Below are 72,089 nucleotides of genomic sequence, written 5' to 3'. Positions count from 1 at the left end.
ATAATCAATTCCATATCGTTGAGTGTATCTTTTGGCAACTAATATGGCTTTGTACCTATCAATACTCCCATCAGCTTTAAGTTTTACTGTAAACACCCAATGACACCCAACTGTCTTATTTCCAGCAGGCATAGTCACAATATCCCAAGTCGAGTTTTTCTGCAAGGCCTCCAGTTCTTCATTCATTGCTTGAGTCCACTTAGGATCTGCCAATGCATCTTGTACTCTACTAGGAATAGATACAGTGGATAATTGATTAACAACAAGTGCATGCGACCTAGGCAACCTATGGTTGGATATGTAATTAGCTATAGGATATTTAGCTTTGGCTTTGATGTACGGTTCATATTGTTTCTTAGGAATACCCTTGGTGACCCTCTGTGATTTCCTAGACTCAATATTATCTACCCCAGATAATTCATTAGAAAATAAAGGTACCTGAGGAGGAACATTTACAGCGGATTCTTCAGTTGACGATGTAGAGACGGGGAAAAACTCTAAGAGATGAGAACTCTGAACTTGCTGGCGCGTAACATCTTCTCTGTCCAACTTGTTAAGGCCACTTTGGGAATGTGAACTGATGTCAAGGCGTGCTCCATCTGTCCCTTGGGACCGGTCATGGCTACATAAGGGCCCCACGGATGATGCCTCATGTTGGGACTGATCACGGCTCGATGAGGACCCCACGGGTGCTGCCTCATGTTGGGTATGGTCATGGCTGGATGAGGGACCCATGACATGTTGTTGGCTGGACGCTGCACGTGCTGCCTCATGATGTCCTTCTGTCCCCACGGTCTCATGATGTCCATCTGACCCCACGGGTTCACCACCAATCAGTCCATCTGCATTGGTTCCTTCTGTTTCTGTTTGGCTCCAGAATTTTGTTGCAGCTGGTCAACAGTCTCTTTTCTGCGCGAGCGTGCCAGCACCGTTCGGATGCGGTCGTCGGGGGTGTCCCTTGACCTGACTTCTTTCAAGAAATTGTGGATGAGGAGAGCACCAACCTCGTCGTGGGATTCTTTGTGCCTCGTGGTGAGGACTTTTGCTAATCTTCTTGCATTACCAAATCGATACTCGATGTTGTAGATCGAGCAGAGTGAGAACCACCGGGAAGTAGAGAGAACTTGCTAAAGCTTGACTTTAGCTTGGCTGGGTTGCTAGGGCATTACCCTTGCTTGGCTGGTTCTGTAACCGTTGTGGTCGCGGCACTACCGTCAGCTCCGGAGGAGACTAGGACCGAAGTACATTGACAGAGGGTTTGGTGGCACTGAAAGTCGGCTTCTGAGAAGACTAGGACTAGGAGTGTGATCACCGGTAAGAGAAAGAAAAGGAGAGGAGTTGCTCTTAGAGAGGTTGCTCTACAGAGAACTTAGATCATCTTAGAGATGTTGTTGTGTTGTGAATGTGTGTTGGTGTTGGTGTTTGGTCGTGGTACTACAATCGGCTCCCAAGGAGACTAGGATCGAAGCACTTTGACAGAGGGTTTGGTGGCACTGAAAGTCGGCTTCTGAGAAGACTAGGACTAGGAGTGTGATCACCGATAAGAGAAAGAGAAGGAGAGGAGTTGCTCTTAGAGAGGTTTGCTCTAGAGAGAACTTAGATCATCTTAGAGATGTTGTTGTTGTTGTGAATGTGTGTCTTAGAATGAGAGGAGAAGGTGTTTATATAGGGAAGAAAAAGAAGAGTGAAATGATGAGTGGAAGAAAAATAATGAAAGTGGATCTAAGTTCACTTGTAAAATATGGAAAAGATAGAGAAATGATGAAATGAAAGCAAAGCATGAAGGTGCAGCAACATGGAAGTGATGATGATCTATTAAAGAGATTGTAGAAGAAAAATATATCCAAGGAAAAAGAGAAAAGCATCTAGCTTTCTTCATGTGGGTAGGAAACATGAACATGTGAATATTGAGCTGGTTTTAGGTCAGTTTCTGGCCCTTTATTCCTTCAATTATTTCTCCAACAAGACTTCATTATATGCCTCGACTTCTTCATATGAAATGTTCCACTATGAGTGTAGATCATCCTGAAAAATTTTCAGAGCTTTCGTCCATGTGGTTGGGCCGGAAATGCTGCTGGACCTCTTATAGGTCCAGTTTTCCAGTTTTGCTTCTGTAGAAAATTGGGCTGATTGTTTGAAGGCCTTCCACTCAAAAAAAGCTCTTGCACTCTTCATAAGAAATGATTCTTAGGATGTCTAGAGTGAATCTGAAAAGTTTCATCTCATTTAAATTTCATTTGGTTAGTCTTCGGCCCCTCCTTCCTTGTTTAGCTCGGTTTCTCTTAGCCGAAGTGGGAAAATGTGCTAAAGTTGACTTTTCATGCTTCCATAGTAGGCTTTATTTAGCCTCTAAATATATATTTCGAACTTGTCGAAAATATATAGCTTGAGCCACTAACATTGGCTCAATTTCTCCAAGACGTGCCTTGTCAGGCCAAAATGTTTATTTTGGGTCCAAACATTGCCCCCCAGACCTTGAAGTCAAAAGGTCTTCGTCTTGACTGAAGAGGTCTTGAATCAGCACTGCTCTTATAATGTTGTTGCTCCAAAGCCACTTTTATTGGCTTGACTGAAATTACTTGATTGATTCCATATAAGCCTCTAAATAGGCCATAAAGCTTGAATGCCACAATCTGAATTGCCTTTGTCTTGAACTGACGCTTCCTTTACCAAATTTATTGCCCCCATGTATCTGATGTCTGGTATGCAGTGAATTGGTGAAACTTGGGTAGGTTGTAGGAGATCAGAACTTTAGTGTGCCCCCCATGCGAATGAGACTGCTTTTGATCGCGAATGAGGATCCTTCTTTTCCTTAGTGGTAACTTTGCCCAAGTATCTGCCTTGTTCACTGGCTCTCTGTTGAGAATGCGATTGTTGCAGAAGAAGCCCAACTCGATGAACCTTTGGCTGCTTCTGAAGAAATGGGCCACAACCTGGCCCGTATCAGAGATCAGGCCACTCAGGCCGAAACTGGTGCCATTGCAGCGAAACGCCACGTGGAGGAACTTTGTTTGAAATTGAGCTTTAGAGGCCAATCTTTGTAGGCCCCCTCATAAACCGGTCGGTCTTCTCACATGCCAATAATCCCTTCTTTTAATAGCTAACTCCTCAAAAACCGCTCCTCACATGCTACTAGTCCCTTTTTTTCCCGAGATTTGGAATCACTAATCTCGATTTGCTGACATCGGTTTGACTCTTTAACCATCCGTCCAAGGGTGGAGATTTGCCTGAAGTCCCTATAAATAGTTGTATTTTGGGCAGGGAATACTCACAACAAATCTTCTGAAACATTCAAGAAATGGCCTTTCAGTGCTTACTTCTCTTTCTCCTTCTTCACAAATCTTCCCCTCATGAAATGACCTTTAGCCACTAAATTTTTAGTCTTTATGGCGTAATCTTAAGCCTGGATTAGGCCTTATGGCGTAATCTTAGGCAACCCCTTGTTTCGGCCTTCTGAAATTCTGCAACAACAATGCCAGGCTTCAGATTGGTTTAGAAACGCGAGGGGGCTCCGAGTGTGGGATCCACGATCATGCGAGTCATCTTCATCATAATCCTTACACGCGGAGAAAATCGGGGAAGGGAGGGAAGCCAAATTGAGGTTCGTCTTTCCTCCTCTGTTTCCTTCCTTCTGGACCCGGCCCGTGTTGTGCCCTCCAGATGGAATCTTTGAAGGAATGGGATGAGAAGGGATGGACTCTTTGAAGGAATGGGTTCAAGCTACAGAATGGCTGTTCTTGTACTTCACGTCCAGCTAATGGTGGTTACCAAGGCTAGAGGGGGGTGCAGAGACTCAAGCTGATATTCGGTTCCCTCACTCTCTGCCTCTCCAGGAGATAATGGCGCGGCTCAACCCAGCGTTGGATTCCATAGCTGCTTCCAATTGAGGGGGCTTGGAGGCTCCATTTTCTTTTACAGGTGTCTCCCCTTCTCATGGATACTGGCGTTGGGCAAACCAATGTTGTATTCTTCTGTCGTTTCCATGTAAAGGGGGCTCCGGTACTCCTCTTTTTCCTTCCCTGAAGTCTGCCCTCCTTGAGATAATGGCGCGGCTCAATCCGACGTTGGATTCCATAGCTGCTTCCACTTGAGAAAAGATTCAGAAAATATCCGAAGATTCCTGTTTTGTATTCTAGCCACTTTTGGCTTTGTAATGAATGTACTGCTTTTGGCCGCAAAGCCACTTTATGAATACAATAATATTTTCTTATCCTGATATTCAAATATCCGTGAGAAGCCAATAATTGTGTCTTGCAAGGCCCCAAATATAGGCTCCCCTAGTTGCATATTAAAAATAATATGAACTTTTAAAATATGCTCCGCGTCAAAAAGAGCCTCGCGGCGAGGGTTTTGAGAAAATATTTATCTTTTGGATCCACTTGCTGGCCCCAACTCAAATCTCTTAGCGCCAATAATTCATTCTTTTCCGAGATTTAAGGCACTAATCACTCGTTGAAAAACCAAAGTCGTGAAAAAATAATCTCGTGAATAGAACAGTTATCTCCTCGAAAACCGTTCGGTTCCCTCACGCGCCAATAATTCCTTCTTTTCCGAAATTTAGGGCAACTTTAATCACGCTTTACTGACACTTGACTATTCTCTTTGACCGTCCATCCAAGAGCGGACATTTGGATGCCTATATCTTCCTCCATATTGTAAACCCAAATTTCCAATCCCAAAATCGTTTCATCAACATCAATCTTTCTTAATTACTTATCATCATCACTCTTCGTATTCTCACATTCTCTTTAATCCATCATCAATGGAACCACAAAACCGTCATCCAACCGAGGATGGAGGAAGCAACAAAGCCGCCGAGAGTAGTCCTAACATGCATTGCAAGCAGAGTAACACCAGGTGGCTTCCTACTACAGATCAGATAAGAATCCTCAAGGAATTTTACGATGACAAGGGAGTTAAGTCCCCCACTGTAGAGCAGGTTCAGGGGATCACTCTCCAGCTAAAATGGTACAGACAGATCGAGAACAAGAACGTCTTTTATTGGTTCCAGAATCAAAGGGCTAGGGAGAAGCTGAAAAAGAAGAATCTCACTTCGGATGTTCAAGTGCCCAAGCAAAGATCAGGGCTTGTTGATGGATCCATTAATCTCAATTTTGGGTCAACTAGTTCTGCTGATGTTGGTGGATCCATCATGGAACAACGAGGAGAAGATCACCAGGAGGTTAAAACCCTTCCACTGTTTCCCATGCACAGTGAGGACATCTTTGGCAATATGAAGACTACTTCCGACGGAGGTGGTGGTCACGGTGGTGGCTCTCACATTTCCCTTGAGCTCAACCTTTCCTGTGAGGGCAAAGCTGGAAAAAGTTTCCGGAGCTGCTGACTCGGCTTAGTAGCTTCGCGAGTGTAGGGACACTTAGAATTGCCCCCGAAAAGTTGTATTTATGACTTTTTTTTTTTTTTTTTTGTTAAGGAATGAAAAGAAAATTAGAAACGAAAAAATAACAGAAAATTAAAAGCAAAGAAAGAAAGAAGCTAAATTCAATAAGACAATGTGAATCAAGGTTTAGACATGCGGCCCAAGTATAGTCGCCTAGACACAAATTTTCTTTTCAAATCCTTTGGGCAACCTTACTGAAATGGCCAGGTGGGGGAGGGCAAACAAGAGAGGTAGAATCCATTTTGGCATGAGCTACTCCCACATAGTGGTTTAGGCCCATTTGTACGCACTTCTGGATTCAAGAACCTGTCATGAACGTTGTCCCCTTTCTAGACACCATTTCACATAGGCTATACTTACTAAGATGAGAAAGGTCATAAGTGTGAAGACAGTTCAACAAGTGTTAATAAAAGCCGCCCTTAACCTTAAGGGACCTGAACTAGGCACCAATAAGGAGTTTAGGCCAATAGTAACAAAAGAGACTTCACCTATTCCGTTATGATTCACAAATGACGAAAATAAAAATGAAAACTGAAAATTGACAGGAAATTTAAAAACAAAGAAAGAAGTTAGCAACACTATGTTTGGCTAACCTCCAGAAGGCCACGGGGGAGGCCATCTATGCTTCACTCCAAGCTCTGATGCGTATAAATTTATAGCATGAAAACCCCCCTTGTGAGAGCTTGTAGGAAAGAAACAAAGATACTTCGTGTTGAAGAATTTGAAGGAATTTGGCTCGTGAAAGGGGTAATCTTGCCCACCAAGTATCCTTGTTGGTTGGCGAAACATGATCTTCAATTGCACTTTTGGAGATGAAGATGTTCCAAGATCGGCTTTGTCGCCAACTACCATGTCATAGAACATGGTGTCTTCAGGATTAGCCACAGATTGGCCATTATAGACGACCACTTGTTGGTCTGAATTCTCCACATCAAGAGCTTCACTTGAACGTGGGTTGTAGATGTGCCCTCCACATATATCAAAGCCACCGCCTGGCCTTGAAGCATACTTGAAGAACTTCAAGTTGAATTGATTAATAAAGCCACAAATTGGCTTCTGTAGACCACAACTTAATTGATAATTAAGTTGGCTCTGATTTTGATCACCTTCACCAAGACGTCCAGTAGCAGAGTCACAATTAAAATGATCATGAACTTGCTTCTTTTGATCAAAGGAATGATCATGGGCCATATCTTGCCCCCCATGCATCTGATCAGTAGCCACGTATTTGGCTTGATCAGTGGAGAAATCAGATATTTGTTCAGAGACAATTGTATTGTCAGAAGAACAATCTTGTTGATGACCTTTTCCATGCACAGCCTCTGTGTAAGGCTGTGACTCACCAGTGAGACCCTTAGGTTGATTGCCACCTATAGGCAAGTTAGTCTCAGAAATGACCTCTTCGCGAGCAGCTTCTTGATGTTCCAATTTGTCTTGATGCGAACTGACTTGAGTAGCCAAGCTGGAACCTTCTTTGTGCAAGGTCGCCAATTCCAATGAGGTTTGTTTATGCTGGGTCGCAATGACATTCATCGACTGCTGATGGTTTTCTTGGGCTAGTTCGGTCATGTCGGCCAGCTGCTCCCAGGTCTGCCACGACTCTTGTTGGGCTGATTGGAAAAGTTCATCCATCCTCTTCTGCTGCGCTGCCAGGACCTTTTTCAAATTCGCATAATACGAAGCATTGTTCTGTTGCAAGATAGCAAGTCGCTCCTCTATGCTCGCATTCTCTGGGATAGGTATGCGCATGAAGACAGGCATGATTTCAGGAATTTCTTTTGGTAAAAATTTTCCTCTGGCATCCCAATGATGGTGAATACAAAAAGACTATAGTTTAGTCCCACTGGGCGTGCCAAAATGTTTGTTTTGAAGCCCGGTGGTTGAATGTCTTCAAGAGAAAAAATTCTAACCTTGTCCCACTGGGCGTGCCAAAATGTTTGTTTTGAAGCCCGGTGGTTGAATGTGCTTCAAGAGAAAAAAACTTTTGATGTGGTCCCACTGGGCGTGCCAAAATGTTTGGCTCCAATTTTGTTGCAGCTGGTCAACAGTCTCTTTTCTGCGCGGGCGTGACAGCACCGTTCGGGTGCGGTCGTCGGGGGTGTCCCTTGACCTGACTTCTTTCAAGCAATTGTGGACGAGGAGAGCACCAACCTCGTCGTGGGATTCTTTGTGCCTCGTGGTGAGGACTTTTGCTAATCTTCTTGCGTTACCAAATCGATACTCGATGTTGTAGATCGAGCAGAGCGAGAACCACCGGGAAGTAGAGAGAACTTGCTAAAGCAAGACTTTAGCTTGGCTGGGTTGCTAGGGCGTTACCCTTGCTTGGCTGGTTCTGTAACCGTTGTGGTCGCGGCACTACCGTCGGCTCCCGAGGAGACTAGGACCGAAGTACGTTGACAGAGGGTTTGGTGGCACTGAAAGTCGGCTTCTGAGAAGACTAGGACTAGGAGTGTGATCACCGGTAAGAGAAAGAAAAGGAGAGGAGTTGCTCTTAGAGAGGTTGCTCTAGAGAGAACTTAGATAATCTTAGAGACGTTGTTGTGTTGTGAATGTGTGTTGGTGTTGGTGTTTGGTCATGGTACTACAATCAGCTCCTAAGGAGACTAGGATCGAAGCACTTTGACAGAGGGTTTGGTGGCACTGAAAGTCGGCTTCTGAGAAGACTAGGACTAGGAGTGTGATCACCGATAAGAGAAAGAGAAGGAGAGGAGTTGATCTTAGAGAGGTTTGCTCTAGAGAGAACTTAGATCATCTTAGAGATGTTGTTGTTGTTGTGAATGTGTGTCTTAGAATGAGAGGAGAAGGTGTTTATATAGGGAAGAAAAAGAAGAGTGAAATGATGAGTGGAAGAAAAATAATGAAAGTGGATCTAAGTTCACTTGTAAAATATGGAAAAGATAGAGAAATGATGAAATGAAAGCAAAGAATGAAGGTGCAGCAACATGGAAGTGATGATGATCTATTAAAGAGATTGTAGAAGAAAAATATATCCAAGGAAAAAGAGAAAAGCATCTAGCTTTCTTCATGTGGGTAGGAAACATGAACATGTGAATATTGAGCTGGTTTTAGGTCAGTTTCTGCCCCTTTATTCCTTCAATTATTTCTCCAACAAGACTTCATTATATGCCTTCGACTTCTTCATATGAAATGTTCCACTATGAGTGTAGATCATCCTGAAAAATTTTCAGAGCTTTCTTCCATGTGGTTGGGCCGGAAATGCTGCTGGACCTCTTACAGGTCCAGTTTTCCAGTTTTGCTTCTGTAGAAAATTGGGCTGATTGTTTGAAGGCCTTCCACTCAAAAAAATCTCTTGCACTCTTCATAAGAAATAATTCTTAGGATGTCTAGAGTGAATCTGGAAAGTTTCAGCTCATTTCGATTTCATTTGGTTAGTATTCCGCCCCTCCTTCCTTGTTTAGCTCGGTTTCTCCTAGCCGAAGTGGGAAAATGTGCTAAAGTTGACTTTTCATGCTTCCATAGTAGGCTTTATTTAGCCTCTAAATATATATTTCGAACTTGTCGACAATATATAGCTTGAGCCACTAACATTGGCTCAATTTCTCCAAGACGTGCCTTGTCAGGCCAAAATGTTTATTTTGGGTCCAAACAGTTTCATCGTTGTTTCTTTCTGTTTCGTCTTCTGTGTCGTTTCCAACTGGTATTGGAGAATTTCCAAACCCAGAATTTCCAACCCCAAATCTTGATTCCAATGCTTCTAATTCTTCAAACTCCTCAAATACAAATGAATCCTGAGGGTTTCCTTCACAACCTCTCTCCCCCTGAAGGGAAGACTTCGAAACTCCCCCAGAATAATACGACTCAAATTCACGAAAAACAACATCAAGAGAGATATGTATAGTGCCAGTAAGAGGATCATAACATCGATAACCTTTCTGAAATTCAGCATAACCAACAAATATACACTTACGGGCACGGGGATCAAGCTTGCTGCGTTGAGGCTTAGGAATGTGAACATAAGCGACGCACCCAAACACACGAGGCTCTAGGTTAGGTAATGACGGAAGTGAAAGAAGTTTCTGAAGTTGCTGTTGAGGGTTTTGAAATTCAATTACCCGAGAATAAGGTAGGCAGCGGACTTCACAGCTTCGCCTCAATATTCCCGAGGTACATGCATGCCAAACAAGGAGGCACGGACAACTTCAAGCAACTGTCGATTCTTTCTTTCTGCCAATCCATTTTGCTGAGGAGTACACGAATTTGACGTCTGATGTCTAATTCCATGAGATTGCATAAACTCTTGCATAGGGCCATTAACATATTCGCCGCCATTGTCAGATTGGAAAACTCGAATAATTTGTTGGTACTGTGTAGACACCATCTTGTGAAACTCTTTGAACATGGAACACACATCATTCTTGTGCTTCAATAAGGACACCCAAGTCATACGAGTACAATCATCAATAAAAGTCACATAATATCGAGCTCCATAAAGAGAAGGGATCTTGGCAAGACCCCAAACATCAGAATGAATTTTCATAAACAGAATAGGACTTTTATGAAGACTAGGTGAATATGAAATACGATGACTTTTAGCCAGTTCACATACATCACAACGAAAATCTGAATCACTAACAACTGAAAACAAATGAGGTTGCAGTTTCTTAAGATAACTAAAAGATAGATGACCCAAACGACGATGCCATAGCCACACTGTTTCCTTAGCATTCTCTACTCCATTGACCTGATTCACTTGTCCTGACAACTGTTGCTCTCCACTTTCTGTCAGATCCAAGTAGTAGAGTTTCCCCCTTCTAACACCATAACCAAGAATCCGCCGAGTCAGAATGTCCTGAAATACACAGAAAGAGGGATAAAATGTCACAATACATGCGAGTGTTAGGATAATCTGGCCGACAGATAGGAGATTATATGCTAATGAAGGAACAACCAACACAGAGTCAAGGGTTAATGTGTCAGATAGGACAACAGAGCCTTCTTCGGTAACTGGAGTTGGAGTACCATCAGCAGTAGAAACAATATTTTGAGAGGATGGTTTCAACTTTTTCAAGAGGCGAGGGTCATTAGTCATATGGTCAGATGCACCTGTATCAATTATCCAAGAACTATTCATAGATACCTTACCCTTCATACCTGACTGTGCTACATTAGCAGAGGCATTAGATGGTTGCTCTTCCTCTATAGTAGCCACGGCAGCTTTTCCAAGGTTCTTTCGCGGTTTCTTGGTGAAATCCCACCAATCAGGGTAGCCAATTACTTCATAGCACCGTTGCTTGCTATGACCCAAAGCTCCACAGAGCGGACACTTTGTATTTGCATATGGATTTGTCTTACCCTGAGGGTGGTGTGGTGGAGGAGTTGAGAAGCCTGGGGGAGGACCCTGTTTGCGTTGGACAACCATGACAGAGGACTCAGAGGTGTGCCCCATTGCCTGCATATCAGAATGTACCTTTCGAACATAGGCATAGCTTTGTTCCAAATCGAATTTCGGGTCTTTGCGCAGAATCTCACCACGGACTTGATCATACTCTGAATCGAGTCCACTAAGAAACATGTGAACTCGCATCCGTGCCATGGCAGTAGTCTCTTGAACAACTGCAGCCACTGTGTTATTTTGAGAGGCCATACGCTGATCAATCTCCTGAAACATTCCCACCAATTCATTGTAGTAGGTAGGAAGGGTCCGACCATTCTGTTTCGCTCCAAAGCACTTTTTGTTTAATTCAAATATCCTGGTTTCATCGGAATCATCATAAAAGGTCTTCTCAACAGCTTCCCAAACATCTTTGGCTGTTGGGAGTCGGATATACCGATTCATGAGTGATGGCTCCATGGAATCAATGAGCCAACTCTTCACTTTTTCATTGTCTGTGGCCCAAATTAACTTCAAATTCAGGAGAGTTCTCATCTGGTGTAGCTCTGGTTCCAGTGAGGTAGCCGACCTTTCCTTGTGCTCCAATCCTCATCTTCATAAGGGGTGCCCATATGGTGTAGTTGGATTCACTCAAGGAAACGCTTGTTGGAAACGCTGAATTATCTTGAGCGGTGGTATGATAATGGTTAATGATGGGAGGCATGTTGTGGAGTGCAAGGGTGGCAGCGTCGTCTTCCATTGACCAAATGAACAGGTTTTTGACACGTGACCAAGCAAGAAACTGCAGGAGGTGAGAAGTCTCTGTCGGCTGGATTTAATTAACCTGCAGAAAGGAGGTCTTGTAGAAGGGCTTAATTGAAGGAGGTCTTAGTCAAATAAGGTGGGCTAGGCTTAATTAAAAAAACGGCAGGAGGTCTTGTCAGCTAGGCTGAATCAACCAAAAAAAGGAACAGCAACTTCAATCGGTGATGATGACTTCAACAAGATATTTTTGTCTTCAATGGTGTTGATGTTTTTCGGCATTCAGGCTTCGGATTTCGGGTTTCAGATTTTGGCTCTGATATCAAGTAGAAAATAAGAATTCAATGGTGTTTATTATGCTTCAATATATTATTCATCTCCAAGTAGGAGGTTTATATAGAGATATAAGTGTAATCTTATTAGGAAAAGATCTCCTACAATTATACAGGATACGTAATCTACACATACAAAGAAAGTAAATATTTACAGAATATTCTACAATATTTTATAGGCCCTAAATCCGATTAGTTCATGCACAAATCACAATGATGATTTTATCCATGTTAAAGGTTATTCTCAACTTTAAAGCGTTCTTATATTAGCCAATAACTTGAAATGACAGCCAAGGCTGGACTTCATTATTTAGAAAAGGTGTTTTGGTAATATAGAGCTTCTCTGTCAATCTTTGGGTTCAGTGATCTACCCAGAAAATTGTAACTAGCTTTTTTCTTTCTCGTTAATAACTAATATAGTACGATCACTCATCCTTTCATTTTAGTAATCAACTGATGCTGATAATGGATTTCTGCAAAAAATAAAACATAGACATTTCATATAGACACTCAGGAATGCATCTTGGTGAATTTGTTGTCCATTTATACTAAGAATATAAATTGCAGACAGAAATGGTATACATTATTTAGTTACTTTGTGATATGCTGCATATATATTCAGATATATTATATTATTGGTTCATTTATCCATTTTGATCTATAGGTTTTGTTTTGATTTTCAGCAACTGAAGATTGGCTCGAAGTAACAAAGAGACAATTAAATGGTCGAGAAGAAGATTGCTCAATTGCTCATGCAGCTCTTTGTTCATTTAAAACTCTTTGTTCAACGTTTTAGATTTTCACTCCTAGCTTATTGTTTCCGTTTCTCAAAATGATTAAAAATGTATTGTAAAGTGTAAATAATATTTTAAGACTTTCGAAACTCGTTAAATTTTCAACTTATATACTTATCTAAGAAAGTTGATGACATATACGAAGCATGGAGAGACCTTCAATGGCCAAGAAGAAGATTCCTTATTTGCTCATAAAGCTGTAGTCAACCATATCAATTTTATCATGACTAATTAGTTGTGAAATAAACATTTTTGTTTCTCTGTACCTTGTTCTTCTTTTTCTTATCTTTCGATCGTGCATTTACGTAATTAAACTTGAGAATGTTCTTCTTCATTATTGACACGGGCATGCATAATATGCATTTAACTATTGGCATGGTTGTTTGGGATTTACAGGCAAGCAAACTTTCCTTGACCGAAGGTGGGCCTTGATTTGGGTCACCCACATGGGTTGGGTCGTGCTTGGAAACCGACCACCCTAACTATGGCCCAAGTCTATCACACCGATAAATGAGAAATTCGCGCGTCACTTAACGCTCCGGTACGGCGCGTGGAGGTTACACGCTTCTCGCTCCAACTCCGCCGTCCCCTTCCTCCACTTCTTTGTCTGCTGATTAATTAAGGTACTTTCCACTCGGTGGATTCAACTTTTTGGGTCCTCTTAATTTGTCTTTATAATCATTGGAAATTTACAATGGCGAAATATTTTTTCTGCTCATAGATTGTGGGAAAGTTGAAATCTTTAGTGTACGGTTAGTGTGACTGTGATTAATGATTAGTGGTTTGGTTTGACTCACTGATTGTTGATTCTGGGTACTAAACTTAATATCAATTGGTTGATGGGTGAGGAGTGTTCATACTGCTTCCGTTACAAATTCTATTCTGCAGGGTGGTTTGCTGTTGGCTTTTCTAGTACAAAGAGTCCAGAAGTAGGGGAAGAAAATTAATTGATAGTATATATTATGTATTTTGTTGGCTTCTGGCTCCTATATTGGAGACGTGTGTTATAAGCTACAACAAATCCAAGGTCGTATCTTTTGCGACTAAGAAAGTAAAAAGGTTGTAATGGTGTTTCACTGTAAAAGTTTGAACCTCCAAACCACATAGGAGAAACCTGGAATTCGTAATCCACGGCTCGTATTAAAGTCACAATATGGCAAGATAAGCGGACAAAATTATATTGCTGATGATAGTTTTAAACATTTGCTACTTAGAGCTTTATTTGCATGCGTAGTTTTAAACATTTGTTAGAGACATGAGAACATTTCTACATAATAATAGGTCGAATGTGTCCTGCTATATGTTGCTGTGCAAGGCTCTTGCTTGTAAATGATTTTGCTAGAGTTCAGTTTTTGGTCTGTGAAGCTCTTTAGTAGGGGGCATTTCACGCACGACGACAACCTGTTCTTGTGAGCTTTCCTTAATTAGCAGTAACCTATTCTTCTTTTGCAGCCAGGAGATATTGATATAATGGCATCAATCACAATTTGAGATCAATTTGCTATTTTCAGCTTTCCTGTGTTGTTAACTTTGTAATGTAGTTGGGTAAATGGGAGAACCATATTTCCTCCATTGTCAATATAAATGAGATGTGGGAAAGTATTCATTTCCTTTTTTTTTCCTCCAAGTTGGGTTGTTTAACTATAACAGAAGTATATTATGAAATTTAAGTCTTCGTTTCTTTCTCCATTTACATGTTCTTCTACTTTGTGTTTGCTAGTTTTGTCTAGCATTTTGTGGATATATATGAGCTTGGGCCTTGGGTTATCTTTCCTTTTATGGTTTGTGAACTCATCTGTCCTTAGATGTTTATGTGCTGAGTTCATTTTATTTTCTCATAATAAATTAATAATTGTTGAAGGATGTCGACATAATGTGTGCCTCTACAAACTAGGGTTTAGAGTTGTAATAGGAAAAGGTTCTAGGTATTCAATTGTATTCGGATTCTTACCTTTTGTGTACCTTGTAACTCCCTATATAAGGGCTCCTATTATCAATAATAAACACACAATTACAATTCTCTACAACACGTTTTCAGCACGAGTTCTAACCCTAGCCCAAAAGAAAAAAAACCCTAAAAACTCTCTCTCACAAAAATCTGCCGCATTCCTCCCTGCCCACAAAAACCCTAGCTTGGCCTCCCCCCTGCAGCCTACTGTCGCAAGTGCTGCAGCTCCCTAGCAGCACGCCTCCTGTAATCCCTGCTGCCCCTGCCTCTTGCCGCAAGTCCCCACAGCCTCCCTGCTGCTCGCTGCCGCATGTGCAGCCCCTGCTGCTCCTGCCACAAACCTGCTGCCCCCCCTGCTGCAGTTTGCGGCCGCACAAAACCGCCACCACTGCTGCAGTTTGCTGCTGCACAAAACCGTTGCCGCTACCACCTCTAGTTCCTACTCCTGCTGCTACTTATTGCTGATGCTACTTATTGCTACTGCCCCAAAACACGCCTGCTCCAGCACGCGCGTGTTCTTAAGCCCAAATCATCACGTAAGATTTTGTAATTAAAGTTGTTGCTTTTTGTATTTTAAGTTCCTTTTATTTTCTACAGAATGTTGGAATATATGTTGCCAAATGGTTTTGAGTATTTAACAAAGTGGAATTGTGGGGATTCACGCTTAATGAACTAAGAGTGTTCGTAGGAACTAAGAGTGTTCATAATTAAACGAACTAAGAGCTTTCGTATGAACTAAAAGTGTTCATAGTGCTTGGACTAAGAGCGTCCGTAAGCATCAAATTGTGACCATATTAAAACATTATTGTTTGGTCTAACCCAAAAGAGATTCTTGGAAATTGATTTCTTGGTAGCATAGCTCGGAAATCTTATTATTTTAGTTTTCGTGGAAGTTTAGCTCTGAAACTAATATATATTCTCTTCTTATTTTTAGGATGTCGAATGAACCTAGACTCGACTTTCTCATGCTTGACTTAACAGGCTATGATTACCACAGTTGGGTAACCGATGTTGAGAACCACCTCACTTCAAAGGGAATATTACCCATAATCCAGGCACCTAACCCGGATCTTGTGTTCGTGCGAACACCTACAAAGCATGCTCAAGCAGTTATCTTGATGTGACGCCATATGGACAAGGCACTTAGATTGGAGTATATGTCGATTAAGGATGCAAGAGAGCTATGGGTAGCGCTAGAAGAGCGCTTTGGCAATGTCCAAGATTCCCTCCTCCCTGACTTGAAGGTTCAATGGAACAATCTGTGCTTTGCTGATTTCAAGTCTGTTGCTGAATATAATTCAGAGGCTCTTCACTTACAATCCATGTTGAGATTATGTGGACAACCTGTCACAGAGCAAGAGCTAATTGAGAAGACTCTCTCCACCTTCCTCGTTTCAGCCATTGTGGTATCAAAGCAATACCGTACTGAAGTCAATGATGGACGGATCACGAGGTTTCATCAGCTTATCAATCTCATATTTGTAGCTGAGAAACATGATAACATACTCGTGAGGAATTATAATTCAAGGCCAATTGGAACTAAGAGCGTTCATGAGGCGAATTATAATGCAACCAAAGGAGAGCGCAAGGAACGGAACCCTAAGAATAAGGGATATGAGGGACGTATGGGTCCATATAACCGCCCTAACCAGGAAGGAAACCGCAAGTTTGGTGCGGATACACGTGGTGGCAATGCCATACGTGGGAGAGGGGGTCGTGGCAACCCTAGCCGTGTTGGTAGCGCTATGGCCCGTGGTGGTGGCGCCATGGGTCGTGGTGGTGGCGCCAACCCTCCTAGGGAATGTCCACAACGTGCACCTCAATTGAAGGGAGGCAACCACAATGATATGTGTCATCGATGTGGATCAAGTGAGCATTGGTTCAAGCAATGCAAGGCAAGCGAGCAACTTGCTGCAAGATACAGGGCATACAGGGACCTCAGGGAGCAAGAAGTGTACCTTGCAGAAGAAGAAGAAGATGGTGAGATGTCAATCTCACCATAGAGGACTTCAAAGCTGAAGATGAAGTGCACAAGGATGCCGCAGACTTTGATTAGAATAGTCCTTTTTATTTTTCAAGAATTTTTGTAATGGCAAATATGCCTTAGTCAATAAATGACAATTGTATTAACTCTTTCTTATGTGGCGTACCCAATAAAATATGATGTCTAGGAAAGTAATCGAGATATTTGGTACTTAAGCGAGCCTCGCTCCACCAACATCTCTCTCTACTTTCCTGGTCATATTTGATTGGACTTACCAAACGGATAGAGTGACTACAATATGTCTCAGTTTGATTTTATTTTGGATTAGACTCTGGTACCTTTGATGTAATTATTGGCTATTTTTATTAATAAAGTATCGTTTTATTATTGAATGTCTTGGACATGTCTTAATTCCAAACTTTATTATTTTTCAGTATGTTTCCTGGAGAGTTGGAATGCCTTGTTGATAGTGGCACCACACATATTATATTGCGACATAGGCAACTCTTTTTATGGATGACGCCTAGTCGATCTTCCGTGACTGCGATGGCTGGACCATCACATTTGATTCATGGTCGAGGACCAGCTCAATTTATGTTGCCAAATGGCACAAGTATTAACGTCACCAAAGCTCTATATGCTCCTAGGGCTAGAAGGACCCTATTGAGTTTTAAAGATATAAGAGCCAATGGTTTTCATGTGGAAACACATTGTGAGAATGGACAAGAGTTTCTTTGCATCACCTCTAATGACTACGGACATAAACGAGTATAAGAGAAACTTATGTGTCGATCTAGTGGGTTGTATGCAATCACTATTCAGATTATTGAATCCAACCATGTCATGAGAGATGACTTATGGGATTCTGACACATATAGGCTTTAGCACGATCGTCTGGGACACCTAGGTCGTGATATGATGATCCGTATACTAAAGACTTCACACGGACATCCATTTTTCAAAACGAAAAGAAGTCAGAACCAAAATTCGGTCCAATGTAGGGCCAGAGCCGCCTACCCCCTGCGGCCCAAAAGTGGTATTGATGCCACTAGTGCCTCCTTGGTTCCTTTTTCTACTTCTAAAGTCAATTTTGACTTCGTGGCACAACCAAATTCTTCCTTGGTTGCTTCTAAAGCCCATCATTCATTTTGCAAAGCCTGCTCTTTAGCAAAGTTAGGATCTAAACCATCTTATGTAAAGAACATCAAAGAAAACATACCATTCTTATAAAGAATCCAAGGTGATATTTGTGGACCTATCCAACCAACTTGTGAACCATTTAGATACTTTATGGTGTTGGTTGATGCATCGACACGCTGGTCACATTTCATGCTTTTGTCCACACGAAATGCTGCATTTGCTAAACTCCTAGCACAAATCATTAAATTAAGGGCTTACCACCCTGATCATCCCATTAAGTCAATTCGTCTTGACAATGCTGGAGAGTTTACATCAAAAACGTTTGATGACTATTGCATGTCCATTAGGATTGAGGTTGAACACCCTGTTCCTCATGTTCACACCCAAAATGGTCTTGCAGAAGCTGCCATTAAAAGAATTCAAATGGTCGCTCGAGCATTGGTTATGCGCACCAATCTCCCTATTTCTGCTTGGGGCTATGCAATATTGCATGCAGCTGTGCTTATTCGTCTGATGCCTACTACCACTCAACCCTTTTCTGCATCCCAACTGGTTACTGGATATGAGCCTGACATCTCACACTTACGCATATTTGGGTGTGCAGTTTATGTACCAATTGCGCCGCTACATCGCACCAAAATGGGTCCTTAAAGACGATTAGGCATTTATGTTGGATATGACTCTCCAACCATTATCCGCTACTTAGAACCCTTGACAGGCGATCTATTTACCGCTTGATTTGCGGATTGTCACTTTGATGAGACAGTCTTCGATCCCGTCGTTAGGGGGAGATAAGAACGATAATGTTCAACAGGAACGACAGGAACTGTCGTGGTCTGTCCCCACTTTGTCTCATCTTGATCCCCGAACCGCATAGTCTGAAATTGAAGTGCGGAGAATTCTTGATCTTCATAACGTAACAGACTCTATGCCTGATGCGTTTTCTGATATCACTAAAGTGACAAGATCACATATACCTATTGCAAAGTGCCTGCAAGGATTGATGTCCCTAAAAATCATGGACATGGCGCCACCCCTAGAGGTTTTGGGCATGGCGCCGCCGCCACTAATGGTGATGGCAATGTGCCAGCAAGGAAATGTGGGAGGCCCAAAGGTTCGATGGATTCTCGCTCGAGAAAGAAAGCGAGTTTAGCACAAAGAGATCCATTAATCATCGACATAAATAACCAGTCTCATGAAGATATTCCGGATTATGGTTATGTCGAAGAGACATCATTGGGGGACGCTCCAATGTCAGAACCAATTCCAGAGAATAGAGAGATCTCCATGAATTACACTAGTGTACATAAGACGTTGAATCGAGATTCTATTATCCTTGATGATGTGTTTGCATATTCTATTGCTCAAGGAATTATAGAACACGATGATATCGAACCTCGCTCCATTGAAGAATGTCAACGAAGAGCAGATTGGCCTAAATAGAAAAATGTGATTAAGGTTGAATTGGATTCACTAACAAAGAGACAGGTATTTGGGCCTATAACGTTGACACCCCAAATATAAAGCCTGTCGGCCATAAATTGGTCTTTGTTAGAAAGCGTAATGAGAAATATGAGGTTGTTAGATATAAAGCCCGGCTTGTGGTGCAAGGTTTCTCGCAACGCCCTAGGATTGACTACGATGAGACATACTCTCCCGTAATGAAGGTTATAACGTTCCGCTACCTTGTTAGTTTGGTAGTATTTGAAAAACTTGACATGCAGCTTATGGATGTGGTTACAGCATATCTCTATGGGGATCTAGATTCAGAGATATATATGAAGGTTTCAGATGGACTTCAATTACCCAAATCAAGTGGCTCTAAACCACGGAGCGCGTTTTCAATAAGATTGAGACGCTCACTATATGGATTGAAAAAATCCGGACGGATGTGGTATAACCTTCTAAGTGACTACTTGATTGGGAAGGGATATGAGAACAATGAAATATGCCCATGCGTGTTTATAAAAAGGACAAGTTCTGGATTTGTAATTGTAGCAGTTTATGTCGACGACATGAACCTAATTGGAACTCTAGATGAGTTAAAGGAAACTGCTAAGTACTTGAAATCCGAATTTGAGATGAAAGATCTTGGGAAAACACGGTTTTGTCTCGGACTAGAACTCGAGCACCGTAGTGATGGGATTATGATCCATCAGTCAACATATACTCAAAAATTACTAAGGCGCTTTAATGAGGATAAAGCGAAGCCTGTGAGTACTCCCATGATAGGCCGTAGTCTTGAGCCCGGAAAAGATCATTTTCGTCCAAGGGATAAGGACGAAAACTTATTAGAGGCTGAAGTGCCCTATCTAAGTGCAATAGGCACATTATTGTACTTAGCTCAATGCACAAGAACGGATATCTCATTTGCAGTGAACTTGTTAGCTCGACACAGTTCTGCGTCAACACGCCGCCATTGGATTGGCATAAAGACAATATTTCGATACTTGAGAGGTACGATTGATATGAGTTTGTTTTATCCCTACAGAGAGAAAAGAAATTACGGAAGTGTGGGATCAGACTTCACAAGGCAAAACGCTACCTTCTGTGCTCATCATCCCCTCCATCAAAATGACAACGATGTCTTAATGGGTTTTGCTGATGCAGGGTATCTCTCTGACCTTCACAAAGGTCGCTCCCAAACAGGTTATGTCTTTACCATAGGAAGCACTGCGATATCTTGGAGGTCTACAAAGTAGACCCTTGTTGCTACTTCCACAAATCATGTAGAGATCATTGCTCTACATGAAGCCGTGCGAGAATGCATATGGCTAAGGTCTGTAGTTAGACATATTCGAGGAACTTGTGGTTTGAAGTCTACCACAGATGAACCTACATGCATTTATGAAGATAATGCAGCTTGTATTGAGCAAATGAAATTAGGTTTCATCAAGGGCGACAACATCAAGCATATATCACCTAAGTTCTTTTATAATCAGCAATAACAGGCACTTCTAAATATTGAAGTGAACCAAATCCGATTTGAGGATAATGTAGCGGACTTATTTACTAAGTCGTTACCTAAATCCACCTTCGAGAAACATGTGAAGAGTATCAGATTAAGAAAGTTATCCGAACTCCCATGATTGTAGCAATCAGGGGGAAATATTGACATCAGGGGGAGGTATGATGTCTACATGTTCGATCTCGAAGAGTGAAGGACGTGTTGTGCTCTTTTTGCCCTTCGACCAAGGTTATTTTTGTCCCACAGAGTTTTTGTAACCTGGCAAGGTTTTTAGTGAGGCAACGATCAAAGCATCATCACCAAGTTTGAGCGACACAAGGGGGTGTGTTGAAGGATGCCGACATAATGTGTGCCTCTACAGACTACGGTTTAGAGTTGTAATAGGAAAAGGTTCTAGGTATTCAATTGTATTCAGATTCTTACCTTTTGTGTACCTTGTAACTCCTTATATAAGGGCTTCTATTATTAATAATAAACACATAATTACAATTCTCTACAACAATAATACAGATGATATGGGAAAATTCTAGTGTACTTGTGGGTATCTCATACCCACATTTACAAAAATGATAACAAATTTGTTGTCAAAGTGGTAATGTTGGGTCCTATTTTGTGTAATCTTAGTTCTAATAATGGTAATTACACCTCTTATAACATTGTTACAAGCTTTTGAACAAATTCGTTGTCAATGTTGTAATTTTTTGTGTAATCTTAGTTCTAATAATGGAATGTTGTAATTTTGGTTCAAATAATCGTAATTTTTTGTTCAAATAGTTGTAAATGAGTGTATGAGATACCCACAAGTACCATAGCGTGTCTCGATGATATGTTAACTTGTGATTTCGTTATTACTTGAAGCATTCATGTTTTTGAATTGGTACATTAATTTCTTCTTGCTTTTGCTGCAGGTACTTGAGATCTCTTATTGTTACTTGCTGATCTTGTTGACAAATTGCCCTCGAGTTACATCAAAACTTCAGAAGGATAAAATGTAGTGTCATGAACAAATTGAGATTAATAGCCATGTTGGGATGCATCTGATGTATAACTGCTCCAATCCAAAAGCGAATTTTGGGAAAGCAAATTCCAACCAAATTCCGTCATGACAATTTTGTAATGTTTTACCGCTCAAAGCAAAAGCCTTTCTTGGAATGTAAAGAATTTCCCAATAATTGTTCTAATTCTCCAGTTGAACTATGAACCATTTTTGTCCTTCTAAGCATCACATTGTTGAACTTAGAGTGTTGAAAACAATTCTCTTCTTATGTCAGATTCCACGTAAACAGACCCTTAAAGAAACCTTCAGAAGGGATGACAATCGTTGATACATCTTCATGAGTCCAAATATAAAAATATGGCACCTATACACCATTATAATTTCTCACCCAAGGGATGGCCTGCCAACAAAACATTTCCTTAGTCGTCTTAAAAGATTAGTATCATTCATTATTCAGTGTGTGATTGATACACTAGCTGATCGCCAGTCACCAGTGATGCAATTCCATGCTTCCCAAAATCTGTTCCTCCACGAAGATTATTTATTTGCAAAAGAAAAATTGCATGAGTTTATATAAATACATATGTACTTGCACCACAGATTATGCGACAGTTACATAGTTGATTAGAAAAAAATCAACATACTATAGTTTATTAGTTTATTTCAATGAGTTCCAATCTCTTTCCATATTTGATCAAGGCATAAAGATGACAGACGAGTTTCAGAGCAACTCGAGAACTTGCATCTAGACCGTTGGATGTTATCATGATAAGAAGAAATAGTTATGGCTAAAATTTTAACTATTTTCGTCGTCATTTGAGTATCGATCTACATGGTCAATCCTAAAGAATTACTACACATAAAACTAATGCGCACATATTCTTTTTTGAGCTGTCAGCTCTCACACCCTCGTGGGTATATGCTATATCAACTAATGTAAATTTTTTTGGAAGTTTATCTCCTCGTGTTTCGGCTCTCTTTTGGGGAATAAAGAGTTGACTGCTTTATTCGATGTCAAAATGACGGTGGACTTGGTTATTTTTTTTATACAGGATTTGTTAATATGCTATAAATACATGGGTAATCATAAATTTATCCATTTCTAAGTTTGATTATATAGATCGCACAAAATCCTTATATGCCTACTAATGTGGTCTAACTTGTTTATTAGTTATATATACCTTCCATAACCAACAAGGCGAAGGAAATAGAATTTAACAAATTCTACCATTGGATGTTATCATGACGAGAAGTAGTAGTTATGGTCAAAATTTCAACTATTTCCTCATCATTTGGATCTTGATCTACGTGGTCAACCAGAAACTCTAAATACACATAAAAAAAATTAACCATTCATTCACAACTTATTTTTTGATTTGTCAGCTCTCACACTCTCGTGGGTATAACCTCTACCAACTAATGTAAAATTTAAGGAAGTTTATCGCCTCGTGATTCAGCTATCCTTAGGGAAGTGTTTTTTTTTTTTTTTTTTTTTTTTTTGAAGGGGTTTGGAACCCAGCCTTACTGGGAGGCTCAACCCTTAGGGAAGTATAAGCGTATAGAGAGTTGACAGCTTTGGTCGATGTTGAAATGACGGCGAATCGGGTTAATTTTTTTACATGGTACCTATTAAGATGGAGGAAATAAAATTTGTCAAATTCGACCGATGGATGTTACCACGACAAGAAGAAATAGTTATGGTCAAAATTTCAATTATTTTCGTCGTCGTTTGGGTCTCGATATACGTGGTCAACTATAAACCTTAAATACACATAAAACTAATATGCACATAACCACTCATACACAACTTATTTTTTCGATCTGTCTGCTACATAACCTAATGTAACCTAATGTAAAAATTTTAAAAAATTTGTCTTCTCGTCATTCAGCTCTCCTTAGGGATGTATAGGTATGTATATGGTCACTATGTCAATAAACCCATCAGACAACAGCCGAGGACTGTTGTCTGATTCAGAAAATTTCTGTTGTCTAGTAGCCTGATATCTCTTAGGCCTTCAGACGACAGATATTACCCGTGATCTATATTTCACTCAAACAACATAGGCCGGCCAATAATCTGTTGTCTGATTGTATTGAGATATGCCGAATTATGACTTTCTGAGGTTGAAGATGTAATCAAACGATAGAAATATGTTGTTATAAAAGATTCTGGACAACATCTATTTATAAAACTCTATCGTATGTATTTAGTTAACACGACAGAAATCTGTAGTGTGAATATAGAGTTTTGATCTATCTTGGTTAATTTTCTGTTGTGTGAATCTATTGTGGACGACATATATTTATTATGTTTTATTGTTTCTTTTTTATTCAAAAGACATAATTAAATCGTGTGAGTAAAGAGATTCTTCAGCTGTTCTGTTGTCTGACTGAGTTTCACACCACAGATATATGTCGATGTACAACACTATAAACAATAGTTTTAAAAGTTACTGTCGTTCTGAGTTTGCTTTAACAACATTGGTTTATACGTTTTGTTGTGGTAAGTAACTTTGAGCAATGGAATTTATGGTTTTCTGTTGTCTGGTTGTCATAAGGAATATAGATGACCTGTTTCTTCTGTGGTCTTCTGTTGTTTCAGACAACAGATATTTGGTTAAATTATGTTGTTTGATGTCAGGTTTAGTATCAGTTTCTTGGTTATATATGTTGTCTCAGTTGTCTTATAACCACATATATCTGTTTCTAGTTGTCATAAGGAATTTAGATGGCCTATTTCTTCTGTGGTCTTCTATTGTTTTAGACAACAGATATTTGGTTAAATTCTGTTGTTTGATGCAAGGTTTAATATCAGTTTCTTGGTTATTTTTGTTGTCTCAGTTGTCTTATAACCACAAATATCTGTTGTTTGATGTTTTGTTTAACGTCAGCTTGATTTGGTATTTAAGTTGTCTGATGTTTGGTGCGCAACATCAACTTCATTCGGTATTTATATTGTATGAGCTGTATTATAACCACATCATATATTGAAAAACCTGTGTTGACTAGTAAGCACAATAACAACATCCAACTATAACAAGTCAAAGGCCATTTCATTAAAATCAGCCAGCAAACTACATCAATATTCAACATTACCATCAATCCATCCTACAAGTTGAGTAATCTGTTAGGAGGTCAAAATATGATCGATAAAGGCAAAAGTCGATCATATTAGTTAGGCAAAAAAACCCTCCATAATCTAGCTATGCATTCAATGTCAATATGCACAAAAACAGCTAGCCCTAACTATGCATATACCACAGATCCTCTTTGTGCGCACTACACTTGTGCAAACTTCATAACATGTTTCGCCCATTCAGCCCGAACTTCATCAATATCCTTTTCTGTGTAAACAAGATTTGCTCTTCTATCCCACTGCAAAAAAAAAAAAAAAAAAAAACATAGTATATATGATATATGAAGATTATATTCATCAAACCATGAAATAAAGTATATAATGGTATTGGAAGCTGCTCAAATACCTTAGTAGCAAACTCCAAATTTGTGTCTTCCACTATCTCCTTCATGTAACGCATGATCCAATAACCACAACTCTTGCCACCATTTTGCTCAGGAATGCCCTGAAATAACACAAGACACCATATCAGAAGAACTACTTACTATGTAAAACATTAAGAGGCTGGGATACTTCAAATCCCTTTATCAACTTACAGCAAGATTTTTCCACTGGATTAATTTCCTCCCTTTCCTATTCTTGTTAGCATTGTAGATTTTAATGGAGCTTCAAAATGAATAGCAAAACACCAACATAAGTAAAGCATTTATATAATGTATCCATAACATCAAGTACTGATCAACTTATATAGTGGAAAAGAAACATACTTATCCAAAATTGTTTTCCATTCACCAGTTATGAGGCTCCTCTTTAACGGATCCATAAAGTAAATGATCTCTTCATCGGGATTCACAACAGACAACATCCAATGAGAACTATGCCACAACAAAACTCATTTTCAGTTTAAGATAGTTTATATAAAGTAGCTACCTAGAAGCAATATAACATAACAATCTCATTATTGTAATCCAGTTTACATACCCTGAGTTATACGGCACCAAATAAATCTGGCCAGGCTTTCCATTTTGGAACCGATTAGACAAAGACCGAGCTCGTTCAGTAGGATTTCCACAGCCAAGTGCACCCGTATGATCAGGATCAACAAAGGCTACCATCTCAGTCATCTTAGATCTCTTCAAAACATCATGAAGGTAGCTACATAAACATTTCAAATTCGTAATATTAACACTGATTCACATAAGATAAATCATCAACACATAAACAACAATGCAGCTGCCTACAATATATTGATTACCTTATAAACACATAAACATCATGATTGTTCCAATCGAATGATAAACAATTGCTAGCTAGTTTTAATGTATTTACCTCATGAAAAATACAATGCAGCCTCCTGATAGTTCCAACATGTTTGCCGTGGCATGGATGTCACTTCTAAAGACAACAGCCTTCCTTCGATGACCAAAAATTTCAGCATCAAAAGTGGTGTAGATGGTGGCCCCATCTCGCAGTTCATGGTTGGCCCAAATGCACAGGGCACTTACAGCTGCTGGGAGATTTGGTGGCAAGTTTCGCAAATCTTCATTATCTTCAAACATATCCATTGTTCTCTTCTTTTGATTTTTACGCTTTAGTTTTTTCTATTGTTTCAAAAAATAAGTTAGTATAAACTGCCATATCACATTATCAGTTTACTTGTCCAAGTGACATCCATTTTGAAGTAAAGACTAACAAATTGAGTTACCTTGGCATCTGCTGCAAGGGTAATGACTAGGTTCTTTGGCCAAGCAACACAAGTCCCAATGGCATCCTTAACCGTCACTATCTCATCTTTTATGGGAAATGGTAGCAAAGCTTCAGGAACCAAAGTCCGAATGATAGAGACGCGTACATTTTCCTCTCCCAATGAAGCGCCATGGATAGTTTACTGGTTGGTCTCAAGGTCGACATTAATGATTGTTCCAATGGCTACAATGTTTTCCACCGAATCAATGGCCAGTTTGCACTCATTCTGACCTAATGAGACCTATACCAACATAACATAACAAGTTCAGCATAGACATGACAGGTTCAACCTGATTTATGCAATTATGAAATTGACCTCTTCACCATTCACATAATGAAAGCTATATCAGCATAACATGTGTAATTCAACTTTGATTAGGAAACTATAAAATTACCTCTGCATGATTTACTCTTGCCTTTGGAACAGCAAAGACACCTCTTGACTTCTCTTCCAATACCGCGGTTGGCTTTGCCTTCTCATCAGTGGCATGCACAAGTTCCTTTTCAAGTACGATATTGTTCACATCGTCTCTTAAATCCAACTTCTTCTTTGCAGCTGTCACTATCTCAATTTCTCCATTACAATTTACACCCTTTTCACCTGGCCGGGAGCAGCTCCCTTGTCCTTAACCAACTTCATTGACTAGTGTGGCAGATTTGAGTGTATCAACAGCCAACTCCTTCCCGTCAATCTTTGCTTCTATCCTTGTAATCTTCTCACTCCAATAAGCTCTTTCCTCAGCCAACTGTCTATCTCTCTCCTCCTCCCATTTAGCTCTTTCCTTAGCAATTAAACAATCCTTCTCCTTCTCCAATATCTTCTTCACTGATGATCTCACTGTCTCTTCCACACTCTTTCTCTGCCATTTTGGCAAATGAAAATAGGCAGCCGGCTTCACAGTCCCACCAACACCTCTAACCCTTCCATGATGCTCAGGATTCCCCAACGCAATAGTCAGCACATCTTCAGACCCAGATGTGGTGATCTCCCCTTCAGCCTCCCTTTTCTTTAAGTTTTCCTGATTGAAAATAATATCATTATACGACCATCTCAATAAATGTTTAAGAGTTTATGAAAAGTTGAAGCAAAGTACAGTTAACCAACTCAAGGAATCAAATGTAAATATTGAATTCATAGATTAGATGAATATTCTATACAAATAAATGTGTCGAGTAGCATTACATTCATGCATAAAGCCATGAAATAGTACAACTATATGAGACACAAAAAGTTCGTTCACATAAGTGGAATTGTAAATCATAATGTTTAGAAAAACAGTTGTTATCCTACATGCACTTACAATTTTTTTTGCTGTCTCCTCTACCTCAGCTTGTTTGAACTGACCATTCTTATCTTGCCTTGCCTTAATCCACATTGTAGCTCGATCCAGTTGTTCCAAAGACATACTTTCAGACTAAATGACCACAAGAAAAAAAAACAGCAATTAGATAATCAACTAAAGATATTTCTACTGATAATTAAAAACATTTAGCAAGTTAGTAGCCATCTAACTAAAACTCACCAATTCTTCTTGCAAATTTGCATACCCTTTGCATGCCATACGGTGAGGGTATTTATTCTCCTTTCGTTTCATAGTTTGGGCCTCACGTACTTCCTACAAACCAAACCAAAAGAAAATTACATATTGCAGTGACTCACTGTAGGATTTAACAACTTCTACCAAAAAACAATATTCATTAAATGAACAACAAACCAGAAAACTAGCTGAAAGCCTGTTAGCAACAAAGGTTTGCCAATTGTCCTTCGTTATGCTTCGGTAATCATTCGGTGGAAATTCCAAGAGATCAGGTTCATTCATGTAAGGGATAATGTATAAATTAGTCAATTTTCTCTTGAACTCTCTCCATTTATTTGCAGCTGATGTGATCACCATTTTCCGACATTCTTTAGGTATGACAAATGCATCCTAAACACATAGCAAAAATAAATTTCAAATCAGAGTACTAATAGTGGTCCAATAACATTAAAACCATGTGTTTGTCAATGTAATTTGTAAAAATTGAGCTCTATGATGAGTATAAGTACCGTTATTGATTCCCAAATTTTTTCCTTTTCATCTGGATCGACGTCTCTCCAATCCGGTATTGAGATTGGGATCTTTGTACGAGCCAACACTCCTATGTAAGATTTCATTTCATTTGCCACCTTACCAACAGGTTCCCCTTTATCATTGAACTTGACAGTTAGCTTCTTTCCTCGGATAAGTCTATTTGTGATGAGGCTCATAGTTATCATCCCTCGCTTCAACAGCTTTAAACCACCGGTTATGTTTTCATCATCATCATCATCATCATAAGCAGCGACCTTGTTGTTTGTGGAACTTGACTTTTTGGACGACTTACTTGATGATGCTCCTTTCTTCAACTCAGCAGTCATGATCAGCTTCACTTTTCTTGATGTAGTTTGACGCTTCTTGGGAGAGGAAGATTTTCTAGTAGTTTTATACTTCTTTTGGGCAACAGCCTTTTTTTGTGGAGTCACCTGCTTTTTAGGGGAGGCAGCTACTTCTGAAATACTTGCATTTATCGGTATGGCAGATGTTGATCTTGACCGTTTCATCGCTGCACTCCTAATCCTTAGTGCTATAGATCTTGCAGATGCTGATGATCTTGTGGACGGCGACATTATCTGAAACAAAGAGCAAATATAGTTAGTTACATGTTAAATAACATGACAATTATTCAGATCAATAGAAATTAATTATTAAACAAGAACCAAATACTTAGGCAACAATCAACAAAAGCAATAGTGAAGCAGGAAATGCAAGAATGAAAGTAGTCTTTATATAACAAAAACTTTATTGCAACTTAACAAAGTAAAAAAAAACCTAAACAAAGAAACCCAACCTAAAATGCATACATTCAGATCACTTATCTTTTCCTAATCACTAATCCACCCATATTCCTTCATTGCCATCTCGAATGTAGGAGCTTGGCTCTTCACCAAGTACATCATCAAATGTCTCGATTGATGGCATTATAGGAATAAATGGGTGTTGCGCCACTTCAATATCTTCTAGCTCTTCATCATTACCAGCCCCTTGGTAGTCTCTCTCTGGGCACCGTACTACCACTGACCATTGATCATCAAGGGGGTCATCTATGTAGAAAATTTGTTTGACATGCGTGGCTAAGACAAATGGATCATTTAAATGCCCTATTCTATTCAGTTTAACCAAAGTAAAGCCAAGTTCATCTACTTTAATGCCCCTGGCTGACTCAACCCAATCACACATAAAGACCGGTACCCTAAACTTGTAGTAGTCCACCTCCCAGATTTGCTGTATCCTGCCGTAGAAGTCCATATCATTGGTTTTGGGGTTATTATCCTTTGCACTAGCAACTTGCATTGCATCCGCAACTAAAAAAACCCCACTGTTTTGAACTGATCTGACTTTGTCACGTGCAATAGTGTTGAAATCAACCCCATTAACATGATATCCACTAAAAGTAGGGACCTCCTTTTTCGGTCCACCTGCGAGCCACCTAATACTTTCTGAAACAGCATTATCGGCAAATCTCATTTCGTTTGCAACCTACAAATTACATCATATGTCAAAGAGCATACCACACAAGTTTTGTTCGACTCAAAACTTATAATTTACTTCCTAAACCCTCAATAAAATAAAGTAGAGGATAAGCTATGTACCCTCTCCTTTAACCAACCAGCAAAGGTAAGATTCTGTTTTTTCTTCAACCACTTTTTATTTTTGATGAACCTCGGGAAACTTAACTTCAATAATTCCATATGCTCACTGCAAAGGGGGAAATACTTGAAATGAGCAGAAAAACCTAAACGAATGTGTACGTTAATATAGTACAACATTAAAATTGTAACAGAAGAATAAATATCACTTACGTGAAATATGGGATTGCATCTTCTGTGTTCTGTAATACACAAAGGTGAGCTAGGTCTAGCTGCTTCTGATTCACACTAATGATGGTGGCACCTGACATCAGTTTGCAGCCATTTAAAAACCCATATTTGGTTCTCAAAGGGGTCCCAACAATGGTAGCATCTTCAGGAAGTATACGTTCTGAGCAAAACTCAATTGCCTCTTCAACAATATAACTCTCTGCAATGCAGCCCTCAGGAAATTGTCGATTCCTCACCCATCCTTTGAACACCTTCATGTACCTCTCGAAAGGATACATCCATCTAAAAAAGACCGGACCGCATAACTCGACTTCCCTAACGAGATGAACAGTTAGGTGAATCATTATGTCAAAAAATGAGGGTGGAAAGAACTTCTCAAGCAGGCAAACTGTATCAACCAGGTCTGCTTGCATTTGTTCTAGCTTTGAAACATCGATCACCTTGCTACATATTGCTTTGAAAAATAGGCAGAACCGGATAATTGCATACCGAACCGGTTTCTCTAAAACTGAACGTAGTGCGACTGGGAGAAGAAGTTGCATTATAGTGTGTCAATCATGTGATTTAAGACCGGCGAGTATTAATTCCTCCATTGACACCAGATTTCGTACATTGGATGAAAACCTAACCGGAACAGTCATATTGAAAAATGAACTACAAACGATCTTTCTCTCATTAAGGAACAAATTCCAACTAGCCAAAGGCAACCTCTCCCTTTTTCCAGTGCTTGTAGCCTTCAAATCAGTGCGTATACCCATATCAACCATGTCTAAATGAGCAGCAGCCCCATCCTTAGTCTTCCCCGGAATATTCAACAACGTACCGAGGATAGCATCGCAACAATTCTTCTCAATATGCATCACATCAAGATTATGTCTTACCGGAAGATGTTTCCAGTATGCAAGTTCAAAGAAAACAGACTTTTTCTTCCAACAAGGTCTGTTTTGATCTTGAAGACCCTTATAAGGGGGAGGAGGGTTTTTTTTGCCAAATGGTCGATCAAGACCTTGACCTCTTGACAAAACCTCTTCTCCACTTAACGGTTTAGGAGCTTCACCCTCCTCTACAGTGTTGTCGAAAGCAGCAGCTTGCTTTCGATATGGATGATATCGTGGTAGGAATCTTCGGTGCCTCATGAATGCCATTTTTTTAGACTTTTTCAACCTATAGGGTTTGGTCTCTTCAACACATACTGGACAAGCATTGCATCCTTTGACAATGCTTCCCGATAAGTTCCCATATGCGGGAAAATCGTTAATTGTCCAAAACAGTGCTGCCCTCAATGTAAAATACTCTCCTCTTACAGCATCATATACTCTCTCAACCCCATCCCACAACACTTTCAGATCATCAATCAACGGCTGCAAATAGACATCGATATCATTTCCGGGCTGTTTAGGTCCAGAAATTAACAATGTCAACATCATGTACTTCCTCTTCATGCACAACCACGGAGGAAGGTTATACGTGATAAGTATAACAGGCCAGCATGAGTATTTGCTACTTAGAGAACTATGTGGGTTAAACCCGTCTGATGAAAGAGCTAGTCTAAGGTTCCTAGGCTCTACACCAAAATCTGGCCATTTTGTGTCAATCATTTTCCAAGTCGGGGAATCCGCTGGATGCCTCATCATTCCATCCTTCTTTCTATCCTTGACATGCCAAGTAAGTTCCTTTGCTGAAACAGTTGATTGGAACATCCTTTTGAACCTTGGGATCGGTGGAAAGTACCACAATACCTTCCCCGGCACCCCTTCTTTCTCAGATTTGTCCCTGCCTAGTTTCCACCTTGATTCACCACAAGTGGGGCAGCTTGTCGCATCGGCATGCTGCAACCTATATAAGATGCAGTCATTTGGACAAGCATGAATCTTTTGATACTCCATCCCCAATGTGCAAAGTGTTCTTTTGGCCTCATAAACTGACCCTGGTAACTCATTCCCTTCAGGAAGCAAGAGGCCAATCATAATTAACATGTCTGAATAGCAAGCATCAGTCATGCCATGTTTAGCTTTCAAATTGAATGTTTGTATCAACCCATTCAACTTGGTCGTCTCGGTACAACCAGGATATAGGGGCTTATCTCCATCCTCTACAAACTTCATAAACTCATTCGAGTCTTCTGAAATCCCCTCATCCTCACTACCCTTCATACCTTCTTCATCCTCTTCTATCCCAAAATCAGGATTCATCTCAACTGTTTCAGAATCCCCTCTAGCAACATTCAAGGCAGAAGTTGATGGTTCTTCATGCCACTTCCAATGCCTATAGCTAACATCTATGCCATTAAAAAATATATGGTCCTTAATCACCCCTATGGACCAAAAATCATTGTTACAACACTTCAAGCAAGGGCAGCATATGCTATTTGTGTCCCTTGCATTAGCCAACGCAAACTTAAGAAATTCTTCAAGTCCTATTTGAAACTTTAGTGATCTTCTATCTTCTTTCATCCATGATTTATCCATCTTATATATATATACAAACATATAAAACAATTAGAATTGTAACATTTTATGTAGCTAAGATCATGATATATACTTAATCTAAGAGGAAAATACAGATCTGTTAGGAACTTTAAACCATTTTGCATACCATATATTTTTCAGTTGCATACTTCCCGGAATTTACATTTCCCATATCTATCAAGATTATTAATATTCTTTGTTACCAAAGAAGACCATTTTAGACAAAGCAAATTAAAAACACTACATGCTCTCATAATTCATGAATTCATTTTAGACAAAGTCAATTTATGATTTAAGTCACTTATATCTTTAACTTCTGAAAAAGATAAATGTGGAAAGATTGCAGGATAATCTCACCTTCTTGTTTGTTTCTTGCAGCTCTCCAGCAAGACTAAATTAGTCAAGTATCAAATAGACCTGCATGCAAGAACATGTTAAGATATATTGGATGACCAATAATTTGGGCTAAAAGGTTTAAATATTTGCATGATAAATTGGTAATCTGCTAATAATCTCATTGGATGATCATTGCACATTATGCACATTCATGGAACTAAAAAATGTAGTAACTTAATTACTATAATATGCAAGCTAGCACATTCTCTGTGACTTTTTTATTAGACATGTAGCAAAGTTTTTTGATTCGGGTATCGCATATATAATATGGTGTGTGTGTGTAAGTAAATATATATATATATATATATGTCGTTTAGCAAAAGTTGGATACCAATATTGTACTGGGTCTTTTTTTTTTTTTTGAAGGGTATTGTACTGGGTCTTTAATACAAGTCAGAGAGATCAAACAATCTGCATAGCTATTAGAATATAGAAAAATAGCTTCTTATTAATAAATAACTAGACAAACAAACGGGATGATCAAATACCAATCCATAAGGTGACCGAATAGCAAAAGAAAGGCTATTAATAACTTCCAAACCCATTTTGTATAAATTGTTTCACTTATACTTCTTGCCTTCTTCGCCGTAATTATTTTGTTTATTCTGCTTATTATTAAATTAACCATTTTTCAATCTAAAATTAGCCAATTAGATCAATATATGAAATCTATAATATCAGATCCCACCACAATATAGAATTAATTAACATGCAATAATAAAATGCAAGCCCCAAATATTTTGAGAAGAAACCAGCTTTAAAATGCATCACACAGATCAAGCAAGGAAAATGTGTACCATATAAATCATAAGTTATATGGTTCTGTTAATGTGCAAAAATATTACCGGTTGATATAAACCAATGGAAGAGTAGTAGTTCAGTAGTGTACGTACTTGTTAGAACTAACAGAAGAAGACCGAAGAAGAATTATGATAAGGATGTTGATTATGACCAATAGCAGATTTCACTTTGGGCTGACCAATAAACCTTTCATTGTACGTGGATAATCTGAATCAAGAGAAAACAATAAAAATTAATCCAAAGTGAATGAACATATACACATACTTCCACAAACACATCATTACAAAACACTATGAAATCCATGTTTCGTTAGTAGCAACTATTGAGTTTCACTGATCACCCACATAAAGAAACCAAGACACAATAGCTAATACATAAGGAAGCAGATATACAGATTCAAAAAAGTTAATAGGTTTAGACAGTTACCATTGTTAACTATTCAAGAATATACACATGACTTTACCATTGAATGTAAAATCAAATGAGTGGAAAGAAACAGCAGTAGGTGAAGAGGTACAAAGGCATGGCTTCACATGGCAAGGACTATACACATACTGATGTTGGAGAAGTGTTGGCAAAGGAAAGGAAGCTAGAATGCAATGGAAGTCACTGAGTCAACCGACAAAAGTAGGAACAGGACCATTAGTAAATGAGCGCAACAATGTGGCTTCTAGAGTTTTATTGTAACGTCCCGTATCTCAATTACCCGTTTACTAGTCATTTGGACGGTAAACGACTTTTATTTTCACTTTTACTATCGTTCCAGTACGTTTAGTGGCCCTAAAAGTCGACTTTTTGTTCGGGTCAAAATTTGAGAAAATGTTCTTCATGAAAGTTGTAGGGGACGTTAAACCGAGCGCGTGCATATGTAGTACGTAAAAATTGGACTTAGTATGTGAGAGTTATGGCTAAAAATGTAGAATTTACTGTTCATGGTAAGTTATATATATATGGAAATTACTGTTGGTAGATTTCTATTTTTGGAAACCTACCCAACCGGGTAACTCTCCTTTCTCTCTCTCCCCGACTCTTCCTCCCCTCTCGGCCGAATTCCTTCCCCTTCGATTTCTTCCTCTTCCGGCCGACTCCGGACGTAATCCGGCCACCCCCAAGCTCGGTTTCTTCCCCCGGTCACGTCTGTGGAGGTATCTTTGGACGATTTGGCCGGAAAAGCTCGGATCGAAGGAAATTCCTACCCGGTTGCAGTTTTGGGATTTTGCCGATTTCCGGCCATTCCGGCCGCCATATTCCCATCGAAGGTACGGTTTTTGATGGTGATTATTTTCCCTAAGGTGGTTCGTTCCAATTTGCATTGTAGAAGCCGAATTGACAATTTTCCATTCTAGGGTTCTTGGAGCTTCGGGGCTTTCCTTCACCGGCTCGATTCGGCCACTTAGAGGTAAAATTGATCAATGTTGTAGTTGAGAAGTTGATTGGGTCTGTTGAGATGATGTTGTTGCCGGAATTTGGTGGTCATCGGAGAAGGTCACCGCCGGCGCGTGGTCCCCACGCGCCGCCACTGTAGGTAGCGTGTGGTGGCGCGTAGACTTGTGTTTTAATTGTCGTTTTAATCCTATATACCCTATAATGATTGTAGAATGTAATGCTTGAAGTTTGGTGGAAATTGGAGGATTTACAAATTGAGTTTAAATGATTAATTATTGATTATCGTGAATTCGATCGCCGGATTCCTTTCGAATTCACTCTAGGTATTGCATCAATGACAGATTAATGTTGGAGCATTAAGGATGGATATTGTAGAGGGTTGAGGAGTCGGATGTTAGGAAGGGGGATGTTTTGAATTTCCAATTAAGTATCATGAAATTAAAATTCCGTCCTGTGGACTATATATATATTTATGATTGTTATCGTACAGGACGTGAGGAGGATTCCCTCGAGGAGGGTTCGGATCGACGGCAGGATTAGCCGTACACTGTGAGTGGACTTTTGTTTTTAAGTAATTGATGCATGCATTATTTTAAAAAAAATATGCTCTATTTATTCATCAATTTACATTTCGAGTATGAGATTATAAATTGATTTCGTATTATCTCATATTAATACTTTGATTATTGATTCGTTTCCGAAATTGCTTTTGAGTTATAATCTTAATGGTGAAATTATCATATTTCCGAGGTGATTTCCGGAATTATTCTCTAATTATATTTTATTTCGATTTGAGACTTTTAAAGGAGTTTCAAAATGGGATTTCGATGGAGTTGTATTTCCTCTTTTTTTATCGACTTCGGTTTTGGCATTGAGAATGCCTTGTTGTTGATTTTGGAAATGGATTTTGTTCCGGTTTACGAATAATATTATTTCCGCCTATTTACTTTGAATTTGAGATGATCTTGGCGTGCGGGGTCACGTCTTTATACACTTGGATTCTTATTTCGTGAGATATGTGGGGAAACTATACAGATTTATTGGCTTTCTACGATCTTCTTCCTCACCATACGCGGGTCATGTGAATAGGTCTCCTCCTCACTTACTTTGTGTTTGTGAGTGGCAGTGAGGTAGCTTTCTCCTCCTCACGTGGGTGGTAGTAGAGGTGATATTCTCCTCCTCACACAATCTATGTGTGAATGGAAGTTGAGGTTATTAGTTCTCCTCCTCGCACAATCTATGTGTGAGTGGCAGTCGAGGGTAGGTTGAGCCTGAGGGGCTCCATTCCCGTATGGTGAACCCATTTTCCCCATGTTCTTTTGTTGTTGTTCTTGACTAGCGGGGCTAGTCGGTCTTTTCTTAATTATTGCATGCATCGGGAGTTTTATTGAGATAAATGTGGAAAAGTATAAAACCCTTTTTCTTTCAATTATTTATTTTTGTCCACTCACGCTAACGTTTTTATATACTTTTCCCTGGGCCCTTCGGTTTCAAATGCCCAGTTCGCAGTGTAGCTGTTCGGCTTTAGGAGTTGAGGCTTAGCACCACCGCTGTCACCTATCCCTCGTAGGTTACTTGCTAACCTACTATGTGTATCGTTATTCTTTTGGTTCTAGACTGCTCTGATAACCTTGAGATTCTGTGTATTATTATTGTAACCTTTGACTTGGTTGAAATTTTGAGTTAATTGGATAATTTGGTACTCTAAATTGTGAAGTTGTGCGGTTTTGGGAGCAGGGTGGCTCCAGGAGTTTTGGGAGGGTTGTTTAGAAGTGAAATTGAAATTCTACAGGTTTTGGGTTACCCATTTTTAAGGAAGGTTATGCCGAAATCTTTGGTAAACCTTCTTTAAAGGTGGGTCCCGCAGGGCCACTTCGGATTCCAGGGTGGAATCCGGGGCGGACCCTGTCATTTATCATAAATGACTAATGCTCCAAAGGTTGGCTTAGCAATGTCCAACTACAAATGGCTTTTTTGGATTTCTAGATTCACTAATTTGATATATATATATATATATATATATATGTATGTATCTATATACATATATATATATATATATATGTATGTATCTATATAGAAGAACACATAGTTGCACACGGTCTCCTAAATATAGAAGAACACATAGAGCTAACATGACATCATGGGAATAGAAGAAAGTGTCTTACTCCAGGATAATGCTGCAATATTGGTGAATAATGATCAAGGGCAATGTATAATTTTTCAACAAGATTCAGTTGAGTGTCCACCTTATCCGCCAAAAGATTGACCTGAAATCCGATCATAAGCACTCCATCATATATGCAATTCAAAAATAAATAACAAACTTATTCAGTTATTCGTATTTTATAGCATAGCTAATAAGTGTTTTGAAGGATATACAGGACTTGTCACATATGAGAGGCAAGCATGCATGTAATAGGTGATTAGGTATACAAATTCAGTCTTTTTTATCTACTTTGATCCTTTAGACAGAAAAGTATTTAAAAAATAGCCAAGTGATAGTACATTTTCAAAGACGACACGATACAATACAAAATTAGGGCTTTACACTGAAATGGAAGGCATATCGTGGCAAACAAGGAAATATAATGTGCAATCGTATATCCCACAATGCATCTCAATTATATGCAGTCAATTTAGACTATTTAGTTCCATGAGTTCCATAGCATGGAATAGAAATACAAGGCTATGGAATAGAAATACAAGGCTAAGAGATCAACGTGGAAATACAAACTGTGCATTTTACAACTTGATTAAAAAGTGAATTCAAAGCAAACCAAGGCAAAGGATAATCACTCTGCAAGCTTTCTCTCCCACAGTTCCAAAAGTACATGTAATCATTTGCCATGTCATTTGACATCAATCCAGAAGAAAGATTATTTGACAGCCCTTTCCCTTCCTATACTTAATCTTTCTACTCATCTAACACTAGCAAACACAATAGCATGACACATAGAACTACCCAAACAGCTTAAGCCACTACTTTGAAGAATCTACTGAATATCAAAGATACAATGCATATAAACGTAAATACGACCTCCACAAATCAATGTTAACTAACTTCATCACTAAAGAAGTCATTTGTATTTCAATTTTTTATCTTAGACTACTGTTCTATAACTACAAGTAGCAATGCCCTCAAACTGCAGTTGGTGCATGAAACATTTGCAAACTATCCCAGTTATTGAGCAAACACATGACCTAGTGATTAAAGAAATTGTCAAAACAAGTAATCAAAATCTCTTTCTCTCAATTCTCTAAGAGACATCTACTCGAAAAGACCGAAAATTAATCAAACTCTGAAGCAATTTTTTAAAAGGATCTCAAATCAAGAGCGAGGAGGAGGATATCAGATACCTTGACTCTTTTTGTGGCCGCCACTTGTTCCACTTCATGCACAAATTGATCGAATGAGTAATAGGGCAGCAAATGAGAATGCCACTCTCTGTACAACCCAATTAGGTTCCCCAAATCCCTAACCTGCAAAAAAAATTGATATAAAAACAAAACAAATAAATTAAAAAACAGAGCAAAGACATGGATAAAATTATATCACTGATAATTTAAGTTAACAATTTCATTACATAGATGAGGAAATAGTGAGGACCGGAAGGCCATACTACAACTACCAGTAAAGCAAGAGAAAAAAAAGTAGGAGTAAAATTACCTCTTTTGAACCAACTAGCTTTGAATCTTCAACTAAACCCCAAATTCAAAATCGGAATGTGCAAAACATGTACAAATTCATCTACATCTGGAAAACACCAAGAAGCTGAGACCTTGCAAAAATATAGAAATAGAGGAAAAAGTGAAAGAATGAGAGAGAGATTGAATACCCATCTCTTCATGAGTGGAGAAGTGGTAGTAATCACTGGGCTTGCCCTTGAACTTTTCTCCTCAGCTTTAGGATTCAAGAAATAACAGGCTCCGCCTAAACCGCCGGTGTTGCCGCCTAGGCAAAGTGAGATGAATAATTAGGTTTGATTCATTGAACAAAACAGTTGGAAGCTCGTTGAGCTTATCGAAGAGGAGTCTGCAAATAAGGGAAAGAAGAAGATGGCTAAGATTCAAGCTACCATGAATCGATCGATATTGATGTTGGATTGGGTTTTTAGTTCAAAGATTTCTGTTGTGTACCAGAGTGAGGGAGAAGATTGGTTTGAAAGCGAAAACGAGCTGAGAGACTGTTTCTAGGTTTCTATCAATTTGACAAATTTGTCAAGCCAAAATATCATTAAGTGTTGGACGAATATGTCTTCACGTTGTGCCAAAAATACCAAACTGAAAGGAAGGGAGAAAAAAAAAACCAAACGAGTGAAAATCAATCTCAGTTTCTTGCACAACAGAAATCTGTTGTCTGAAACACAACCTTTATAAACAGTTCCTTTCAGAAAAAAAAAATCTCAAACAACCAAAACTAAATCAATCTTAGTTTAATGCACAACAGAAATCTGTTGTCTGAAACAAAACCTTTTTCAGAAACCTAATTTACCATGATATACACTACATTCAGACAACAGAATTTTTTCATTCTGTCGTTAAAATTATTCAGACAACAGAAAACAATCATTCTGTCGTCTGAGCTCTGTCGTCTGATGAGTTTATTGGCATAGTGGGTTGACCGCTTTGTTCGATAAATAACGGCAAATCAAGTTAATTTTTTTACATAGTACTAATAATACGCTATAAGTACATGGAAAGTCTCAAATTTATCGATTTCTAAGTTCAACCATCCACTAGCCCTCATCATGCTCCAGCATTCTACGTGAGAAATCATGCAGAAATCTTAGAGAAGCTAGAATGGTAATTGACTATAGAGATGTCAATAAAAAGACCTTTAAAGAAGGTTATCAAACTGCTCAAGTAAGAGTACTGATCAACCAGCTCAGAGGAGTTAAAGTCTTTTCAAAATTTGATGCAAAGTCGGGTTTTTGGCAAGTCAAGATGCATCCAGATAGTGTTCCCTTCACTGCATTCGGAACACCACAAGGTCATTATGAATGGTTAGTAATGACCTTTGGCTTAAAACAAGCCCCTTCGATTTTCCAGAGAAAGGTGGACTACATCTTCAAACATGTTGCTGAGTTCTGTGTTGTTACATTGACGACATCTTGGACTTCTCTAAAAATAGAGAAGAACACATGAAACACCTTCATGAGGTTGTAAAGCTGATAGTTCAGCATGGAATCATCTTAGGAGAAAAGAAAATCTCCTTTATCCTGGACGAAGTTGATTTCCTTGGAATAAACATCAAGAATGGAGTGATAAAACTCCAACCACACATCCTTGAGAAAATCTGGAAATTCCCAGACAGAATTCATGATGCTAAGAGTCTAGAAATATTCTTAGGAGTCATCAACTATGGGAGAGATTTCATTCCCAAAATCTCAGGATTAATAGCAATATTATCTCCTAAGACAAGTTCCAAAAGAAAATGGAACTTCACATAAATGAAGAAAAAATTGTGAAGCAGATAAAAGCTCTCTGCAAAAATCTCCCTCCTTTCCAACAATCAGAGGAAAATGATGAAATCATTCTCCAGACAGATGCTAGTGATAATTACTAGTCCGGTGTTATTCTGGCAAAAGCGCTTGGAACTAACATTGAAAAGATCTGTAAATTTTGTAGTGGCAAATTCAGCCCTGCAGAATTAATTTTCCTACAGGAGAAAAAGAAAATTTGGCTGTCAAGAAAACAATTTTAAATTCTCCAGCTTTTCTTGGAAAACCCTTCACCCACCGATTGTGTTAGAGTAAAGAATTTCAAAAATTTTAAACTTGATAAAGCTGCTGATAGAGGAAGATTAGCAAACTGGCAATTATTCCTTAACCAACATGATTATAATATTGAATTAATTACAGGAAATAAGAATTATCGTTTAGACGCCTTAACCAGAGAAATGGCAATGTTTAGCCGAAGAGATGATGACGAAGGTCGCAATCCCAGAAATAGAAGAACTGGGAAAGAACCTGAAAAGGTTGAGGATTCTAAAGAAAAAATCCTCAAAAGGTTTCTGCTAAGTCCAAAAGGACTAGCCACAACTGATCAATCCCAGGGTAAAGGATTGGCTAGCCCATCTCAAACGGAAGACGGTAAAGGCTCATCAAGACCGTTGACAGCTGTTGCTTTGCCAAAAAGCAAATCAACTCTAACTGGAGTACTAAATGTTTTTAATTATGAACTAAAAACTTTTGCAGATCTTGTGTTCATAACTGGCAGGAGACTTGCATATCACCAGAAGGAATCTCTTATATGCCTTTCAAGAAACAAACAGTGGTCTCATGTTCCCAACCTTATTCGCCCTTGTTGAAGAACTCCATGAAAATGCCAGAACACAGTTTGAAGAAATCATTACACAGCAGAGTGCTGTCCAGAAAGAGAAAATCCAGTATCTTGAAGATCTTAAGAGTGCTAGAGTTCATGTGTTAGCACTAAAAGAATCAGAATGGTTCGACTTTCATAATCTTATTGGAAGTCAGAATTCTGCCTCATTTCCTCCAACTCTCTTCGTCATCCCTGGGCCATATGTTGGAAGATATGTAGTAAATGTTCAGAGTGAACATCCTCAAGAACACAAGCTATGGCTTGTTGAAAATGATTTTGTCCACAATCTTTGGACTAAGACCAATGATGATCTCAAGGGCTTACCACCCATCATAGTCAATACAGTCAAAAATGTCAGAAAAAACGACTGTATCCTCAGGCTAAAATTTAGATCAACTCCTCCAGAATGGATTCAGAATAGCAATGGTGAAGTTGAATATATTTCTCCATATCATTATGTGAGAATTATACAAGGAAGATATCTTAAGCTTGCCTGCGTGAGGTATAACGGCCAGCCAAATTCTAGCATCCCCTGGATGAAGGCCATGTCCTTAGACTATATGCAGAAGATCATCGAAGAAGATAAAGAAAATACATTCTTGGCAGCAGGAGAAAAAATCTTAATCGCTGCCTATGATCACCCTGATATGATAAGCAGTGACCTTTTTCAGTCACTCAAGAGAAAGGAAATTGATTCTACGTTGGCATGCTTGCAGTGGATCCAGAAGCTTGAAAATGACAACCACTATAAGATGTATGCAGATACTGATGTAGAAGACAATGAAGTAAAAGCTAGGATGGATGACAACTCTCTTGTCCTAGGCCACAATTCTAAAACAGATGAAAACATGTGAAGCAGCAGGTGTAAAAAGTACCGAAAGCAACTTTGGCTTTTCCTAAAGATGCTTTTGCTTTTCAAAAAAGAACAAGGTGAAAAACATTTCACCTAAAAGAATCTGCTTTTCGCCATCTGACCTCCATCATCAGGAGCACTCACGAAGGCAGAAAATAATTGAGTTGTGCGGTACATTTTGCTGTTTTAAATTCTAGTTTGAGTTCCGCTCCCTATATAAGGAGCCTTAGGTTCAGTTTGTAAGGCATCAAAAAATAGAGCAGAAAACATATTCTCTCGGGAAGTAAGAAAGCCATAGTAGCAGTGTGCTCTTTCCTTCTTGTCTAGTGTGGAAGTACTTTCTTTCCAAGTAAGTATCTGCAAATCAGTCTCCTGGATAGCTAAACAGCTTTTTAACTGTTTACCTGAGAATGAGGATATGAATTTTTAGTCTGTAATTATGTTTGAATAAATAATTTCAGATTGCTCATCCACCTTGTCAATATTTTTAAAAAATTTAAATGTTTGTTTATATCTGTTGTTAGCCTTGGGTAAAGCTATGGTATGTCAACATTTCTCATACATCAACTATTTTTACCACTTTAAGGACTCATGTTACCACTTTGAGGACTAATATTATTATTTTGAGGACTCATATGGTAAATTAAGAAAATTTTCCAGTTTAAGGACTCATGTTACCACTTTGAGGACTAATATTACTATTTTGAGGACTCATGTGGTAACTAAAAAAATTTACCACTTTAAGGACTAATGCTACTACTTTGAGGACTAATATTACTATTCTGAGGACTCATTTTACTACTTTTAAGGCAATTGTATGCATGTCATACGTTAACACATTGTAGAATTTTCCGTTAGCCTTATTTCTGTACTAGTTTTAGGTTTAGACTTTCTGTTTTTTTTTGGAAGATTTGCCTCAGCTTCAGATAAGAGATAAGCAGCAGTGATTCTACCTGTCACAGTAACCGCTAGACAGGGAGCCTGTTAGGTGAAAAACTTGGGCATGTTGAAAGCTAGTTTTATTTCTTTCAAAAGTTTGAACAGGTTTTCTTAAAAAGCAAAGGTTAAACCCAAAAGTCAGCATAGGATATCTTAGGCACTATAGGCCTTTTCTTTTAAGATTTGTGTAAATGAGCACAATACAAACTTATTAGTGCAAGTGAACACAATACATGTGATTTCTGAGTAAAAGGGAATTGACCCTATTTATATTTTATAATACAAGTATACAACCAGACATTCACAATTTCTCATAGGCAATGGTATTAATCATTGGACGCCGAAAGAAAAATAGACTTTATTTTGTTCGGTCATAAAAAGAGTAGAAAGTAGAGACTGGTCCCAACTCCAGCAAAGTAAGCACTCTTAGTGCCTCTCTTCTCCGTTCAAACTTCAAACTATCTCTGTCTTCCATTTTATCGATTTTTTGTGTTATAAGGCTCTCTTGTTTGATCACAAGGCTGACAGAAATTTGTTCACTACTTGTCACCTTTCCAAGCCTAGCTCTCTTGTGGATTTGTAGTAGCTGAAGCTAATGGAGTTCTTCGAGGTTAGAAAGACAGATATTTCACAAGTTGTATCAAACAAATATCTTTTTCGTTCGTTGGTTTTTACTCCTTTCTGTTCTCCTTCTCTGGTTTTGCATATTACAAAAAGATGTCGTTGGCGATTATTGTGGTAATTGTGACATGGATCGGTGCCATAGCTACTATTAAGTGGATATGGACTCTACTGAAGCATTTGTTCAGTTACATGGTTGAAAGGCGTGAGCCAATATCGCAGGATAATCAAGAATTGATCGACATGGCTACTGAGCAAGTAAGGCCCGAGAGAGAAGAAGAAGAAAGGATGTGGGATCTCAATGACTCTCCTGATCAGGGAAACGATGGCACCACCTCGGCCGCTGCGCCGGTTGCTTCTTCTTCTTCTCTATCATCAGCTGTTGAGTGGAAGTATGATGTGTTTTTGAGTTTCAGGGGTCATGACACTCTCAAGGGTATCACATTTGAACTATATGATCGACTGCAGAGAAGGGGAATTAAAGCATTCATGGATGATCGAGATCTTGAATTAGGGGATGTTATTTCTCCAACTCTCTTAAGAGCAATTAGACAATCAAGGTTTGCAATCGCTGTTCTCTCGCAAAATTATGCTTCTTCTACTTGGTGTTTGGAGGAACTTAGAGAGATTTGTCTATCCATGGAAGACAATAGAATTTTGCCACTTTTTTATCATGTTGATCCTACTGACGTTCGGTACCAGAAGAACAGTTTCGAACTACAAGAGAAAATGTCATCGGCGACAACCCAAAGTTATCGTAAAAAGTCTAAATTTCTCGTTGAATTGAAAATGCGACGACTTTGGGTTGTCGCAATCAGTTGTCACCTTATGTGTTTTACTGATTGTCAAAAGCGACGAAATTACATGGTTATCGCTTTTTCAATATGCGACGTATTTGATTCCTCGCATATCACAAATTGTGAGACACACATGTGTGTTACTAAAAATTATATGCAAGACTTTATATTTGTTGCTATTTTTAATATACGAGGCTTCGTTTACGTGGCATATTCCATATGCTGGGCTTAGATGCTTGTCGCATTTTCAATAAGCAACGCAATTTGTTCCTCGCATATGACATCTTGTGAGACACATAAGTGTGTTACAAAATGCTATATATGAGACTTTATGTTTGTTACAATTTGTAATATGCGAGACTTCATTTACGTTGCATATTCCGCCTGCGAGGCTTATATGTTTGATCAAAAATTTATATGCGAGACTTTTTTTTGTTGCAACAAATAACTGCGAGGTTTCATTTTTGTTGCATATATTAATATGTGACATATATTTATTTGTTGTAGAAAATTATATGCGAGACTTCTTATTTATTTCATATAATTTCGTCGAGGAGCTAATTGCGTCGCATGTTAAAAAAGCAACAACTGTTTAATTTCGTCACTTTTGACAATCGGTAAAACACATTAGGCGACAACTGGTCGCGACAACCCAAGGTCGTCACATTTTCAATTAAACGAGAAATCATTGTTTGTTGCAAACGATTATAGACGAGGTTAGGTTGTTTGTCTCATTTAATAATAAGCAAAATGCAACAAATGGCTACATATTTCTTGCTCAAATTAATTTAGTTATTTATTTAAAATTTTAAATTAATTTCTATATTAAAAAAAACATTAATAATATTTATCTACAAATAATAATATTAGAAGACTTATTATCAATCATAAACCAAATAAAGTCTACAAATATTGTACCCGAAAATAATAATAGCTAATCTAAAAGGAAAAAAATAGATTACCAAGACTAGCTAAAACCTAAACTAATTATTACTCAAAACTTCTCCAAGTATCAAAATTCATCATCTTCATCAAATTCCTCATGTTCCAAATTGTCTGCATTGTTTGACACTATCTTCATCTCTTGGCTCTCCTTAAGGCATGTTAAATGAAAGGCACAGCTCTCCCACGATTCATACTCTTTTGTTTCTTCGGCTAACTGAATTCTTGTTGTATTTTTCCTTCATAAATAATGTGAAGTCAAATATATATACTCTAAGATTTTTAATCCAAGCATAAAATTGAAAAAACATAACAAAAACATTTTGGAGAAAAAAAAATATGTAGATGTAGAGAATACATACAATATACTCTGGATTGGTGTAGAGTTGATCACATAGCCATTGTCAATCCTCTCTCGGTCTCATACCTAGACATTTAGACAAAGGTACAGACAAAAAAAAAAAAAAGACAATCAAAGTTCCATTCATAAGTTAATTAGGCATCCATACATGAACTGATATAGAAGATAAGCTCCATTCATCTCTCACCCCTCGATCAATCAAAGTTCTGAACGCTAAATCTACCATAATCACAATTTCAAATAGATAAACAAAGGAGAAGTATTTTGTCATGATATTAAAGATAATTCCATGTGTCTCATCAAATTTTTAAACGCTAAATCGGAATGATACATAGAAGCGTCATATCAAGCACATAAAGATCCAAATCGGATAATTAGAAAAAAAAACGTACCATTTTGACTGTTGGGTTTGGTTCTTAACACCTTGAATTGTAATTCGACAGAATAGAGAACGTTCCCTTTATATCGTCTTCCATCTTTTTGGGTTAAGAAGAGTCATAATTAGGACTCCTCTCTTTCCTCTCAAGATCCCACCTACTTTTCCCGCTTGTGTGAGAGAATAATGAGAATGATAACTCGAAGATTTCTGCTCCTTTTTGAGATAAGAACGAGAAGAAGTTGTTCCGTTTTGAGTTCTTTTGTTTTTGAATGAATTTACAGATAATGGAAGAAGAAAAAATAACAGATTTATCAAAGGAAACAATAGTGATATATGATCGATATATCAAAGGAAACATTAATATTCATAATTATAGAATTACAACTATAATTTATTTCCATATATGGAGAAAAAAAATAATAATCATAATTAATTTCAGAATTATAATTACTTTCATATATGATCGATATTCAAAGGAAATAATAATCATAATTATAGACATACAACCGTAACTTATTTCCATATATATAGTAAAAGAAAGTACGTTCTAAAAAAGAGAGAGAGATTCTCTCAAAAAAAAAAAAAAGGAAAAAAAAGAAAGAGAGACAATAATCATAACTATGGAATTACAACCATAATTAGTTTCCATATGTAGACAAAAAAAAAAAGCAAAGAAGAAAGCACATTTTCACAAAAAAAAAAAAAGTGAGAAAAAGAAAAACAAGCATATCGAACACATGACCACAACCATATATTGAAAGAAAGACAAAATTAATTGCACTAGTGAAAGTATCATATTTTCCATTACACTTATCTAATTTTGAAAAAAAAAATATATGGAACACAAAGTAAAAGTTGGAAAACAATATATAAACTCAGTTCGTGAATTTTGTTCATTGAATCTAAGCATCAAAAATACCAAACAACATAGATTATCTTATAATTCAATTAACTTGGCTCATAATTATGGCCACTATTTATGTCACTATTGAGCAATAATTCTTCTTCACTAGGAGCTCTGTCATGCTCCAGCATAAGATCATCATGAACAGAATCATCATTATTATATTCACCATCGATTATTTGCCGCACTTTTTTCCTTCAGGAAAAATCTCTTCAGAGATCAATCCCTGATCATATAATGTCTTAGCATGACTTAGAAACAATTTCTAAAGCTCTTCGATATGTCTTTGATCTATGCTTTCAGTACTCTCTTCTTTCATGATTTCTACATGCTCACTACAAAACAAAATTTATTGTTAATATTTTCCACAACTCAACCATTACATTTTTTCCAGTTAGACGTACTCTTTGAGCAAATACAGAAACCCTTGCGTTGGGTTCACTTCCCAATTGATTTCGTTCTGGTAGATTAAAGGTTGTCTCGACAGCTCGAAGATATATTAAACAAAATACTAATGATTCGTACGAGATATGAGCCTCAGCAATAGAACCTTCAGAGAGTGCTTTGTTGTTCACATAATTTTTATATGTTCTCAATAACCTACGAATTAAAACTAGTTAGTTAGTTTGGAATACACAGTAGAAAATATAAATACGTCCAAACAAATAATATGCATTACCTCTCAATTGGACATATCCAACGGTATCCTATTGGCCCAGCAAGTTTAATCTTGCGTGGCAAGTGCATGGCTAAATGAACCGTGATGTCAAAGAAAGCTGGGAGGCAAAATTTATCAATAAGCTTCGATGGATTGGATCATATTGTATCAAACAGAGAAGTAAATAACAAATAAAAGTTGACTAGGATTAGAATCATAATCCAATAAGGAATAGATTAACTAATGAAAGCTGTCTAAGTAATATAATTCAACTAGGAAAGATAAATTTCACCTCGACAAGAAAGTACAAACAATATATGATGAAGTTCTAATATATATTTTCACAAACAATAAAAGAAATTCCTACAAGTCGTCGCCTAATTGGTTTTCAGCGAGGAAGTTCAAGTTGTCACAAAATCATTAAGGACACCCAATAGAAATTGTTGCCTAATTGGTTTTTTGCGAGAAAAGTAAAGTTGTCACATAAACATTAATCGACAACTCATAGAAATCGTCACGTAATTGGCTTTCAGTGAGGAAGTTCAAGTTGTCGAATAAACATTAAGCGACAACCTGTAGAAGTCGTCACATAATTAGTTTTTTGCAAGAAAATTAAAATTGCCATAGAAACATTAACCGACAACTCACATAAGTCGTTGCCTAATCAGTCTTCACTGAGGAAGTTCCAGTTGTCACATAAACATTAACAGACAAACCATAGAAGTTGTCGCTCAATTGACCTTTTGTGAGAAAATTAAAGTTGTCACGTAAAAATTAACCGACAACTCACAGAAATTGTCGCCTAATTGATCTTAGGTAAGGAAGTTCCAGTTGCCACATAAACATTAAGTGACAACCTATAAAACCTGTCGCCCAATTGGATTTCAGCGAGGAAGTTAAGGTTGTCACATAAACATTAACCGACATCTAGTAGAAGTAGGCGCCTAATTAGTTTTCAGCGAGGAAATTCAAGTTGTCACATAAACATTAAGCGACAACCCGATAAAATTGTTGCCAAAGTGATTTTTAGCAAGGAAGGTAAGGTTGTCACATAATCATTAACCGACAATTCACAGAAATGGTCACTAAATTAGTATTCAGTGACAAAAATGTAATTGTCACATAAACATCAAGTGACAATTCACATAAGTTGTCGCCTAATTAATCTTTTGCGAGGAAGTTAAAGTTGTCACATAAACATTAACCGACAATTAGTAGAAATTGTCGCTTAATTGATATTTTGTGAGGAATTGAGTGTCGCATAATATTATATGGGTGACAGCTGTCGATTTCTTGCAAATTCCTACTTTATGCGACAAATTGGTTGTCACCAATGGGATTATGTGCGACAACTGAAATTTCCTCGTATTTGCCAAGGTTTTGCGACGAATTTTAGGTTGTCACAATGAAATTCCTCGCTTTTGCTATTTTCTCTTGTAGTGGATCGAAGATACTTTCTCTAAGCATGAAACCTCTAAGCGACATAAGTTAGAGAAGGTGAAGCAATGGAGAGCTGCTTTATACAAAGTGGCCAACATCTCTGGGTGGAATACAGATGATAAAAAGTAAGCATCGTGCCTTTAATTTCGGTTCTGTTGAAGGATATCGACATAATGTGTGCCTCTACAAACTAGGGTTTAGAGTTGTAATAGGAAAGTACCCTAGGTATACTAATTGTATTCCGATTCGATTATCTTTTGTGTACTCTGTAAACTCCCTATATAAAGGGCTCCTATTATCAATAATAAACACAATTCTATTCTCCTACAACACGTTATCAGCACGAGTTCTAACCCTAGCTTAAAAAAAAAAACCCTAGAAGAAAAATCTTTTTTCTTCTCTGCCGCCAACCCAAAACAGAAAAAAAAAAAAAAAAAAAACAAAAACAAAACTCCATACCGGCCGTCCACCACCAGCCCAGCCTCAGCCTCCAGCAGCCAAGCCCGTCCGGCCTCTCCTCCAGCGCCCCCGCGCCCAGCAGACTGCCGCACGTCTCCTGCCGACCTGCTGCCTCAGCCTCTAGCCCACCTCGCCGAAGCCTCCAGCCGCACAGCCTCCGTAAGCAGTAGCAGCCCAGCCTCCGCGCAGCAGCAGCCCAGTCCGCGCGCAGCCACCGCTGCCCAGCAGCACCACTCCAGCCACGGCACCTCTTCTCCACCGCACCAGCACCTCTGCTGCAGATCGGAGACCAGAAGAAGAAGAACAGAGGAAAGATCGAAGAAGAAGACCAAAAAAAAAGGAAGAAAAAAAAAGAGAGGGACCCGGCCCAAAAAAAAAAGAAGAAGAAAAAAAAAAGAGAAGAGAAGACTGGGCCCGGAAAGAAAAAAAAAGAAAAAAAAGAGAAGAGAAGGGCTGGGCCCGGAAAGAAAAAAAAAAGGGAAGAAGAAAAGAAATAAAAAAGGGGAAGGGAGAAGGGCTGCCCACTAACTGCCAATTTCCGATCAAATTCCAGCGATCTCAATTTAGCTACACGCCTGCATCAACACGCGCGTGTCTTCAAGCCAAGAACAATCACGTAAGTTTTTATAATTAAGGTTGCTGCTTTCTTGTATTTAAATTCATTTTATTTTCTGCAAATATTGGAATATATGTTGCCAAATGAGTTTGATATTTAACAAAGCGGAATTGTGGGGATTCACGCTTAACGAACTAAGAGTGTTCGTATGAACTAAGAGTGTTCACAATTAAACGAACTAAGAGTGTTCGTGTGAACTAAGAGCGTTCACAATGCTTGGACTAAGAGCGTCCGTAAACATCAAATTGTGACCATATTAAAACATCACTGTTGGTCTAATCCAAAAGAGATTCTTGGAAATTGATTTCTTGGTAGCATAGCTCGGAAATCTTATTGTTTTAGTTTTCGTGGAAGTTTAACTCCGAAACTAATATATCTTCTCTTCTCATTTTCAGGATGTCGAATGAACCTAGACTCGACTTTCCCATGCTTGACTCAACAGGCTCGGATTACCACAGTTGGGTAACCGATGTTGAGAATCATCTCACTTCCAAGGGAATATTACCCATAATCCAGGCACCTAACCCGGATATTGAGTTCAACCGAACATCTACAAAGCATGTTCAAGTAGTTATCTTGATGCGACGCCATATGGACAAGGCACTCAGATTGGAGTATATGTCGATCAAGGATGCAAGAGAGCTATGGGTAGCGCTAGAAGAGCGCTTTGGTAATGTCCAAGATTCCCTCCTCCCTGACTTGAAGGTTCAATGGAATAATCTGCGCTTTGCTGACTTCAAGTCTGTTGCTGAATATAATTCAGAAGCTCTTCGCATACAGTCCATGTTGAGGTTTTGTGGACAACCTGTCACAGAGCAAGAGCTAATTGAGAAAACTCTCTCCACCTTCCCCGTTTCAGCCATTGTGGTCTCGAAGCAATACCGTACTGAAGTCAATGCTGGACGGATCACGAGGTTTCATCAGCTTATCAATGTTATATCTGTAGCTGAGAAACATGATAACATACTCGTGAGGAATTATAATTCAAGGCCCATTGGAACTAAGAGCGTTCATGAGGCGAATTATAATGCACCCAAAGGAGGGTGCAAGGAGCGGTACCGTAAGAATGGGGGACATGAGGGACGTATGGGCCCATATAACCGCCCTAACTAGGAAGGAAACTGCAAGTTTGGTGCGGATACACGTGGTGGTAATGCCACACGTGGGAGAGGGGGTCGTGGTATCCCTAGCCGTAATGGTGACTCAATGGGTCGTGGTGGTGGCACCAACCCTCCTAGGGAACGCCCGCAACGTGCACAATGTGCACCTCAATTAAAGGGAGGCAGCCGCAATGATGAGTGTCATCGATGTGGATCAACTGAGCATTGGTTCAAGCAATGCAAGGCAAGTGAGGAACTGGCTGCAAGCTACAGGGCATATAGAGACATGAGAGAGCAAGAAGTGTACCTTGCAGAAGAAGAAGAAGATGGTGGAGATGTCAATCTCACCATAGAGGACTTCAAAGCTGAAGATGAAGTGCACATGAATGCAACAGACTTTGATTAGATTAGTCCTTTTTATTTTTCCAAGAACTTTTGTAATGGCAATTTGCCTTAGTCAATAAATGACAATTGTATTAACTCTTTCTTATGTGGCAGACCCAATAAAATGTGATGTCTAGGAAAGTCATTGAGATTCTTGGTACTTAAGAGAGCCTCGCTCCACCAACATCTCTCTCTACTTTCCTGGTCATATTTGATTGGAGTTGCCAAACGGATAGAGTGACTACAATGTGTCTTACTTTGATTTTATTTTGGATTAGACTTTGGAAACTTTGATGTAATCATTGGCTATTAATAAAGTGTCAATTCTTTTACTTAATGTCTTGGACATACCTTAATTCGAACTTTATTATAAGAGCCAATGGTTTTCATGTGGAAACACATTATGAGAATGGACAGAGCTCCTTTGCATCACTCTAATGACTACGGACGTGAACGAGTATTAGAGAAACTTATGTGTCACTCTAGTGGGTTGTATGCAACCACTAATTGAGTTATTGAATCCAACTATGTCATGAGAGACGACTTATGGGATTTTGGCACATATAGGCTTTGACATGATGATCCGTGTATTAAAGACTTACGCGGACATCCATTTTCAGAACGAAGAAAAGTAAGAACCAAGAATTGGTTCGAGGAGCTGCACATGCGCCTCATGACGCCATGATTGTGCAAAGACAGGCCATACATGGCCGGTGCCGCCTACCCCCTGCGGCAAATACATGGCATTGACGCCATAAACTCCTCTATCTACTTCTCAAGTCTATTGTGACACTATGGCTTCACCAAAACCTTTATTGGTTGATTATAAAGCCCATGTTTCATTCTGTAAAGCCTGTTATTTAGGATTGAGACCATCCTATGCAAAGGAGATTGAGGAAATAATTCCATTCTCATAAAGAATCTAAGGGAATTCTATGGATTTGATCAACCAACTTGCGGACCATATAAATGTTTTATGGTGTTGGTTGATACGCAAACACGCTGGTCACGTGTTGTGCCATTATCCACTCGTAATGCTGCTTATACTACACTCCTAGCACATAACATATGGCTACGGGCTCACTACCCAGATCATCCCATTCAGTCAATTTGACTTGATAATGCTAGAGAGTTTACATCGACAGTTTTCGATGACTATTGCATATCATTGGATATTGATATCAAGTATCATATTCCCATGTACACACCCAATTGGTCTCGCGAAAAAGCCACCATTAAACGACTATAATGGTAGCCCGGACATTGGTAATGCGCACCAATATTTCCGCTTGGGTTATGCAATAACGCATGCAGCTATGCTAATTCGTCTACGACTCATAGCAACCACTCAACTTTTATTTGCGTTACAGCTAGTGACTGGGTTCGAATTTAATATCTCGTATTTATGCATATTTGAGTGTGTGGTTCATGTGCCAATTGCGCCGCCACAGCGCATCAACATGAGTCATTGCAACGAAAGCATATAAATATTTGTTGGACATGAGTCTCCAACTATAAGTCCGCTATGTAGAACCCTTGACAGGCGATCTCTATTTCACTGGATTTGCGAATTGTCACTTTGATGAGACAGTCTTCCCGTCGTTAGGGGGAGATTAGAACGTCAATGTTCAACAGGAATGACAGGAATTGTCATGGTCTGTCCCCACTATGTCTCATCTTGATCCCCTAAAAGTGACGAGATCACATATACCTGCTGCAAACATGTCTGCAAGGATTGATGTCCCCACAAGAGGACATGGTGCCACCCAGAGAAGATGGGTACTGCACCACTACCATGGATGGTAGTATGGTGACGCCACAAAGGTGGCATAATGGCGTCATAGGCCATGGGTTCCGCTAGAGAGAGTAGGAGACCCATAGGTTCGATGGATTCTCGCCTTAAGAAGAGAGCGAGTTTGGCACAACTTGATCCATTGATCATTGATACTCAAAATCCATCTCATGAGAATATTTTGGATTGTGGTTATGTCCAAGAGACATCGTTGGGGGACGCCTCAATGTTAGAACCAATTCCTAAGAATATAGAGATCTCTACGAACTACACTAGTGTACATGAGGACGTGGAATTATTGAGACCAATGACATCGAACCTTACTCCGTTGAAGAATGCCAACGTAGAGAAAATTGGCCTAAATGGAAAGATGCGATCCAGGTTGAATTGGATTCACTAACGAAGAGGAATGATTTAGGGCCTGAGATGCCAACACCTCCTAACATAAAACCTATTGACATTAATAGGTCTTCGTTAGATAGCGTGATGAGAAAAAGAGATGGTAATCTCGCCTTATGGCGCAAGGTTTCTCACAACGCCCTGGAATCGACTACGAGAAGACATATTATCTCGTAATGGATGTCATTGCACTCCACTACCTTGTCAGTTTGGTAGTTTCTAAATAACTGAACATGCAGCTTACGAATGTGGCCACTACATATCTTTATGGGGATCTAGATACGGAATATAATGAAGGTTCTTGTGGACTTCATTTACCCAAGTCAAGTGGCTCTAGACCACGGAGCGCATTTGCAACGAGGTTGAAATGCTCACTAAAATGACTACTTGATTGGGAAGGGATATGATGAACTATGCCCACGCGTTTCCATGACAAGTTCCGGATTTGCAATTGTCGCGGTTTATGTTGATAAACATAATTGGAACCCTTGAGAGTTAAGGGAAACCGCTGAACACCTGAAATCCGAGTTTGAGAGGAAGGACCTTGGGAGAACACGGTTTTGTCTAAATTCAGAACTTGTATACATTGTCAATAGACATTTTTGATAAAGTCAAAAATGCACTCCCATGGTCGTCCGTAGTCTTAGCCCTAAAAGGGATCCGTTTCGTCCCAGGGATGATGACGAAGACGTGTTAATAGCGAAAGTGCTTACTTATGTACAATTGGCGCATTATTGTACTTAGCACAATACAAGACCGGACACCTCAATTATTATGAACTTGTTGGCTAGATATAGCCCCGCGCCAACGCAACTCCATTAGAATGGTATAAAGACAATCTTTCGATATTTGAGAGGTACGATTGATATGGGCTTGTTCTATCCCTACAGAGAAAAGAGATGACGGAAGTGTGGGATCGGACCCCACAAGGCAAAATGCCACCTTCCGTGCTCCTCCTCCCCTCCATCAAAATGACAACAAGCATTTCTAAATATTGAAATGAACCAAATCCGATCAGAGGATAATGTAGCGGACTTATTTACTAAGTCGTTACCAAAATCCACCTTCGAGAAACATGTGAAGAGCATCGGATTGAGAAAGTTATCCGAACTCCCATGATTGTAGCAATCAGGGGGAGGCATGATGTCTACATGTTCGATCTCGAAGAGTGAAGGACGTGTTGTGCTCTTTTTGTCCTTCGACCAGGGTTATTTTTGTCCCACAGGGTTTTTGTTACCTGGAAAGGTTTTTAACGAGGCAACAATTAAAGCGTCATCACCAAGTTTGAGCGGCACAAGGGGGAGTGTTGAAGGATATCGACATAATGTGTGCCTCTACAAACTAGGGTTTAGAGTTGTAATAGGAAAGTACCCTAGGTATACTAATTGTATTCCGATTCGGTTACCTTTTGTGTACTCTGTAAACTCCCTATATAAAGGGCTCCTATTATCAATAATAAACACAATTCTATTCTCCTACAACAGGTTCTATATATTTTACCCAACACTTATTTTTAATCCTTAATTCTTCCATGTAGGACTCACAAAGAACTTGTTGACCGCATTGTGGAATCTCTCCGCAATAAAGTACCACTTGATGCAATTGAATCCACAGGAGATTTCCAAGAATATGAAGCAACAACACAAGCCATGGATAAGGTTAAGACGGCGCTAACAGATGAAGAGATCACTGCCGTTGTTGTCTACGGCATGGGCGGCGTTGGAAAGACAAGCATGGTGAGACATGTAGCTGCTCAAGCCTGCAAAAATGGCACTTTTAACCATTGGATTATGGCTGCCGTATCCCAAAGCCCCGACTTGAGAAAAATTCAAGGTACATTGGCAGATCTGTTGCACGTTCAATTTGAGGAGGAGACAGAACGTTGGAAGAGCTGATAGGTTGCATAAGGAGCTAATGAGAAGAGAAAAACTCCTGATAATCTTGGACGATGTTTGGGAGAAAACAGATTTGTCAAGCATAGGTATTCCCAGCTACAAGGAGCTTCAAGAGTGCAGTTCCAAAGTGCTACTCACCACAAGGAGATTGCATGTTTGTAATTCCATGGACAGCCAAGCAAGCATTCCTCTCAATATCTTATCAGAAAATTGTTTGTGAGAAATGCAAGAAGGTCTTTTGAATCGACCACTTTTGAGGGTGTAGCGAGGAAGGTAGCTAGAGAATGCAGGGGTCTACCCATTGCATTGATAGCAGTTGCAAGGGCACTCAGAGATAAAGATCAGGCGGAATGGCAAAAAGCAGCTCGAAGACTAGAGAAATCGCAATCTGCAACCGTTGAGGATGAGCAAGATGCCTTCAAATGTATAAAATTTAGCTATGATTACTTGAAAGAGGAGGATTCCAAGTCATGCTTCTTGCTCTGTTGCCTATTCCCAGAAGACCATGACATCCCAATAGAAGACTTGTTCAAGTATGCAATCGGGAAAGGATTGTTTCGAGATGCCGAAACAATGGAAGAAGCCAGAGGAACAGCAGATTCAGTGGTCAAGTACCTGAAAGATTCTAGCTTGCTTTTGGATAGTGAAGAAGATGGATGTGTAAAGTTGCATGATGTCATCCGGGATACAGCCCTGGATATTGCAAAATCTAAAGATGGTTACGGGTTTCTGGTAAAAGCTGGCTGTGGTTTAAAGCATTGGCCATGTGGATCAGATCAAGGCTACACTGCAATCTCACTAATGGGGAACATAATTAGCAAGCTGCCCGAAGAAGAGTTGGTATGTCCAAATCTCCAGATTTTATTACTGAACGGAAACTTTTATTTAACCGAGATCCCAGAAATGTTTATCCAAAGTCTGAATGAATGAAGGGTCTTGGATCTTAGCGGCACTAGTATTTCCATATTGCCCCAATCATTCAGTCTCCTTACTAACCTCCAAGCTTTGTATTTAGATTTTTGCCACGACATGAGAGACATATCCGTAGTGGGAAAACTTAAGAAGCTTGAAATTCTTAGTATGACTGAATGTCCTCTTGAGGAATTGTCGAGAGAAATAGGAAATTTGACCAATCTAAGGATTTTGGATGTCAGTTGCCCTCGTTATCTCACAATTCCATCTAAAGTGATATCAAAGTTGCATAAATTAGAAGAACTGTACATAATAGACTGTGAATTTGAGGATTGGGGGAGTAAAGTCGAGAGAGAAGGAGAAGAAACTGAATTGGCTTTTGCTGGTTTGTCAAATTTGAAATTTTTGCAGGTATGCATACCTGATGCAAAATGCATCCCTAAAAATGTTGAGGTCAAACCAGATTGGGATTACTTTTTTATACTAATCGGCAGATTCACAACTGTTCCACCCATTCCATATACTCATTATAAGTCAAGATCCTTGGTTCTTCATACTACCATGAGTACCTTGCCTGATTGGTTTATCAACACGGTAACAGTGAAAACAGAGAGGCTAGAGTATAGAAGCTGTAAAGGGATGGGTGACATTCTTATGGAATATGACCATGGGAGGTTACATAAACTCAAGCATCTCACAGTATGTGGTGATTGTTCTGATTCCTATGTGTACTTGACAGAGTTGATGAATACAACAAGACGAGTTCAAAAAGGACCAGTGTTTGACGAGTTGGAAGGGTTGCATCTGAGTCATGCGATCCACCTTGAGGAGTTGTGTGTTGGTGAGTTACCACCTGGGTATCTCTCGAAGCTCAAGGTATTGCATATGAATTTTTGTCATATGCTGAAGAATGTATCAAAATTTGTACAAAGACTCCCAAATCTAGAGAAACTAGATTTAAACTACATGCGTAGATTGGAATATGTGTTTGGATGCGAAGGATTTTACCCGAAACAATCAAAATTGAGAGAGGTGAATTTGTTGGATCTAGATGCACTAAGAAGCATATGTAGTGGTCCTGCCCCACGTGTAATGTTTCAGTGTCTTAAAAGTTTGACCATTTACCATTGCAAGTTGTTGCAAAGTCTGTTCGCAAGTGATGTAGCCGAGTGTCTCTTTCAATTGGAAGACCTTTTTGTAGAGCAGTGCCGTTTGTTGGGAAGAGTAATTGAAGCGGTGAACAACGAGAAGACGGTTCTACCAAAATTGAAGAAATTGGTTTTGAATAATCTTCCTATGTTGTATGGTGCAAGTGGTACTGTTGATATTGAGTGTCCTTCATTGGAACACGTGATTGTGGTGAATTTGCCCTCGGTTTTCATTTTCAACTTCTTTCGATTACTTCGAATCCGATAAATATCTTTTTGAGGAGAAGGAATCCTTTGAAAGCATGAACCATATATCATTTTCAACCTCTGCTTCTGACTACTTTGGCAGCAAGAACCCAGTCCAACTCAATGATTTTCAAATGTACCAATTTCTATGTGGCAGGTATGTCTCTGTGTGCAATATTTTCGTTCTTATTTTTCTTTGTTATCATTCATAATGTGAACAAAAAAATAAAAAGGCAAAATTATACAGAACACTTCACGTCAATGATGATTGTTTTGTTTTCTTTACTCTAGTAATGCAATTGCATACAATGTTATAGACACTCTCATAATGTTGTTTTTATGGGAAAATTCTATTGTGCAGTGTTACACGGTGCATCAACGACACTGTTTATCCCCGTGGCGCGCGTGAAATGTAAAAAAGCAGGGGAGAAGCTTTTAATTGTGATCAAGCGGCTATGAGTCGATTACCGGCTAAACCCTTAGCCAGGAAACCGATTATATGGCAGGGTGATGTGAAGCGTGTGGGTTGGAGGGATGAATATTGAAAGGGAGACATTGGAGAGTGTTCGATAAAAATGATGAAGCCAATAATCAACAAACAAGTGGGATCGATTGAAGAATTGACATCAATTTCTGGATTGTGTTCGCATCTCCTCCAAATAACACCGACGAAGGTAATTGCCTGATTGTTCTATTATATCCATTATGGGTGACCTGTCATCATTAATGGTTTAGGTTTTCTTCTGGTTTCTATAAGTTTACCAGTTCTACAATTGTATGTGTTGTTGCAGTTCTATAAGTTCATCAGTTTACCACTTCTTCTGGTTTGTTTTTCTTTATGTTTTTTATGTGTTGTTGCAGTCACACACGGGACATCCGCACACTGCAGCCCCGCTCAGGCCACAACGGCGCGGCGCCGCTTGCCGAACTGAGCCCAGGGGTCGAACGGACTGGTCTGCAATCGGGTGGAGTCGCCGGCGACTAGGTTGCAGCGCTACCCAAAAACTTGTGCGAACACACACACACACACACGGGATCCGCACTTTCGCTAATGTGCAGACGTCGACGCTGCAGCCCCGCTCAGGCCACGACGGCGCGGCACCGCTTGCCGGAAGGAGGCCAGGAGTCGAACGGACCGGTCTGCAGTCGGGTGTAGTCTCCGGCGATGAGGTTGCAGCGCTACTCAGAAAGTTGCAGTTGCAGGTGAGGTCACTACCCAGAATCTGCAACCTCAATCTCCTCCGACCTTGATCGGTGCCCAGAAGCGGTCTGGGATGCCTCCGGCCTCGGTCCAGCCCGATTCGCGCAGCCGCCGCAGCTTGAGGGGGATTGCTGTGTCGACATCTGCTATATATATATATATATCTATAATTATATACCTCCAGCCTCGGTCCTGTCCGATTCGCGCAGCAGCCGCTGCACGAGCGGGGCTGCTGCGTCGACGTCTGCTATATATATATATATATATACACAGATTCTATCCAGAGTGAGGCCTCACTCTGAAATTAACGTGAGGTTGGAGTTTATGGTCACTTTTCAGTCTCATGTCCACATTTCGATCATTCAGTTTTTAAGTACTAATGTATAGATCAACTCTGCAAAGTTTCAGCCAAATTGATGGCCATGAAGACATTGATAACTGCCTTAAAGGTAGTACGGTTCATGGTGGACAGATTCAGTTCGTCCATTGGTTTAAGTGAGTTAGATATTTTAAAGATCATCAATTTGGCTGAAATTTTGCAGAGATGATCTATACCTAAAAATTGAACGGTCGAGATGTGGATATAAGACCGAAAAGTGACCCTAAACTTCAACCTCACACGTTAATTTCAGAGTGAGACCTCACTCTGAATATATATATATATATATATATATATATACAGGCGGGTTCTGAAGCGGACGTCCGCACTTCGCTAAAGTGCGGACGCAGGCGCTGTAGCCCAGCTCAGGCGTCGACGGCGGCGCGAATCGAGCCGGAAGGAGGCCGGAAGCATCCCAGACGGCTTCTGGGCACCGTTCGAGGTCGGAGGAGGTCGGGGTTGCCGGTTTCTGGGCAGCCACCCCACCTGCAACTGCAGGTTCTGTGCAGCACCGGAAAACCCTTCTCCGGCGACTCCACTCGACCGCAGACCCCTCCGCACGACCCTTGGCCTCCCTCCGGCAAGCAGCGCCGCGCCGTCGTGGCCTGAGTTGGGCTGCAGCGCTGTCGTCCGCACTTTAGTGAAAGTGCGGACGTCCTCTTTGGAACGCGTCCGTATATATATATATATATATATATATACATACTAGCCTCTTAACATGTGCTCTGCACATGTCAATTGGCTTTTGTTTTTATTTTTTTAAATTAAAAAAGTTACAACAGTTCCTCTTCTGATTTTGAGGAAGTTTCTCTATTTTTCATGGGAGATATTGCAATATTTTGAAATATGATATAGTCAATTGACTATCTTATCCTCATATATAAATAGTTTATTTATTAATATCTATATTATGTGAGGGCATATATGATAGTTCAAAAATTTAACCATTCCCTCAAGAATTGGCTTAATTATATAAGATATATATATATATATATATATATATATATATATGATTATTGAATTAACAAAAGGGATATGAAAGGAATTTGGCATTTCAGATGTGAAAATGTTTATTGAGCATGAACTAGTGGAAGAATCATTAGTCATGTCTTAATAAGACAAATGCCTATTGCTATTTTGGTCAAAACCAATTTGTTTATGGATTGAAACTAATTAAATTGCTTCATGGTTTTGATTTGTTACTGTCAAATCTCCTACTAATGTAGGTGATGCTAGTAATACACTGACATTTAGTATGCAAGAACACTATGTAGAATTTGTTACCTAATACTATCAGGATAATTATATTTGGAATTAGAAGGAAAATTTCACAATACAATTCTGCGGAGGTGAGGGTTCATTGATTACCCTAGATTCCGGAAGGTAGTATAGAATACCCTTCTTCTAATCCTTTGAGAAAGTTTATGTTATTTAATCATCCATGTAGGGTTTTTCTTGTTTACTGCTAACATGTTTGTAACTTTAGGTACAGTGTATTGGGCCTGGCAACCACTGTCGGGGGACTCAAATGAATTTGGATAGTCATTCTGTGGCTCTAGCTCCGGTAGAGAATATGCATCTATTCAGGCATATAATTAAGACCACTTGTTTATTTAGTTTTGATTCCTCTGGTTACAAAATTGCCTTGTAGATTGGTCGGAGGTTGGCTGGAAAAGCTCTTGCACCCATTATTTCTACACTCCCATCAGGCTCTTAGTTGCTCCTGGTCCAGTCTTTTACAAGAAGGTAGTGCAAAGGTTCCGAATGTCCATGCCCTACTTGCTGGGACAGACTTAAAAGTGGAAGTCAACAAAAGCTGCTTAGATCTTACTCGAGAGATTTGTTCACTCCTCTTTGTCATTGCTTCGCCACGGCCAAATATGCTTCCATCCTTGAAGCACTCTGGGCAAATCAGCTGAGTCGATCTATCTTCTCTCAAAGCTTTAGATTCTTTTGCATCGAGCTCTATGGTTGGGTATGTGTTTGACATTGTTTCTTGATAAGTGTTTTTTTGGTCGAGGTAGTGCTTGAATATTATGAGCTTTATCTTTTTCAAATAACTTCTTTTGTCTTAAAATGGTGCTCCATTTGCAGTTTCATTTTGAAGCACCAAGCTCTTGCCCTTCCAGCACTACAGATATGTTTACAAGCTTTTACATGGACAAATGGTGAAGCCATGACAAAAGTTTCTTCCTTGTGGTGCTTTGTTTGTTCTAGCTATATTCGCAAATAGTATGGAACTCCAATAATTTGTTTCTAAGGGTCACTTTTCTACAATTATCCAAGGTATAGCCCTTGAATCAAATGCTTTCATCAGTGCTGATTTGGTTGGTCACTATCGTGACATGTACATATATCTTTGTGATATACATCCCGCTCCTAGGCAGGTTAGTTAAGATCTGCTGTATCTAATCAAATTCTTGGGTTACAAGTAGTTTATAATTGCTTGCCAAATTTAATGTGCTTGCCTCTTTGTTTACCAAGGTTCTGCTCTCACTTCCTTGCACCAAACAGCATGATTTGCTTGCTTTTATAGAAGCTTTGACGAAGACAGCTAGTCCTAAAGAACAGAGATAATATATCAAAAGCCTGCTATTATTAGCTACTGGAAACAATTTAAAAGCACTTGTTGCTCAGAAAACTGTAAATGTCATAACTCATAACAAATGTATCAAGTAAGCACCTCTGACTTGACTGACAATTATGTGATGCATTGCGTTTCCTTTTACTGTAACTTTACTAGCATGATATCTGTCCCGAAACTGTTAATAAAATGTCTTCTTATATACTCAATTGAGATGAATCATGAACAACCTCTGGATTTATTGATGAATCTCTGTTGTATCAGTGGAAACTGGGATTTGAAAACAAAAAAGTTCCTGAACAATGCAAAGTGGCAAAGATGAAGCTTCCATCATATTTTATGGAATGTATCAATCTCAAAGATGTCTATCTAAATTTTTACAGAGAAGGGTAATGTTCCCTCAATTTATTTTTTCTTTAGTGTTTTAAACTGTAAATGTATCAATCCCAGAGAGCACTATTTGTGAATTGTATAATTAGAAACGGGTTGCGTGTGTGTATTATAAGGTTGTACTAAATTTAGGAGAATTTAGGAAATAGGAGACTTGTTAAATTTAGACATAACTACTTACAAAGATGTGCTATATTAATCGAGAATTTATTAGTTGGGTTTGCCTAATTTAGCTATTGAGCTTACTGTGCCATTAGTAGGACTGAATATCTTGCTTTGAACTCTTCCTAGCTAGCAGAGGAATCCCAGAAGATGTCAAAATAGCAGACTTAATAGGTAACAGTACGCATGGGTTTGAGAAACGATAGTTATGAGATATCAACACAATGGAAGATGCCAAAGTTATAGTGGATTCAGTGGACGGTATATGGAGCCATGTCGATCAATTGCACCGTCTGATGAAGATGCCCATGGCCAAACAATGCAAATGAATACTACTCTGCAATGTCACTAATATGAAACCAAAATCACAAGTCTGTCTTCTCTTCTAGCTTTTGCAAACTAATAACTGTTGTAACATATTCATTCATGATAAGAGCATATTTATGCGATGTTAATAGCGTTAATGTCCATACTTTTTTTGTTAGTTTAGTGTATTTTCTAGTTATTTACTTTGTTTATTTGTTTTATAGGTATCTTGGAGTAAAGAAGAAGAAAAGAAGTAAAAGAGGGATTGAAAAGCAAAATCGGGAAATCTGCCTGTGCAGATCAGTTAACTTCGACAGAGCACTGAGCACTGAGCACTGAGACAGATTTGAGATTGGTTGGTCTCTTTTTTGGAATGAAGTTGGTCTCAGTGCTCTGTCGAAGTTAACTGATCTGCACAGGCAGATTTCCCGATTTTGCTTTTCAATCCCTCTTTTACTTCTTTTCTTCTTCTTTACTCCAAGATACCTATAAAACAAATAAACAAAGTAAATAACTAGAAAATACACTAAACTAACAAAGAAAGTATGGAGATTAACGCTATTAACATCGCATAAATATGCTCTTATCAATTCACTCTGTTTCCGGGTTGTGTTTGTTAATGGAAGTTAAAGAAAGTAAGAAAGCTGACTCTGGTCTCTGGAGAATGATTGTGAAATCATGTTGACATTGAACAGTAATTTTCCAATTTTTCTAGTCAAGTAGTTCAAAATGGGTAAAATTGAATGACCACACACGCAAAACTAATCTTTGGGCCTAATTGGAAGGGCTAGGCCTGATCTCATGAGTCGGGTCTTCGTCACAGTCATTCGGATTACCCGAGACCCGAATTGCGACACTTCCTTTCAAGTTTCAACATCAAAAGTCAAAACTGAGATGAAAGATGGCGCGCAGAACTGGCGGCTCCACCCGACGCTCCGGTTATGCGCGTGGGTGGTACTCGCTTATCCCTCACCTGGACTCCAATCTTTTCCTTAATCGCTAGTTTTCTGTGTAGAATTCTGTTCCTTCTCTTTGGTGGGTTTCTTCTTATTTTGTAGGAATTATGAAAATTTAGTTTTGGTTTCTTCGATTTCTTCTTGAAGATGATTGAAAAGTTGCAATTTTACTGTTATACTTTATTGCTCTACAATTGGGATTGGTTTGGCTCGATAGTTCTTTTAATGATTGGGGCTCAGTAATTCTGTGTTCGTTTTCATGTGCTTATTGGATTCCTTATTGGCAAAGTTTGGATTTTTTTTGGAATGAAACTTGGTTCTTTTCTTCAAAGTATTTGTGTCTTGTTCTAGATAGTGGAAAGTTGGAAATTTTTAGGACTGAACTTGTTGATTGTTCTTCAATGGAGTGTGAGGTTGTGCTTGATGAGTGGTTTGATTCAGTGGTTTAAGGATTGGTGATAAATTTTACTTGATCAGATACTAGTGCTTCTCAGTTTTTCTCTTTGATTACCCACCCTTTATTTCAGAGGCCCGTGGATCTTCTATTCTTGGTGGTGTTTTCTTAGCCTTTTTATTAGATGCTAAATAATTCAGAATTAGGGGGATAAAATTGGTTCATGGTAATTTTTTGTGTTGTTGGCATGTCGCTCATAATATTGACATTTCTTTACTTTGTTAATTTGAGCATTCTGTCACTAATCCAAGGTGTAGGTACCGCATAGGAAGGTTAAGGCCTTTCAATTAGTAATTCACTTCTGGGGATAAAGCCAAAAAAGCAATTAAGACATTTCTGTTCTTGGTGGTTTTCTAATAATTCCTCTATTTGATTACTGAGTTTTCTTAATTTGGGGGAGCTAACTTCATCATTGTAGTGTACTCAAATCTTCGAGAAACTCTTTGGCTTAATCTCTTCGAGTCTCTATGTCCCAGCTCCACATATTATCTATATAGTATTTATCGTTTGCCTGTTTTGTATTAGCAGAAGTCTTTTAACTTTGGGACATGCGGTTCTCCAACATACTTGCTAAAATGTGATTACAGTCATCAAGGTACTTGCTGTTCACTGGCAGGGTAACTTTGCTTCCTACGGTTTATAAGCATGTTTGGCTATTTGTTGCAGGGCTATCCGGATTGCTGTTGCCATCGTTGTCCTTACAAAGGCACAACTATTAGGAACCTTGACAAAAATGGTAATTTTGCACTACTAGCTACTAGTCACCTAATTACTCAAGTATTGACCTCGATTAATCAGATCTGTTTTCAGTTACTAACATTATTTGCTCTGAGCATGATGGTTCCAATTGCTTTGTTAGTTTGTTGGCATACAGTGTCCTTATTAAGTTCTGAAAACAAGAATGGAAAGTAGAAGAAGATTTACATTGCTTTATTAGCTTGATAGTCATAAGGGGATGCCAACTTTAGATGCACATACTTACTACACTATTGAAATCTGATAAAGATGCACATAAGTATGGTGCTGCATGACCATAGCTAAATATGAAGCTGAAAGGTGAACTTAATTTTTCCAGAAATGAAAGCAATGATTGATGTGTTTGAACATCAGACTTGAAGTTGTTTTGGTGGATGGGTAACTTGGAATATGTGTTTGGATGTGAAGGGTTTGAATTAAAACAATCAAAATTGAGATAGATGAATTTGTTGGGTCTACAGGCACGAAGAAGCATATGTAATGGTCATGCTCCACGAGTACTGTTACAGACTCTTAAAAGTTTGGCCATGTATTGTTGTGAGTTACTGCAAAGTCTCTTCAAATTTTTGTACAAAGTTGTCATTTCTTCGATAAAATAATTGAAACAAGTGAGGAAATAGTGAATAATATGATCAAAATTGAAGTTAGTTTTGAAAGAACTTCCTACGTCGTACAATGCAAGTGATACTGTTCATAGTGAGTGTCCTTCTCTGCAGGATTCCCCCCAATTTTTATTTTCAACCTCTGCTTCTGACTACTCTCACGGCAGGAACCAAGTCCTTCTCAATGATCAACAACATTATGAGTCTCTAGCTGAGAGGATGTCCATCTGTTAAAAATTTACTCCATTTTCTTTTCTGTTATATGGTAGGGCTGCAATTGGGGAAATCTGTTCTGTAAACAATAATTGGGAAAATTTGTTTATTATCTGTAGTGCATTTGTTTTCTCAACCTTTCATTAAAATACGTTCCCCACATTATTACACCAAGAAAATTTGAACTAGCCCTTTTCTTTTTATTCTCATTTTTTCTTTGTTATCATTAACCTTTGTTTCTGTAAACGTGGTCTCAATGAAGCTTGTCGTCTCCTTTTTGCTGTCTATTAAGGTCACTTGTTTACTCTATAGCTGTTATAGGCTTCTTTGTTTTGTTTTATACTTTGATTAAAACTTGCTTCTTCTTCTGTGCTTGTTTGGTTCTTTTTACTGTACAAGAGTTGAAATTTTTTACAGTATTTGATTATTCTTCAATAAAGGGTGGATGGTGTTGAGCTTGATGAATGATTTCAATTAATTGATGGGAAACTAGTGTTTCTTTGTTTTCAATTTCATATTTCGTTTCTCTTACATCTTCCAATTGGTGGTTTTCTACAAGCTTTTCTGTTTGATTTCAAAATTGTTCTGAGTATTCTAAATTTCAGCACGTAATTCACTCACAATGATTGATACGTCTCTCCATTTTTTATTAGGATTTTATTTGGACTACATAGTTTTGACACATTTCACTGATGTGCCAATATATTCAAAAGGTTGGTGATCTAGCTGAAGCCACAAAGTTATTGATCTAGCTGATGTGCCATCCCATGCAAAACAACTTCCAAATGGATTCAAGCTGTAGCCATCCCATAAACTATGTGAGAGTGAAAAGTTCAGTTGACATGATCAGGATGTATGTTTGCGCAAATTCTTTTCATGGTATGCATAATCTTAATTCTCAACAATCTTCCTATACCTACACACCTTTATTACCGGTCTTTAGATTTAGAGTCTGTATGTATGTGCTAGGTCAGTATCTAGTGGTTGTCCGTTTATGTCTAGGTTAGCTTACACTTTGATTTTGGGGCAATTAGTGCACATCAATTGCTGTGCCCATACATTAAACAACTCTTCCATTTGAAGAAATCAGATTCTTTTTTACATAAACAAATTTTAATAAACAAAGTAAGGAACTCAGAATTGAACATACAAAAGAATTATAAATACCGAGTTCAATTATATAGTATTTGAAGAAAGAAACAAAATTGTTCTTAAGTGGATTTTGGACTCACTTTAAAATACAGAATTTTAATATTGAACACTGTCTTCTGGTCAAATCAGTATAAATATGCACATACTTAAGTTGTTGCATGACCTCCTAAAACTGAAGCTGAAAGATGAGTTTAATTTTTGCGGAAATGAAAATAATAATTGATGTGTTTGATCATAGAACTGAAGTTTGGTTGAGACAAAAACTAGATGAAGACTGTTCAATGAAAATCTAGAAAGCAATAGAGTTTCAATCTAAAGTATAGTCGTATAGAAAGATGGAGTATTGATGCAATACAGCTTGGTTCTAAGAGTTGTTATTCCTTATGCATCTAAAATAACATAAGCATTGTGAATTTAATTGCATGTGAGCATGAAACACCAAAAACACCTATTAAGTAAGCATTGATCTTTAGTAACTAAACATGCTCAAATCAATCAATCCATTAGCTATTAAGCTCGATCTCATCATCGGGAGTTGTTACATACTAGAAACACACAGGCAATCCAACATCTTTTTTGGTATTTTACAATATTAACCATCCTTGATGGTTTTTTTTTTTTTTTTTTTTTTCTATCTCTACCATGGGTAATATGAGAAGTTCCAAAAAGACACCAAAGTGAACCGTAAACCATGCCTCCCTTTATTAATAGAGATAGAGATATGCCTCAGTTGGTGATGTAGCTGAGGCTTCAAAGTTGATAGACAAACTAAAACGTTTTGGATCATAAAGTTCAATCCTACGAAAGGGATCTCAACAGGCAACAGCCATTCAAGAAACCTAGCTAGTGAGAGTGAAGTGATCAGTTGAATTGGTCTTAAATTGAATTGTTCTCATTACAAGTATATAATATCAAAAGTATTATGGCTAGCTTGATGGGTAGAAGTGTAGAATGGTTTTGGTAAAAAGAAAGCAGAGTCCTCCAAAACAAAGGTCAGTGCTTTTAGGTCTAGATGACATTGGACCCATATGCACCAATAATTTTCACAGGCTTCAACCTTTTGTGAGGTCCATAGACCTTCCACACGCCCTAAGAGAAATTATTGGTTCTCTGGTTTTTGTAGTTTCTTCTTTGCTTTTTTGTTGTTGCTTTCTTGCTTCTCATCTTTCAGAGCTCTTGATGAAGAATACGACCAGAATATTTTTAGTCAGGATTTGGAAAGTAGTTCAAATAAATCTAGGCTATTATTATTAGGATTCTTATTATTATTAGGATTATTTCTTTAGGATTCTTTTAAGCATAGGGATATTCCTAGTTATTCTAGAATTGGTTGAGCCTCCCTATATATAGAGGCCTTTGTAGTCTTTTATTTGCAGATTTGAGTTAATAAAAATTGAAAGCTGTTGCTTCTCTCCAGGTTTGTGTGATGCAACCTAACCTTAGGTGTGATGCCTAAGTTCTCTGGGTGTGATGCCTAGAAACCCTACTGGTGTGATGCTAGTAGTTTTATCCCTTTTCTTCTTAAGTTTCTTATTCTAAAACCCTTTTCTTTCTAACAATTGAGACTGCTGCAAATAAACCCTAGTATTGGAGTTCTTTTGCTACTTGTCCTGCATCAGCTCTGCATTGCTTCCTTCAGCTGAACCAGCTTCTGCCTCTTTTTTCATGGTGTATAAAGTATAAACCCTCTGGAAAGTTTTGAAGTTTTTGATCCCCTTCACATTTTTCAGAAACAGAAATTTATTACAACTATTGCTATTCCACCTTTACTCTTCTTTTCAACCTGGTTTCAAGCCTTATTTTCTTCTTATAAGAAAATCCATTTACTGTCTGCAACTCCGTAGGTTAAATTATAAAGAAGAGGATCAAGCCTTTGAAGTCTGCACAGTCAATTAGTCAAATTTGGTGGTTTTCAATTGCCTTGAGCTCCCAAACAGCTTCTGCATTGGGGAGTTGAGCATAATCAACAGATCTTTTAAATTTCTAAGCTCCACTCTCTGGTAAGTTTTAGTTTTGTTTCGTTTTCTGGTTCTTGTTCTTTCATAACGTTTTGGCGTCTTGGCACGCAGAATTCTGGAAATTTAGTCAGCTCTCTCTCTCTCTCTCTCTCTCTCTCTCTCTCTGTGTGTACCATTATTTCCTTTGAGCAATTCCTACAACCTTTATCTAGATCTGCACTTTTTTCTTTTGGGTAATTTTCAGCAACAAAGAACCTGTGCAGTCTTCCTTCAGCTGAACCAGAGTCTGCCTCTTTTTTCTTGTGTGTAAACCCTTTGTTTTAACTCCATTAATGGAAGTGTTTAAGTATTAGACTTGTTTTCAGTTAGTGAAATAATTTTCTCTAAATATCTTGGTTTCCCATTGCATTGCTATTTTGTTGCAGTACATTTGTAAAATTTGTTCTTGAAACAAGAATTTATGGAAAGGAGAAGAAAACTTTACATTTGCTTACTTCAATAAGCGTAGGGAATTACCTAAACGCTAAAGCAGAGTGAAAGAAATATGCTTTTACTATAAGTTGGATGATGCCACCATGCTCACTTTACAATTGTCTTTCGGACATTGCCAACATTATGAATAATACAATGTATTTATGTGATAAAATTTCTCTAGTATCCATTACTCTACATTATTCATACTAAAAAACTCATGGTGTTTAAACATAGTTGACTGGATATTGATTATAAAACTAATAATCTTTCCATTACAACCTGAAGCTTGTGATTGTTTATTTCTATTATAATTAATTGTTTCAGCGTGTAATTTTGCATACGCCTATTTGTGGATTCGTTATGCGGTTTGTGTCTTTCATAATGCTTAGAAAATGACTGAAAACCCAAACCTATCGAAGAAGTCTCTGATTGATTCTTTTATATGCTGAATAAGATTTATTTTTCTCTAGCTGACAACAGCTGGGAACATAAGAAATGACACTAGAACGAATATCCGTAGAAGGGAATATGGCCATTACCTGTTGAGACTCAGTGTAGAGTGGAGACATATAATGTTGTTTGGCTGATGCTGTGATACAGCAAATGAAAGATGCTTACCGCCTAAATTCCATAATCTCCTCTCCTTTTGGTGATCTGTTCCTTTTACCTCCCTAGTAATATTTTCAAGGCCATTTGGTTTCTACTTAGATCAGGAGGATTGGAGATCGGAAAGGAAAGAGAGAGTTTGAGGTAGTAGAGCCTGACAGCTAGGATAAAAGTCGAGAGTAGGTTTTTTCTCTGACTGTAAAAGTTTTAATTGATTCATAGGACTGTAGGAGAAACCATAATAAGTAAAGGAACATACCTCTTCCTCATCCGGAAAGAATTATATTCTGGTGATTTTAATTGTTTATACCTATCATAATAAATTATCACAATAAACTGTTAATCTTTGTGGATTAAGACTTAATAACACCCTATTCTCTCTCAATACAAGATTCAAAGGGCAAGGGCGTAATCTGATCGTACTATTGAAAAATTGTCCATTGGATGTGCCAACTATATTATGTTAGGCTTGGGGTCCAAAATTCGGAAAAATCCTTCATCGAGAGGATGTCGATCAGCTTGGTCAAATGATTAAGGCTTAATAACCCTGTTTTTGTTCTCTACAACCTTCAAAGGGCAAGGGCATCATCGGATCGTACACTTGAGAAATCTTCCGTCAAATGTGTCATGTACATTATTTTAGGCTTCGGTTAAAAAGTTCGGATGAATCCGTCATTGTTAGGATGTCGATCGGCTTGGTCAAACGACTTAGTTTTAATAACTCTATTTTTTTCACTACACGCTTCAAAGAGCAAGGGTAAAGTTGGATCGTGAGATTAAGATACCATCTGTTAGATGTGCCAAGTACATCATTTTAGACTTTGGGTAAAAAATTCAGAAAATTCCGTAATAGTTATTATGTCTATCCGCACGGTCAACTGACCAATTTTTTTTTTTCTTATTTCTATTAACTCGCACTCGAATGGCTAGACTGTTAACGAGTAAAAATTTTGAGACACAATATTAAAGTACACGTCACATTGAGTTTCTGAGAATTTTTATGAATTTTTGCCGACCCCAGAGCTATTTATTACAATTTTTAGAAGTTTTAGAATTTAAAAAAATTATTTATGTAATATATTCTTAAAAACATATAAATTATTTATTAGAAAATAATTTTTTAGAGGTGCGATCTGGACCATGCGCTCTGCAGCTTTTGATTATTTGATATGCACCGTTAATAGAAATTTAATATATATATATATATATATATATATATATATATATATATCGACGTTGCCTCTATCGGCCCAGAACTTCGCCGTCTACAACAGCACCACCGCCAACGTCGACGTTGC

General features: G+C 38.7%; 3 protein-coding genes and 4 long non-coding RNA genes across 10 annotated transcripts; 2 read left to right on the top strand and 5 right to left on the bottom strand.

The window, feature by feature from the left end:
- Positions 1–24,725: 24,725 nt before the first annotated feature.
- Positions 24,726–25,889, bottom strand: LOC112202030. Of its 2 annotated transcripts, XM_040506941.1 has the most exons (5): positions 25,716–25,889; positions 25,502–25,609; positions 25,331–25,400; positions 25,141–25,239; positions 24,726–25,033 (listed from the first exon to the last, which is right to left on the bottom strand). In XM_040506941.1, the coding sequence occupies exons 1-5, from the start codon at positions 25,856–25,858 to the stop codon at positions 24,938–24,940; spliced, it is 516 nt and encodes a 171-aa protein (XP_040362875.1). In that variant the 5' UTR covers positions 25,859–25,889; the 3' UTR covers positions 24,726–24,937. The 2 variants fall into 2 exon arrangements, with proteins under 2 accessions (XP_040362875.1, XP_040362874.1); XM_040506940.1 differs by having other exon boundaries at positions 24,726–25,239.
- Positions 25,890–26,069: 180 nt separating this feature from the next.
- LOC121049467 lies at positions 26,070–27,124 on the bottom strand. The gene is made up of 3 exons (XR_005800308.1): positions 26,876–27,124; positions 26,440–26,721; positions 26,070–26,335 (listed from the first exon to the last, which is right to left on the bottom strand). It is a non-coding gene; the product is annotated as an uncharacterized LOC121049467 (long non-coding RNA).
- A 2,399-nt stretch (positions 27,125–29,523) lies between these two features.
- LOC121049466 lies at positions 29,524–30,471 on the bottom strand. The gene is made up of 4 exons (XM_040506942.1): positions 30,361–30,471; positions 30,151–30,256; positions 29,750–30,037; positions 29,524–29,574 (listed from the first exon to the last, which is right to left on the bottom strand). The coding sequence occupies exons 1-4, from the start codon at positions 30,456–30,458 to the stop codon at positions 29,569–29,571; spliced, it is 498 nt and encodes a 165-aa protein (XP_040362876.1). The 5' UTR covers positions 30,459–30,471; the 3' UTR covers positions 29,524–29,568.
- Positions 30,472–30,929: 458 nt separating this feature from the next.
- Positions 30,930–33,062, bottom strand: LOC112164340. Its single transcript, XM_040506038.1, has 2 exons — positions 33,050–33,062; positions 30,930–32,692 (listed from the first exon to the last, which is right to left on the bottom strand). The coding sequence occupies exons 1-2, from the start codon at positions 33,060–33,062 to the stop codon at positions 30,930–30,932; spliced, it is 1,776 nt and encodes a 591-aa protein (XP_040361972.1).
- A 1,469-nt stretch (positions 33,063–34,531) lies between these two features.
- LOC121049637 lies at positions 34,532–39,631 on the bottom strand. The gene is made up of 5 exons (XR_005800949.1): positions 39,266–39,631; positions 39,097–39,183; positions 38,787–38,904; positions 37,595–37,696; positions 34,532–34,652 (listed from the first exon to the last, which is right to left on the bottom strand). It is a non-coding gene; the product is annotated as an uncharacterized LOC121049637 (long non-coding RNA).
- A 22,204-nt stretch (positions 39,632–61,835) lies between these two features.
- LOC112201612 lies at positions 61,836–62,693 on the top strand. The gene is made up of 3 exons (XR_005799183.1): positions 61,836–62,153; positions 62,273–62,565; positions 62,663–62,693. It is a non-coding gene; the product is annotated as an uncharacterized LOC112201612 (long non-coding RNA).
- A 1,822-nt stretch (positions 62,694–64,515) lies between these two features.
- Positions 64,516–70,569, top strand: LOC112201713. Of its 3 annotated transcripts, XR_005810874.1 has the most exons (6): positions 64,516–64,655; positions 65,559–65,625; positions 65,697–65,766; positions 67,315–67,480; positions 69,598–69,753; positions 69,956–70,569. It is a non-coding gene; the product is annotated as an uncharacterized LOC112201713 (long non-coding RNA). The 3 variants fall into 3 exon arrangements; XR_005810873.1 differs by having other exon boundaries at positions 69,598–70,569; XR_002936872.2 differs by lacking the exons at positions 67,315–67,480; positions 69,598–69,753; positions 69,956–70,569 and adding an exon at positions 66,503–66,789.
- Positions 70,570–72,089: the final 1,520 nt, after the last annotated feature.

Source organism: Rosa chinensis, chromosome 5 (genome assembly GCF_002994745.2).
Source record: "Rosa chinensis cultivar Old Blush chromosome 5, RchiOBHm-V2, whole genome shotgun sequence".
NCBI classification, from domain to species: Eukaryota; Viridiplantae; Streptophyta; class Magnoliopsida; order Rosales; family Rosaceae; genus Rosa; species Rosa chinensis.
The sequence above is the reverse complement of the archived record's forward strand: the minus strand, read 5'-3'. Positions and strand labels throughout refer to the sequence as shown.

Coding starts and splice junctions, on each gene's coding strand:
- LOC121049466 (XM_040506942.1), bottom strand. CDS start 30,458: ATGTCAGGTGCCACCATCATTAGTGTGAATCAGAAGCAGCTAGACCTA. Junction 30,257..30,360: donor GATGCAATCCCATATTTCAC/GTAAGTGATATT, acceptor CCCCCTTTGCAG/TGAGCATATGGAATTATTGA. Junction 30,038..30,150: donor CTGGTTGGTTAAAGGAGAGG/GTACATAGCTTA, acceptor TGTAATTTGTAG/GTTGCAAACGAAATGAGATT.
- LOC112202030 (XM_040506940.1), bottom strand. CDS start 25,858: ATGACTGAGATGGTAGCCTTTGTTGATCCTGATCATACGGGTGCACTT. Junction 25,610..25,715: donor TTGGTGCCGTATAACTCAGG/GTATGTAAACTG, acceptor GTTGTGGCATAG/TTCTCATTGGATGTTGTCTG. Junction 25,401..25,501: donor TGGAAAACAATTTTGGATAA/GTATGTTTCTTT, acceptor TTCATTTTGAAG/CTCCATTAAAATCTACAATG.